A 72089-nucleotide genomic window follows, 5' to 3' on the forward strand; every position below is an offset into this window, starting at 1 on the left:
TACAAAGCTCTAGACTATTGACCTTATGACCATCAAAAAAATCATCCTTTGATAGAATCTGCATCCCTCTTTCTCCCATATGACCAAGTCTCATATGCCATATCTTTGTCATATCCTCCTGGTTAATCTCTGACGATGCAGCATTAGCTGAACTTGTAACAGTGGAACCTTACAAGAAATACAAAGTACCATGCTTCACACCTTTCAGAATCACATCAGAACCTTTATAGACATGTAGAACTCCATCTTTTCCTGACCAACTGAGAGCCCTACTGTCTAACAGACTCAGAGATATCAGATTCTTCGTCATCCATGGAACATGCCTGACTTCGTTCAACGTGCAGAACTTACCATCATGTGTCCTCAACTTGATCGAGCCTATTCCAACTTCTTTGCAGACATGACTATTAGCCATTGAAATGCTACCTCCATCTACCTGCTTATAAGTTGAAAACCACTCTCTCCTTGGACAAATATGGTAAGATGCTCCAGAATCAAGAACCCACACATCGGAGTGATGAGTGTGTCCATCAGCAACTAGAGCAATATCATTTTCAGAGCTGTTTTCGCCATCTGCTACAACAGCAGAACCTGGTTGATTTTCTGATTTCATCTTCTTCTTTGGACAATCAGTTTTCTAATGTCCTTTCTCCTTACAGTAATTACAGGGGTTGTCTGGCTTGGGACCCTTTGAGAACGGCTTCTTAGACTACTTCTTTCCACCGTTTCCCTTTCCCTTACTGCCGCTGGCAACCAGTCCAGAGGCCTGATTATCTGCACCTGTATTGCTCGCTTTATAGCGCAACTCTCTACTATGAAGAGATGACCTAACTTCTTCCAGAGTCACAGAATCTTTATGAACAATAAATGATTGAACAAAATTCTCATATGAAAGCGGTAAAAACACCAACAGAATTAAAGCAGCATCTTCATCTTCAATTTTCACACCAATATTACGTAATTCTAGTAATAATGTGTTCAATTGATCTAAATGATCCCTGAGTTGCATACCTTCCAGCATTCGCAGGCCAAACAGACATTGTTTCAGAAGAAGTTTGTTCGTTAGAGATTTCATCGTGTATAAGCTCTCTAACTTCATCCACAGACCGGCAACAGTCTTTTCGTCTAAGACCTCAATGATGACATCATCTGCGAGGCACAACATAATTGTTGAATGTGCCTTTTCTTCCAGAATTGCCATCTCAGCAGTGACTTCTCCCATTGCCTTCTTCAACGGTGTCCACAGACCTTGTTGTTTTAACAAAGCCCGTATCTTGATCTACCATAGACTGAAACTATTTCTCCCAGTAAACTTTTCGATTTTCATGTTCATCACGCACATTTTTCTCTCCAAAAAACAAACCCCCGATTGGAAACCGAAAGCTCTGATACCAGTTTGTTGTGCGGAATTAATAAAAGATAAAATAATAAACAATCGAAAAACACAGATTTACGTGGTTCACCAACGTTGTGTTGGCTAGTCCACGGGCAAAAAGAGAATAGTATTATTAGGACCCAATCTAATTAGGTTTACAATAATTAGGTTTACATAATGGGGTATTTATAATACCCAATCTAACTTAATCCCACTAGGAACCCATGATCCCAATCCCACTAGGAACCCATGATCCCAATCCAACTAGGAATCCGAAACCCAATACTACTCCGAATAGGAAGTCCATGATTCAAGGAATTACGACACAATTCATACCATAAGTCTATATTTAAGCACAAGTTGTTCTCTAGCTTTTATATGTAGAGTTCACTTTCATCAAAATCCCCCACACTTAAATAATGCTTGTCCTCAAGTATTGAAGTTACTTTATCATGGTTCGTTTTATGGACTATGCAAAATTAGTTTCATTGACTCTACTTACTAAGCACAATGACGAATGGTCAACAAACATGTCTTATGCTCACTGTTGCAATATTAATCGGGATGTTATCAAATTTCAAGAGTTCCTACTTCTCTAGGTTCCCAAAGTTTTTCACAAACATTGTTTGTTCAAACTCATCTCTTAGTTATCCATGTTGAGGGAGCGGTTCTTACCGCCGGATTATGAGCAGTATATTTACAGCTCCTACAGGGGATGCTCTCAAGGGACCCGAAGTGTCCATGAATATACCTTAGAGTTCTTGAGGCTTTCGGCAAGGGCCAACTTTTTAGAAACTGAAAGCCAAAAGACCTCTAGGTATCTAGAAGGGTTGAGATACAACATCCAGGATCGTATTGGCACACAGATGGTGGTTCGGGTACAAGATGCCAGGAATTTAGCCTAAAGGCTGAATCCCAACTAGCCGGGAGATCCAGGAGATCCGTCACTGCTGAGTGTACGCCTGGAGGAGGAGGCAATATGAAGTCCTATGACAAAGGCAAACAGGTGGCGAGTGCCAGTGGGGCCAAGTTCAGCAACGCTGGAAGAGGATCTGGAGGAGATACTAGGCCTTACAAGGAGGTACCCATACCACCTAAGAACAACAACCCATACGCCAGGCCAACCCCTTTTAAATGTTTCAGGTGCAATGAGCCAAGCCATAGATCCAACGAGTGTCCTAAGCGGAAGAGCGCCAACATGGTGGAAAGATATGAAGATGATTATGAAGAGGGGGATGAAGTGTTTTGTGAACCCTTAGAGGAATACGGTGACGAGGCGGATGAGGAAAGACACGCCATTCATGTGATACGGCGGTTATTAGTCTCCAGCCGGGTAGAGGGCGATCAGAGGCACCAACTATTCAGGACTCACTATCTTGTGAACAGTGGGCGATGCAACGTAATAATTGATAGTGGTAGCCAGGAGAACATTGTGAGCAGCAACGCCGTTCGAAAATTCGGGTTGTTGGCGGAGGCGCATCCTGACCCCTACAGAGTTGGATGGATCAAAGATGTGGGTGAACTCAGAGTGACCCAGAAGTGTAAGGTCCCTATTGAGATCGGTGAGTATAGGGATGAAGTCTGTTGTGACGTGGTCGATATGGATGCCTGCCACCTATTATTGGGCAGACCATGGCAATCTGATAACGCAAAAAAATTACTAGTGACCGGTGTGAGAATATCACGGGTATCGATTATTCAGTGGTCCCGTCGTTCATATTCTCTCTCATAGTGGTCATTGTTAATTTGGTTCTATATAACTTGATATAGTGGTCATTGTTAATTTTATTTTATATATAAGAAACCCTAAATCTATCTTACTTCACCGGCAGCCACCTTCAAAATTCTCTCTTCTATGTGTCTAGCTAGGAGATTGGGAATAAACAGGAGGAGAAGAAACTCGATTCTCGTGACATGCTAAGCATAATCAGACAAGGTTTGTGTCTTCTTTCTCTTTTTATTTGATTTTCTTCCAGCTGTTTGTTGAAAATAATTTGAAGGGCTGTTGTGAAAAGATGAGATAATAAAATTTAGGGTTAGGGTTATTAGGTAATTCATTGTGAAGTTTTGATTTAATACAATTATTGTGAATTAGAAATTTCCTTAGTCTTTTAGGTTAGTAGGTAATATATGGACGGATCCAAACCCTATGTTGAGAAGAAGCAATTCAGATTCCAGTTTTTTCGATTCACTAGTGTCAACTTCTTCTTCATTTGAAACTCCTTTTATCGTAATAATTTTTCACAGATGCTGGATAGGTAAAATCTTATTTAGATTTTTTTAGATGGTGCAGGCAGTGCAGGAACTGTTTTTCCAGATCTATTTGTTATATTAATTTGTTATATGGGTTGGTTTAGTGCACTTCTTTTAACATTATCAAATGAGATTTTTTCTAAATTTTTTTAAATCAATGGAGTAATATTATGTCTCTCTGGAAAGGTGGACAAGGTTTGTGTCTTCTTTCTCTTTTTATTTGATTTTCTTCTAGTTGTTTGTTGAAGATAATTTGAAGGGCTGTTGTGAAAAGATGACGGTTATTAGGTAATTCATTGTGAAGTTTTGAATTAATACAATTATTGTGACTTAGAAATTTCCTTAGTCTTTTAGGTTATGAGGTAACAAGAAGCAATTCAGATTCCAGTTTTTCCGATTCACTAGTGTCAACTTCTTCTTCATTTGAAACTCATTTTGTCGTAGTAATTTCTGGATAGGTAAAATCTTATTTAGATTGTTTTTCTTAGATGGTGCAGGCAGTGCAGGAACTGTTTTTCCAGATCTATTTCTTCATTCGAATTTGATTGTTTACATTAATTGCAAGTCTCTAAATGCTGGGTGACTTCCTGTTATTGGTAGGATGAGATAATTGAAAACAATGCTTTGATAATAGAAAGTAAGAAAATGAGTTGATAGGATTGAAAGCACAATTGATGTTCTTGGGTATTTCTCTATTTAACACCCTTTTTATATGCAAAAGCGGGCACCACACTGTTAAATTAATAAAAAGCTAAATTATATTAATTTGTTATATGGGTTGGTTTAGTGGACTTCTTTTAACATTATCAAATGAGATTTTTTCTAAATATTTTTAAATCAATGGAGTAATATTATGCCTTTATGGAAAGGTGGACAAATGAGAAATAGCAAAAAAAAAAAAAAAAATTGAAGTTGCTAGGAAATGATTTAACTTCTTTAACTTCAGATTATATATTACTTCACACGCGTATGGTTCAAAATGTGATTTTCTTTTTCATATATTAACTAAGGCCATTAATAAAATGGACAAGTTTTCGTTCATCTTTGATTCCCACATATTATAGGCTAATAAAATGGTAGATTCCCACACAGACAGTTTTGTCTTTCTCTAATCACTATGCTGTTTCACAATCAGCAGTGCCAATAAGGAATTGCAAATTTTGCGGCACAATAAGTGGATCTTGATTCAGTAATGGCAAACAGAATTCTAATCATAAATTGGATTAACTAACTAATTAATCATTATGTGCAAAAAGCATCAACAGGCCGTGATATTTTGTTGTTTGGTGCATTAATCTTATATTTAGACACATTGAGCCCCTGACTTTTCATTGTTTAGCGCATTAAGCCTTCGATCTTTCATTTAAGCACATTCGGTCCTTGATCTTTCATATTGGGTGTATTAGGTCATTCCGTAAATCAATTCATATATAGGTGTACTAATGGTTTGTTGGCTTAGGTTTATATAACCACAACGTTTAGCATTTTCTCTGGACACTACAACATTTTTTAGCTTTTCAAGAAAAGCTCTTTTTTTGAGAGCTTAATGCACCAAACAATGAAAGATTAGGGGCTCAATGAGTCTAGATGAAAATCGATGGCTTAATGCAGCAAACAATGAAAGATCAGTGTACTCTGTCTAATTCATTCATTAATCTCAACTCCATGTGCACTAAGTCTAACACTTTAGATGGAACAATAAAATTGACGTCTAGATTTTGCTTCCTGCATATTAAAACTGCAATCCTCTTAATAACATTTCTTATCCAAGTTTATTATTAAACCACGTTAATCAAGTAGGTTGCAACATTGTTAGAAAACTGAATTAAATAGCGTCAAAAAAGTGTATGAGAAATTTCGAATGAAACTGAGAAATTGGATTATTTTATGTGCGACAAGATGAGAGAGAGATGCCTATGACAGCTAGTGCATAATGAAATTGGTAAAGCTATTCAATGTTCTTTATATACATAGAGAAAGAGGACATGTCTTCATCAACCACTGCTTATGGTTTAAAATTTCTTTTTTTTCATCAAATTCAGTGTTGGACTTGCTTTCCCTTTCCTTTAGAGATAGAGACAAGGAAGCAGGGTAAACTTTGTTTTCCTTTTTTTCTAAATCAAAACCGATGTAGATCGAAAGAGATCCAGAATGAATAGGGAAAATCTGAATCGATCTAGACAACTACGACGGTGGAGAATGGAAAAGAAACAAGAACAAATGATGATTTTTAAAGTAGTTAATTTTGTGCAGGAAAAGCAATGGTGAAGAAACACAAAGAAAATTTATGTCAAGATGTGAGTGCAGCAATAGATATATCGGGCACTCAAAAGAACAACAAAACATATTTTAGCACTGATTGCAAAACGTGGCCGGCGAAACCAATCCCTTCTGACACTAAGGATGATAAGATACTACTAGTAAGTTGAGGTTTAAATTACTAATATTTTATGTATTTAATTAATTATTTTTTCAAGAAATAGATAAAAGAAAAAAAACATATATTTTGTAAGTATTACAATTAAACTTAAGTGATGAAGTGAACATATAAGCTCTACTAATGTTCATCTTACTAGCCTCTATTTCAACAAATCTTCCTTGTCCAATGGCCACAATGTACCCTAAAACCCTTTGCAGAAAACTTAGTAGATATGAACAGATCAAAAACCTGAATAAATCAAAATTTCATGGCACTCTCCGGTTTATAAACCCCAACATGTTGAAGCGTCTTCACAACAATGATGTTGAAGATAATGTTCTTCTTGATCTGAAAAGACCTGCTTGGCTTATTTCCTCTTCTAATTTAATGTTAACTACTCTTTATTTCATTAATTGTTTATTACATTTTCTATTTTGTAAACATAACAGGGGAAATAATGCTGCAAAGATTCAATTTCCCACATGGAGTTGGAGTTGGAGTTGGACTTTGACTCATTACTGGGTTAGTTCTCCAAATTGCCTCTTTACTGTTTCAAAATTATAGTAGAAGACGATGTTGGAGAAGATGAGGGTATATTATGTAGTGCAAATAGGACAAAAGCAACGGAAGCCACAAATGTATTTGAATGTGGAACTGATGAAAGAAAGAGAGGTCTGAATTGAGCATATGCAGGTTTGGGCTTATTAGAACTAGTTCATTTTGAGTTTTGGTAATGCTAGCTGCTGCTGCTCTTCAATTGTTGTGCAACTGATGGAAGTGGTTCGAATTCTCTTAAAGTCTGCCAACAACAAAGCCTTAGTCCCGAAATGATTCGGGGTCGACTAAAATGGCCCGTCGTACAAAACCATGAACTACATACCAAATCAGAAGAAAAAAAATACAGAATCTAATTAAATACGAGATAGAAGAAAAAAAAAATTGGAGTATTTCACTAGATCTTCTAGCACTCATACCAAATCAGAAGAAAAAAAATACATAATCTAGCATTGATTGCAGAATGTTTAGGGCGAAAACAATCCCTCATGGGTGATGGTTGAGAACAGGGTAAAAGTGATGAAATTGTTGTCCTATGAATCAGTGGAGGAAATAGTTAAAAACAGGGCAGAGATAAAAGCAGTAAAGTTTGGGCACATGTGACAACAAAAATTATGGAGGATGAAGAAATGGCATTGTACAAAGGAAGTAAAAGTTTATCATGCCTCTCACCAAGGAAGTCCTCTACATCTACGGTATGAATCTTGCACCTGTCAATGAGGCAATTTGGATATTCCATTCCTTTGAGCCTATACTATTTTTGGGTGGCAATAAAAGGCATATTAGCTACCGGTCAAAGGGTATCCCCTAACTCATTATCTAATGATAGATTGAATTTACACATTCATTCAGATTTAGATAAAGTGACAAGAGCAATTCGAGTTGGAAAAGAAACAAGTTCATTTCATTCGGAGATTTGTAGTTTTTTTATGGCTTCAATTGATGCTTTTGGGAAATTGAACCAGAATTTGAGTCGTTTTCAAGTATGATTGATTTATAAAGTTTCTTCTAGATTTACAATCATTGCTTTTCTATTTCAATAAACTTGGGGTTTGTCCATTTTTAGTTGAAAGTGATGGATGTTATTGTTCCGTACGTATTGCCTTTGTAACAAAAGCTAATCACTTTATATATGAAAATTTGTAAATATGCTTCAATTAGCTAATGAAACTTGGGATTACTATTTTCATACTTATCTTAACATACCTCTTACTTGTTAAATTTGCATTATTTAAATGATAAATGATAAAAAAAATTTGTTTCCGAATATTTGTTTTATTGATTGGTTCATTGTGCTGATAAGTTATATGATAAAATTCTTTTTCTTATATAAAGATATCGAGTTGAGTTTAGAATACAATAGTGCCTAGCTCTGAGCTTTAGCTTGGTATAATATCTGGAACATCTGGCTGACATATTTCTAAAAAAAAATCATAATAATAAAAGTTGGAAGGGGGTGGATTTTGTAATGGCCAACATGGTTTTCTCATGCAACTTTCAGATTTAAGACTTGAATTTGTAAAACTATAACCCATATAATTTATTCTCAACAGCACTAAGGTGCATATTTTATATATATATATAGATATTCAAGTTCAACGGCCAGAAATCTCAAAAACGGTTATATTTCTCTAAACCAGGAAAAACGTGAATTCAATTTCTTTGATCATTCATCTTCTTTTCTATAAATGTTTGGACAAGCAGGATGCAGAGGAAATCGAGGGGGGAAATTTCAAATTGAAAAATCAAGGATAGAGGAGTGTGGAGAGTTAAGAGAAGAGCAAGACAGATTATTGAAAGAGAAACAAACTTACCACCAAGAGATCACTCAGCAAATATAAAAGTCGACATCCTTATGAAGTCTAAGTTGCCATGGACAAAGGAAGAGAGAAAAAAGAGAAAGAAAAGTTAATAAAGTGTTTAATAAAGTGTAAAGTTTTGTGGTTTTTGCTCAGAAGTATTTGATAACTTTTTCATAATTCATCACACTTGAGGTTTATGTCAGTTGTGATTATGGGAATGGGAGAGCTAAGTTATGCAAGGGATGAACATAATTTGTATGGGGAAACAAATTGGATGAAGGAGATGTTTGTATCTTTGAGCCAGTTAATATGAAGGATGTCATTAAAGTTACCATATTTCTGGTACTTGAAGATGAGGTGCAACTAATACTCAAGTGAATCACCTTAGTTAAGCATGGTATTGATGTCTGACCTACAATACATCGTTCAGGTGCCAATTCTTTCGGGGATCAATGTTCATTAACTGATTATTTGTTTAGCAAGAATCTCTTTCCAAGTCGAAATTGCAAAGGAAAAAATAAAATATGATATTGATGTTACAAATATTTGCTTAGAAACTTCTTTTATGAGAAAATTTTCTTTGATGACTACGATTAATCAATGTATGAGATGTTCTGGTTGTTATCTTATATTTGAAATATATGAGATTTGTACTCTTAATGAAATACATTACTTGTTACCTATATTGCACGGAATCTAAAACTAATATTGGGAAACGTTATTTTTATAAAAAATTCGCTGGGAAACTTAATGGAAATAGAAAAGAAACCGAACACGTTAATGAGAAAAGTTTATGTGCAACATAAATTGTTACTAGCACATGTCCATTGAGCATTGACTAATAAAGTTCTACATGTACTTATTTTTTATAAATTGCTCATCGAATCTAGAAAGAAGAGCGATCTTCGACCTTTCCTATTGTTGGAGAATGGGTCTACTATTTCCCAATTCCATGTGAATGGTTCTATATGAACTTAATCTCTCTCTTCATTCTTCTTGAATTGTCCCCCTTAAAGGAGCAGGACCCCTAGAGTTGAGAGAGGCAACGAACCAGCATAAAAAATACTTAGAGTCCCATCTCTCTTTTCATTCTGAACATCAGAGTTGGTTTTTGGACAGGGAATAAGTATTGAAGGGCCTGATTAACAAGCTTGGTGATGAGGAGGATGTAGAGTCAATGTCACAGTTCTAGCAGCAAAACAACAGTTGAATCTCCTTCTTGAACAGGAGGAAACTTTTTGGCGGCAGTGGGCGAAGGTGTTTTGGCTTACAGGTGGTGACCTCATTACAAAATTTTATCACTCTTGCATTAAAGCACCACGGAAATAGAACCTTATTACGGCTCTTACGGATGACGAAAAGAGGGTGATTGAGGACCTAGGCGAGCTGAGTAATCATTTGCATATTTATTTTCATACTTTATTTGCTCCGCCTTCTGTTAATTTTTCTGATACATTAAATGTTTTACCCCAATCTATTTCTGATACATTAAATGTTTTACCCCAATCATGGTCTTGTGTGCTGACCTTATCAGTCATGCTATTTTCTTTTTTACCTTGGTTTACAAATATTTCTATTTCTGTTCAGTATGTTGGTAGTTTAGGAAATGGTGTTACATATTTTTGTTAGCAGCATAGAGTTTAAAGTTTAATTGACTTATTCTCATGTTAAAAATTCCTCAATTTCTATCTGATTGTATATCTCAGAGTCTTGGTTATCATCTTTTCTCCTCATGTTTACCTTTTCAGATTAAAAATGAGAGTTTCAGGCTTGGTTGCATACCGCCTGTTTGATTTACCAACAACAACATCACAGAGAATGTAAACTAAATGGACCTGTTAATGGTAACAGAATGCTATTAAAAGGAACTCATAAACGCATCCTAATAATTACATGTAAAAAACATGTATTCATTTATTATTCTTTACTTTTACATCTTGCTACCACACCAAGTGGACTAAAACCTTCGACTAAAATGGAAAAACTTGTCGTCCACAGGTGTCTATACTAGTAAAATATAACCAAAACATTTTTTCTGTCTTTCTAATATTTTCATTACTGGATATATCATTATTATGTCGATCAATGGGCTCAAACTCCATTTCCCGGCTTATAAAAATGGGAGTAAGCATAGTTGTAGTACTGGTCGGGATAAAAAGCTTTTCGGAGTTCATTATATTTAGGAAGATCAAAATTATGAATTTCCATAAGTTTCTCTTGCTTTGTCTTGAATCTGCGCTGAAAATAGCCCTGAAATGAAGGCTCAATGGAGGTTCTCAGGAAGAACATATATGCAAGACCAAAGTGAATAGAGGTTACAAAATAACAAATGGGTTCCATAACATCCCAGTTAAGTTCCCAAAATGTTAGCCTCATGAACCCAAGTGTTTGAACCATTAAGAACCCAAGTCCACAATATAGCTCGAGCCTTTTTGTCTATCATGGCCTTTTGTAGCTCCATTTCTTTCAATTGCTCTCTTTTTGAGTCATCATGATATACTATTGACTGGGTAATTCTGTTCATAATTGATTTAGCCACCTGTCAAACATAGAAAATAAAATGTTTTAATGGGGTTAATCAGAATAGCACAATTTTATATTTGTTTGTTTGTTAGGAGGGAATCAAGTGCACCTAAGGATTGCATGAAAGCCACTTGCAGCCTTTTATTAGACATGAGATAAGGACTAACTACAACATGTCATTCCAAAATTTAAAGAGGGGCATTTCATTTGGAGTGAAATATTTCAAGCATAATTTAGTTTTTTATGTTGTCATTTTGTGGTCAAATTAACATAGTTTCTAATAATTGATGGCTCTTTTCTGTTGAAACCTGTTAGTTTCTAAGTTTAATATATTTTTCATCTCATAAAAAATTGACTGTCAACTTATTTTAAGTAATCTATTAGTTCAGGGAAAATGTATTAAACTAGACTTAAAGTTTTTGCAGAATTATCAATTTAGGCTCGACGTACAAAATAGCACTAATACAGTTTCATGTTTAAAAGAGAGTACCAATTTAGGATGATAACGAAATGTGACACGTCATTCGTATTATTCCGTTAAGTTCAGGCTTCTCTCTTGATATACAATTGAAAGATCTTAACAGAATAATATGAATAACGGGTCACGTTTTGCTATCAAGATCTAAATTGGAACATTTTTTTAAACATTGAGCATATATTGGTGTTGTTTTGTACATGAAACCTAAATTTATACTTTCCTAAAAACCTTAAGGCTATTTTGATATCTTATCCCTAAAGGTGAAGAAAGAATTAAGCCTAGTTCCTAATATTAGTACATATTATTTTGATCTAGTTTTAAAAACTAAATTTTATCTTTATCTAAAAAAATCTGCTTGTGCATGTGTCAGTTGCCAAAAACATGTCATTATGTTTGTGCTTTTAAAACCGACATCTGTGCAGAATCTCAACTACTGTGCTCTGCTTGCCCAATATTGAATGTCTAAGTCGAACCTATTATGCATGCCTACTTATTTTCTTCTTCTGCCATTCTCCGGCCGAACCAGCACTCATATGAATAATTGAATCACAAAATCCAATTGATATCACCGTTAAAATTAAGAACATCTAAATGAAAAATCGAAACAAAATAATAACCAGTTATACCTGCTCCGGGTGGAGGAACACAATACTCCCAAGAACCATCACATTTCCACACTGATCCAACGTCTTAGCAAACTCAACACCTTCGATTTCGTTTCCACACTCCTCAACACAGATCTGAACGAACTCATGATATTGAATTGAGGTTTCCCGAATCTGCCTAAGCTTCAATTTCAGCTTCTCCATCTGAGACAGCCTCAAGATTTTCCTGGCTTCTTCAACTGATATTCTGAAACAATTTAGATCTGTAGCCTCTGATTCCTTTGCTGGAGGCCAAAGAGCTAGTCCATCGAAGCAGATTCCATCTCCAGTGATGCTTTTGAGTCTCTCCTTCTCCTTCAGCTTCTCCCTGATAGGCATGAAAAGGAACTTAGGCAGCTGGTTAATTGATCTCCAGTGAAGGAAACCACGGAAAAATCCTCTCTCTGAGGATTCCGGCTGGTTGAGATACTCTTTGTGGATGTTTGATTTGGCTGCATTTGGGGGTACTGTGGGTTGTAATGAGGCAGGGGAAGAGATTGGAGAATATTGAAGAGACACTGCAGTGTAACTTCCTGAGAGACGCTTCGTGAACAATTTACGAAGCGCCATTGATGAAGAAGAAGAGGCAGAGGGCTGAGTTTGAGAGCTTGAAACGTTTTCTGGATGAGCTGATGGAGAAAGATGGAGGCTCAGACGGTCTTTTATAAGGTAGAAATATGAAATACAGCAGATAATCTTTCATTTTCAATTTCAAGATAAATGTTTTTATTTTTTTTAGGGTCAGGTGAGAAGAATAAGACAGGTTATGACGTTATATTTCAACATGTCCCTTTTGTTCTTTAACCATACCACTAAATTACTTTATTTTTATTGATTAGGGTTCAATTTTTTCAATTTTTAGATGGATGATTTATTTAATTTATACTTTGTTAAATTTGTAATATTTTTTGTTTTATTTATATATTTTTAACGGATAAGGATACCCTATGTAAAAGGACGGGTACGTGTAATTAAAAAATAAACGGATAAGGGTTTGAGATTTACACTATTCGCAAGTACTCTACCCATTACCATCCCTAGTATGAATCAAGCCGTGAAATGGAAAGTTACCATCATATAGTAGTATCTGATTGGGCGGTGTACTTCATGCCTAGTTATATTCATAGGGTTTGTAGATTAGGGATGACAATTCGTACTGTATTTGTAGGTACCCGAAACTACCCGATTATAATGGGACTATTCGTACACTATATAAAATTGTATGAAACGAGTATGAGATAGATATGAAAATACCCATAGGTATTTGTTATAAATCTTTTATATATTAAAAAATATTATTGCTTTTAGATGTAAGATGTGAGATTCAAACCCCAACTATTTGTTTTTTAACCACTGAATTATCATTAAACATACTTTATTATTATTGATTAAGGTTCAATTTGTTCAACTTTTAGATGATGATTATTAAAGTTATACTTTCTTTAATTTGTAATATTTTTTTGTTTTATTTATTGATTCTTAACGGGTAAGGGTATCCCGAATTAAATGTGACGGGTATGAGATGCAAAAAAGTTACCCATTAGAAAAATGTGACGAGTACGGATAATTAAAAAATAAACAGGTAAGAGTTTGAGATCGACCCTACCTATGGATAGTTAAGTGTTGGCATCCATGATTCTGATACATCGGCACAACTCACCATCAGCTTTAGGTGAGCAAAAGACAAAGATACCCTTAACAGATACCACCTTCCTCAGATATACATGGAATAAGAATAGGACAAGCAAACTTACTTTTTTTATATAAGATTGAAACTTTCCCTCCAAAATAATATATTAATAGAAATTTACTTGGTAAGGGTGTAAATCCAAATCTATTTTATTCTTATGTAATAAAAAACCTCACCATAAGAAAAACATTTGATTTACAATTATTTGAATATTAGATTGTAACTTTAAAAAAAATCCCATGAAAAAATTAGATTGTATATTCTAAATATTAATTATGTTAAAAGATTTTTAAGGTGTTTTTTTTAAAAGATTTGTAAGGTGTTATTAATATAGTTTAATTTGTTTTATTAAATATTAACAACTAAATTTGTTGTATTTATGTTGTTGGTCTCTTCTCGAGAAAAGTGTTTATATTTTTATGTAAGAATATGTTTTACGACCGCCTTTTCTAAACTTAACTTCCTATATTTCACTTCGGCAGTATTTCTTTCTCGTTGTTTTGCTCCTGCTATATTCATTGTCTTATCTTTTCATTATTCAATTCTAATGGAATCTAGTTTAGTCAATCTCTACATAGATGACAGGGAATACGACGACATCGACCTGGGTTTCACAATCTCAACTGATACTACATAAGGTAACAGCCTCCGCATGGTGGGATGTTTAACAACTGACCACGGTGGGGGATAGCGATTAACGAGCTTGCGTTTAACTTGTTTTCCTTTGAGTTTTTTCATGCCATTGACAAAGCTCTGTGTTGTAACACCTTTTTTTAAAAAAACCGTCAATTTCTAGACCAATACTAAATTTCATTTAATATATTAACAAAACTCAAGAGCGCGGTTCCATTATCTTTATAATTGCACTCTAATTGGTTCAAATAAATAAAACAAACGTTTAAAATTGACCAAAAGTGTAGACAAGCTATACTATTGATAATATAAACCTAATAATGACGACTCTACATACTGGCTGATCCATACGAGCTTCGCTAGCCTTTTATTCCTGAAAAGTGGTGGTGACAAGGGGTGAGCTGCTGACTCAATAAGATAGTTAATTAAATACACAATTCAATAACATGTGCATACAATAATTTTGTGTATTTAATTTATAGGTTATCAAGCAATATGTTTATCAAGTTTAAAATTCAATAGTCTTTTTATTTAAGGGCCCTGCTTATCCGAGACTAGTAATACTCAATGGTTGCTTGGCCAATAAAATCATATCCTGGGATACATGTCTAACAAATATCTGGTATCCCGTCTCCTATCTCTAGGTACCACGTCGTAACAAATACTCGGTACCTTAACACCCTGTCGTAACAAATACCCAGTGTTTATATTTCACGTGATCACAATATTCATTTTTCTCATTTCAATCGCAACTATTGAATATACTATCCTAGTTTAAGCTCTTATTCTCATATTTCTGACATTTGCTAAAATCCAATTTACATTTACCATATATATATTTCTCGTTCTTATGCCATCATCGTCAATGTCATTCTCAAATATTTTCCTACCAACATGATCATCATCAACGTATCATATATACATGTCGAACGCATATATCAAACCAATTAAATAATTTATATCAAATAGTCAATATAACACAAATATACAATGAAAGGTACTGTATATTTAATTAACTACTCACCTCTCGAATATTTAATAGAAAATATCTACTTGATCCTTAGGTCTTCTTTTTCTTCTTTTGAGAAATTATTCCATTGAAAATACACAGCTAATACTCCAAACTCCTCTGCCACAATATACACATGCCGCTACAAAAACTTTAGGTTTTTCCTTCTTTTCCTTCCTTTCTTTTTCACTTAAAAATAGGTATATATATATATAATAATAATAATAATAATAATAATAATAATAAAGGTTAATGATGGATAAACCTAATTTTATTAAAATATTTTCTTTTCCTAGGATTTTGTACGAAATCTCTTTTATTAATTATTTTAAACCATTATATTTAACAAATTACCAATAATAATAATAAAAATAATTCTAACACTAGTTACAATATGGTCTCTTAATTATAATATAATATGAAAATATAAATTACTCTTTATTTCTATAACCTTAATTAATTTTGACCAACTTATATTACCACCATACTTAATTTATCATAGGATTCTAAGTAAAAAGATTTACATAAATAAATATAATCATTATATATATATATATTATTTTAGGGACGTTACACGTGTTCTCTCGAGGACCATGGTGTTTTGATAATCAAATGTCCATTCTCAATGAAAGAATGATACATGTGATTCTCAAAAGTTTAGGCAGATTCAAGAGAGCTCGATTCTTAGCAAATTCAACTCCTTCATCTTCATTTCCACACTCCTCAACACATATCTGAACGAACTCATGATATTAAATCAAGCTCTCCGGAATCTGCTTAAGCTTCAATTTCAACTTCTCCATCTGCGATAACTTTAAGATTTTCCTTGCTTCTTCAATCGGTTATAGTTATTTAGTAAAATAATATTATAATTATAAAAAATATTTATAAGTTATTTAGTAAAATAATATTATAATTAGGTTAGTTTAGTTTCAAATTTATTTCTCTAATCAAATTGGTTTCCAATAAAAATAAGAAAATTGTAAAAAAATATTAATAGAAGATAATCTGTTGATTATTTCTTAAGCCTAACACGACATATATACAAATATACAAGAGTAATTTTAGGAGCTAATCTAGAAAACAAGAGTAATTTTATTGGCTAATCTAAGAGTAATTTTAGGAGCTAATCTAGGAAACAAATCAACCTACTAATTACAAATAACTCTACAACAATATTTCCTAAAACAGAATAATAACTCTCAAATCAACCTACGTTTGATATCTTCTTCTAAACCTAACTTATTAAAAATAGATAATGGCATTAAGTTTATACTTGCTCCTAAATCATAAAGACAACTTGGGAATTCAATATCTCCCAATTTACACGGAATAGTAAAACATCCGGGATCTTTGAGTTTAGAAGGAAAATTACTCGACACTATTGAACTACAGTCTTCAGTTAGTGAAATGGATGAAATTCCTTCCTAACTAATTTTCTTCGAAATTAAATCTTTTAAGAACTTACCATAATTGGGAATTTGCGTGATCGCATCCATAAAGGTCAAATTAATGTGCAAATTTTTAAGTTTATCTAAAAATGTTAAAAGTTGTTTGTCATAGTCCTTATTTCGGACTTTGTGTGGAAAATGTGGTTTGGGTACAAAAGTTTTTGTACTTGAGTCAACTAGTGAACTTTTTGTGTTTAATGTATCTTATTTGGACTTTGGTAAATCAGTTCCTCGTAAAGTTGAATCTCCGGGCATTTCCGGACCTAAGTAATTTTTCCCTGAACGAAGAGTGATAGCCCTCACATGCTCTTTCGGATTTTCTTCCGTATGGCTGGGAAGACTTCCCTCTTTGCAGGATGGAATTGATTTAGCTATTTGGCCAATTTGAACCTCCAAATTATGGATGCTAGATGAATGGTTTTTAATAAGCTGATCGAATTTATTCTCGATCCGTTTAAAACCATCGTCGTGATTACTTATTTTTCCACTCATAGCATCTATGAATTTGTCGATTTTAGAAGATAAAGTGCTAATCGTATCTCTTGATTGATTTTGATAATTATTTGTACGATTTTGATTAGCATTTGCATTATTATTATTATCTCTCCAGTTAAAGTTAGGATGATTCCTCTATGCAGGATTATAGGTATTAGAATAAGGGTTATTAGTTTGGTTTTGCCATTGGACAAAATTTACCTGTTCAATCTCGCTCATACCTTCATAATCCACATCCTCTTGGATTGGATTACCATTAGAATCGCACGGTGCCATAAACCTATCAATTTTGTGCGACAAGGCAGAAAATTGGGCTTGTAACATCGCAATTGGATCAAGCTTCACTATACTTTTAACCGATGATGTGTTCGAGGATGATGGTTTCGCCACTGGTATATGTCCACGATCTGCAGGCCACATACTACTATTAATTGCCATTTCCTCCAAAAGTTCTCTTGCTTGGGCAGATGTCTTTTTCATAAATAACCCTCCCAACATAGCATCTAATGAACCTCTAGTTGTAGGATTTAATCCATTATAAAATGTTTGCATTAAAAGTGCGTCGGGCAATTGGTGGTGTGGGCATAAACGTTGAAGTTCTTTAAAACGTTCCCAAGCCTCATAAAGAGTTTCATTATCATGTTGAGAAAAAGATGTTAACTCTTTTATGACTCTTACGATTTTTGCTAAAGGAAAATATTTTGATAAAAACGCTTGGGCAAGTTGGTCCCAAGTTTCGAATGTTGCGCCTGGCATTGAAGTTAACCATTCTTTGGCTCTGTACTTCAAAGTGAAAGGAAAGAGGCGAAGTTTGATTGCTTCGACAGTCATATCATTTATTTTAAAAGTGTCACAAATTTCAAGGAAATTTGTCAAATGGGTGTTAGGATTTTCGTTAGGTAACCCGTAAAATGTTACATTATTTTGCAACATATTACGCAATGCTGGCTTAATTTCAAATTGGTTTGTGGTGATTCTAGGTCTAACGATACTATTGGTTACACCGGCCACTCCCGGCCTAGCGTAATCCATAAGCGTTGCCATAGTTTCTGGCTCGGTATCTCTAGTTTTTAATGGAGTTTTATTTTTGTTTTTCTTGTTTTTCTTGTTCTTTTTAATGGTTTTTTCAATTTATGGGTCTATAGGGTCTGGTGCAATGCCTAAACTTCGAGAACTGCGCATGAACCTGAAATCTTGCACGAACCGAAACTACCTTCAAAACAGAATTTGAAAAATAAATATGTTAGTAATTCGAAATAAATAAAATATACAAGTTTGAATAAGTATGTGTAAACCTAGATTCGAAATAAAACACGAAAAAAATCTAAATTTTTGTCAAAAAATTTGGCGTTCCCCGGCAACGGCGCAAAAATCTTGTTGAGCGATTTCCGCAAGTGCACGGTTTCGCTTGTAGTAATAAAAAGATATTGATCCCACAGGGAAAGTTTTTTTTAACAAAAACTTATTTTAATTCAGTTTGATTTACTTTCAAGGTTTATAATATGTAAAATAATTTAATTGGATTTGTTTTTGAAATTGATAGAATAGGAATTAGATTAGAGTATGAAGAATATTAGAAATCAATTCTGTTTTGAGTATGAATTTATAAGACAGAAACGTTTAGTGCTTTAGAAAAGGTAATAAATGTATTCGTTTACATTAAGCAAAGAAAACAACTTTAAACTTTGTAAACAATTATATAAATGTAATAACGTAAACTCTTTCAATTAAAAGGCTTTGAACCGCAGACAATCTTCCTATGGTCGGGATAGATTGCTACCTTAAACAAATTAATACTTTTTCAAGATATGAATTTGCCTAAGTGTTCAACAAAGTTTCCTTGTAAAGATTTTGAATTCAACTACGTTTTAATGAAAACACCAGAACTCACTTCGGATTAATTACAGAAGTGCTACATAAAAATCTATTGAATTGAATAAACTTTATTAGATGAAGTATGAATTTGATACAAGTTTATAGAGAACAAGAAGCATGGAAGCTTTCGACCACTTTCAAGTGAACGGGTTGTCAATCCTTTCCTTGAACCTCGTTAGAGTTTGTCAGGCTCCGAGGCGAATCCTCTACTAAATCTTCTCACTGAATCTTCAGAATAGAGACGGGTACTTCTACTACCAAAATGTAAACTAATAATAACAAATCTTAATCTAAATCTAAATGCTAATGTGTTTGTAATTATTTGGTAAACAATGTGTGTACATCATATTGCTTTTTACAAAATCGATCTTCTAACTCTGAATTGCTTGACTCAGAATTTCTGCATTAATTCTGTACTAAATCTTCTCTTCAATTAATTATATCAACTCTGAAATAAACTCTCTATTTATAGATGTTGAGGAGTCGTGTCCAAGGAATGTGTCTGCTGAGAAGAGGCGTTCTTATCCAATCGAACGGACGCGTTTCGTCGAAAACGAACATGTGCAATTATTGCTTCCTGAAAATCTGAACTTACCGAGAATGTAAATTCTCGACCGAGAATGGGGGAACAGATTTTCAGCCTTCGAAATGACAAGGGGAAGAGCTGGGCGACGCCTGTCGTGATCGAGAATGGAGGATTCTCGGTCGCGACTTGGAGTATTTTTCTCCGTCTCTAACTTCATCCTCGTCCTCATTTCGACGCGTTTGTTTTTCATCGTCTTTGACTCCTTTTGTAGGGTTTTTCCTTTGTTTTTAACCTCTTTCGTTCCTATTTGGATTTTACCAAATATTTAGGTACCTTGCATGAAAGAAACATATTCGAACGTAAAAGTATTCTAAATATATATAAACAGCATGATTTTGTAGTAAAACTGATGTAAATATTAATGATAGTTTAGGTATATTTTGGGCTTAACAGCTGACAATCCGGCTGACATGTTTACCAAGCCTGTTCCACATAGCAAGTTTCAACACTGTTTGGACTTGCTAAACGTCAGAGATTATTAGTTGCCCCGTGGGGTCGACTCTGAGGCAGAGGGAGAAGTCTATTCATCTGGCACTGTCATGGGTGCATCTGTTATGTTTTCAGGAGGATTCAAGTCAAGGTGGAGATTTGTCGTAATTCCTTGAATCATGGGTTTCCTATTCGGAGTAGTATTGGGTTTCGGATTCCTAGTTGGATTAGGATCATGGGTTCCTAGTTGGATTGGGATCATGGGTTCCTAGTGGGATTAGGATCATGGGTTCCTAGTCGGATTAGGTTAGATTGGGTATTATAAATACCCCATTATGTAAACCTAATCATTGTAATATGATTTTCGCCTCCTAATAATACTATTCTCCTTCTACCCGTGGACTAGCCAACACAACGTTGGTGAACCACGTAAATCTGTGCTTTTTTGTTGTTTATTATTTTATCTTTCATTAATTCCGCACAACATTGTCTTTGTTCCTCCTTTTTCTTCAGCTCTTAGAGGATCGATTTTAAAGTCAAAGGTAAGGTTATCCATATTTTAAATAGATGGTTTACCTGTTTAATTTATGCTATTAGCGTATATTTCCTCTAAGGTTTATACATGCTCCCTTACCACATCTACATGTTTAATCTTTTTGTCGTCTCTCTCTCTCTCTCTCTTTGTAGGCTGATCTAGAGATCCAAGATGATCTTAATCTCCTTACCCGTGGATCTGGCAAGTTCTGTCCATTTGTTCATGGCCTTCTTGAATTCAAGCTCTAGTAAGAGTGCTCAGGTTCGATCTTATTTTTGTCATTCGTTTTCTTTTAATTTTTATCAATTGCTGATCATGATGGATTTGGCTAATAATTTGGCTTTGTTTTGTAGTTAAAAAGAGAAAACAATTGGTGAAATCTTCTGTTATGCTTACTGCAGGGGCGAATCAAGTACTACCTTTACACATAGTACTTATGCTGCTCATTTTCTTAAGATTTGAAAGATAAAAACTATTTAGGTTAAAAAAGGGGAGTGTGAAATTTAATAATAGATTATCATAAGAATTGCAGAAGATAGTGATATATTTCACCAGTGTATTTGAGTAATATAGGTAACCTCTTCAAAATACTTGTAATGCCTGGCCATTGAGTAATAAGGCTTTGCAGGTTTCATTAGGTTCAAAGAGGATTGCATATTGTAAGAGTTGCAAAGCATGTGTTAAGGGTTTGACGACCATTGCCCTGCTTTTGGGAACTGTATAGGTGATAACTGTCATTTTTATCATAATTTCCCTTGTTAATTTGAGCAAAGCCATCTCATTTACAAATGGGTTTTGATTTATGATGCATATTTAATACTCTAGAACTGTTAGCTTTACAACTCTTGTGACCTTTTTAAGTATTCATTGATTTTACATAGATCGGTCTCGCTAGGAGTTTGGTCATCAACACATTGTTGTTTGCTTTTCTCCAAGTCCAGTGGCAGGTCAGCGTGTTTTTCCTTAAAACTGAACTTTTAATTTTCATTTACCTTAAAGCTGCAAGAGTGCTGGAGATTTTCGAGAAACCTATCAGTTTACAAACTACTAAAGGGGAAGTGCAGAGCTTGCAAAAGATATCTATCTGTTTCATCGTACTCTTCTTGAAGAAAGATTTGAACATAATGATTATGTTGTTGATAAGGGATATGCATAACATGGTTATAGTCTCACTCCGTTCTTGAGAAAGATTTGAACATGATGATTCTGTCATTGATTCTGTTATGATATTTTGGCCAAGGGATAGATTGTTAATTCAAGTCCTAGATTGTAGTAAGCAATAAAAAGAGGCATATATATTCAATTCAGTGTATTTTGTACCTATTCACAGTGATTTGAATAAATTAAATTAACTAGAATTTTAATTTTGTCCATTTTAATTAGTTTCAACTTGAATTCCAGGTTGGAGAAGGTAGGAATAAGGAGGGGTAGGAAAGGCTAAAATGATGGGGACACTATGCCAAAACCTGTTGGTCCCTTATAACGTGACAAGTTAGTTCCAAGGGAGGGGATAGGAACTATTTAAAAATTTGTCCGTTGAGGCTGACTTCTTTTCTTATGAAAAGGTTTACACAGCATCACTAAGTAGATTCAAGACACAAGCTTAGTCAACTTGTGACTAAGTCTGCTTCTTTACTTGAGTCAGGAAATAGCACTTAGAGTCTATTCCTGAACTCAGCTTCTGAGTAGACTTAACTCAGCGTGAGTTTTTTACTTAGTCAGTTTTATAGCAAGCAATATATATTAAAGGAGTTTAAGGGTTTGAAAGATATTACTCAGTAGACTTATCCTGATTCGGCCTCTCCGCCTACGTCCAGTCCCCGGAACTCGTTCCGAGCTTTTTGAATTCTCTACTAAGCTCTTTAAAGGTAGAGCACGAAACCTTTACAAATAGAAGCTGAGTATAACAAGAGTACCTTCCTCTATACCTCTACTCACTCCTATATCTACCGCTGAGTACTATAACCGAGTACTCAACCTCTCCTTTCTATTCTTCTAGAAATGATAAAGTGTTTGCCCTAAACAGCAATTGCTAAGACACTTTAGATGATTGAAAATCACTCTAGACTTTTACACGATAATATAGAAATTGGTGTAAGGTATTTGCTTTGCTTTTCTCATAGAAACTTCAAGTATGAATTTGGTCAGCGTTTCGACTAATTGAAGATCTGCATCGATTGAAGCAAATGGATGGCCTTTATATAGTGACATTTGAGGCACTTGGTTATTTCGAATTTCAAAATAACCGTTGGAGGGAAACGGCTTCCTATCATTGTCACTCTGGGCGTGCTCAACGTCGTTGGCCAATAGGATTCTTGCATCTTCTATCTTCATCAGTTCTCGGCAGAATGTTTCGACATTTAAGGAAAAGTCCACGAGACAGCTTCCTGCGCCTTCTGAACTTTTCCCAAAGCAGAAATACTTTGTCTAGAAGTTGATTGTTGTCTGCCGTTGTCCAGACTGCATTGTCGTCCAACTCAGCAGCTTCCACTTGAAGCTTTTGCTTCGAAGACTTCTCGATCCTTCTTTTGCTGAGTCGTCGTTTTACTTGATACGGCTTCGTTTTGAACTCTTGGGCCGAATGGTCTTGATGTGTTGACTTGGGCTTAACTTCCACTTTAAGGGCCTTTGGGCTTTTTAATCTTAATGTCTTGTAAACAATTAAACTCAACATTGAACAAACACATTAGTGTAATAAATCAAAGCATTTAAATTTAATGTGTTAGAATATTTTTATCATTACTTAAATAATTTTGTCAAATCAAAATCATGTGGAAAGGTGTTTCAACAAACTCCCCCATTTTGATGTTGGCAAAAATATTCAGTTGAAGAACTCAGTGTTGAGCTCCCCCATGATAGTTGACCTTAATTTATTAAATAACTCCCCCGTAAGGGTTGAGCTACTGACTTAGTTTTACTCTAAACATTTCAAGGTTTAATCGAGTAAGTCTAAGGTCAGTTTTCAGAAATAGGTCAGCTCATGGAACATATTCTATTTAACTCAGTTTTACGCGGAAGGTTTAAATATCAAAGAGCGCTGAGTAAGCTTTGTTCAATAAGTTTTAGTTAAGTGGACATATAAGAAGTGGTCAACATATTTGATCAACACAGCAGACATATCATTAATCAATATAGACAGTATAGCACAGTTGATTTAATGAAGATGCGTTTTAACAAATTATAACAATCACTTAAGTAAGCATCACATAAGAGTAGACAGTATGAAAAGAGATGCATATAATTTGTTTTACATTTAAAGTCAGCACAACAAAATTCACACCAAGAATACAGATATGAAGGGGAAAAAAGCTAGCTATCCTAGTCAATACAAGTAAAGCTATTTCTTCTTGTAATTAATTTGAACAGCATGTTCTGTAGCTTTGCCTTTACCCTTGAATGTCTGCTGACTAGCTGAAGCTTCTTCAGTTCGCTGAGTTCTTGGGGCTTGTTCTTTCTCCCCCGTTTTGTCAGCATCTTGTTTGGGAATGAAGGTTTCTTCAATGGCAGCTTGAGTTAGGCATCTAGAGAATGCCTTCAGCTTTCTTGTGCTTTCATTCATTCCGTCAAAGATTGGAACACCCTTATCCACAATAGCTTGAGGAATCCTGACATCAGCAACACCCATCATACTCAGAACATATGCTTGAGACTTTCCAATCCAGTGTATGGTTTCAGTGAGCATTGCAAAAGCTTGATGAAGCATCTTTAGCAAAGATGAATCAAAATACTCACGCTGAGCGTTGATGTGGCGCACGTGGTTAAAAGTTACTCCAGAGTACTTCAGGATCTCGTTTGTTTTGAGCTGGTCAGTGTCCATCTCTTGCTTGCTTAAGTTCAGCAGACGCACATCCTCGCTAATTTGCTCAATGGAGCATTGGGAGGAGGAAGAGAGTTGGTGATTTATTTTCTCTTGCTCAATATGAAGCTGGCTGAAGAGATGATGTACTTCGGCAGAAGTGGCATATGCTGAGTTCGCAGCTGACGATTGATGAATCTGCCCTTGCAGTGAGTTCATGTGGTTTACCATGGTCAGCTGGAGTTCGGCCAGCTTTGTTATAGAGTCATGCCTGGGCTGTTGAGATTGTAGTGATGTCATGACACTCAAAAGATCCTTTAGACCTTTGATCTCAGTTAGAAGCTGAGTGACAGACGAAACTTGAGTTGTCTCAACATTAGTAGACCCAGCGGCATTGGCGTTTGATTGATGAAGGTCCTGGATAAGAGCTTAAGCTGAGTCAACGATTCTTCGACCAGACTCAGTTGCATTTAGGTATCTAAAGTATCCATCATGTGTTGGCCCAGATGCCGGAGGAGGAGTAGAACCGAATGAAGGCGGTGTTTGGTTCTGCTCATCATTAGAAGGCCCAGCATTATCAGCGGCTGGCCTAGAATTAGGATTGTCAGTAGAAACTGACTGGATTTGATTCTGCACATTGAGTTATGGAAGTGGAGGATCGGCAGAATGTGTTACTTGCTCAGGGTCAGGCTGAAGCTGACTGGATTGTGGAAGCTGAGTAAGTTCAGTGTTCACCTGAGCAGGTAATTCCTTGGCTTGCTCAACGTGTTGAGGAGCGGAATCTTTGAGCAATTGCTCGGCATTACTTTTGTTTGGGGAAGCGATTAAGTCGGCATGTTCCTTCGACTGAGAAACAGAGGCTTGATTTTCTTATTGCTCTGGTTGAGACTCAGGAGGGTTGGAGAAGAACCTAAGATGTACATCTGTAAGGTCAGAGATCTCATCCCTCAGCGGTGAGTCACCCATTAGGTCAATGACGGGTGCTCGAAATGCCTTCTTCTTCCTCAGTCTCTTTAGCTTTGGAGGAGTAGGGTCACAAGGAATGGACTCAATAGAGTCAGTACGTGAAGCTTCCCTTTGAACAACGGGAGCATTTGCTGTTTACTCAGTTTCTTCTTCGTCAACCAACTCAGTGTTGATTGGTTCAAGGTGCTCATCATCAGCTGTTTCCTCAGTGTCATCCTGACCACTTTCTTCTTCATCAGACTCATCATCCAGTTCTTCTTCCTCAAACTGTTCATCCAGTTCTTCTTCCTCGACAAACTGACCACCCAATTGGTCTAGTTTTTCTTGGTCATCTAACTATTGCTCAGTGTCAATTTCTTGACTTTGTACATAGTGTGAGTTAGGAGGAACGACGACATCAGTCGTAAGTGCATCTATAGGTCTTAACTCAAAATTGAGCTTCTTCTTCTTCCTTAATGGTTGCTCATCAACCTCTCTTTCTTCTGCCTCAGGCTCAGCTTGCCTAGGTCTTTTCTCAGCTGACCTAGATCCACCTTGTCCTTGTTGAATCTGAGGCTTAGTTCCTCCGCATACAAATTTAACCTTCTTTGGGGCAGAAGCAATAGCTTTAGAGGTGCTCTGGATAGCCTTCCTCTTTCTTTGAGTTCTTCCCTTTCGAGTCACCGCCCCCTCAGCGTTCTGGACAGCTTCCCCTTTTCCTTTCTTCAGTACAATAGGTTGATCATATGCCAAACCGAATAGGGCAGCAACTATAATCTTGGTTCCCCAAGTGTGGATTTCCGCAACCATGTCCACATTATGATCCTTGAGGATTCGGGTGATAAAGGAGCCTAGCCAAGGGTTCCTATACTTCGTAGAAACCCACCGATTATGAAGACGGGCATGTTTATCGGTGTGTAGGTCAACATGTGCCATATAAAACACTGCTCAAAATTGGTTGCTGAGTTGGTGCAGTTGATTTTAGGGAAAAGGAAATTGGCCAGTATGTAATGGGCCATCTTTTGATGCTGACCCATGGAGGCACTCGAGATTTCACCTACATGACCCTCAGGTTTACAGAAGGTCTGAACGTAGTTGGTTTTATCTTGGTCACTTGATTTACGAAGTATAGCTCCTTCGTTTTTCAGTTTGAACAGTGAGGCAAGATATGCAGGGTTGATGAAGATGTCATTCCCTCGAACATTAGAAGCCGGTAGTTCCGGTCATCATCGGCGATCTTTAGGTTGGCGTAGAATTCTCTTACCAACTCAGGGTAAGTAGCATCACGAACTGAGAACAGCTCGGTCCAACCATTATTCTTGATCCACTCAGAAAAGGGTTGCTTGGCGTCCACGAATCCCCTTAAAAACCATCGCGAGTGATCAATCTTACACTCCTTCACACTCTCGAAAACTTGAGAGTAGGTGCGTTCCACAACTGTCTTTCCCTTCGAAGAGGTGGCTTGGACAGCTTGAGCTTTCTTGCTCGGTGTTGTGACCTTAGCGTGGTCACGCTGGGTAGGAGATTTGGGGTTTTCATCGGAGCGGTTATCGGATAAACCGGCACCGGAGATATTCAGAGAAACGTTCGTCATATTCTCAGAGAAGTTTTGGGAAGTTTAGAAATTTTTAGAGAGAGTAATTGGAATGTCAAAGTGTTCTAAGCGTAAAGAGATAAAAGTGGGAATTTCTCCACAATTTATAGAGGTATTGAGTTGATCTAAAGCATTGGGTTGTCAATTTGACCTCGAGATTCTCAATCAACAAAGATTCTGGCATTTATGACACATACGGCGCGTGTGTTTTCTAATTATAGCACATATGTTATCTTAGGTGGCTATTTAATTCGCGTGCTTTGCATTAAAGTTTGCAACGGATCTTTACTCAGTGTTAAGGATCTCAAACGTTTAAGATTTTGAGTAGACAATTGTTACGCAAAGGAACAGTTCTTATGCTTAGTAGCTCAGCTTAAGATAAACACTCAGTATGTAAATCTACTCAGCATGTGATAGTAATTGATTTAGCATAAATCATTCAGCATGGTAATTCACTCAGCATGCATACTATACTTGGAATTTATTGAAGATGATTAAACATACCAATGGCTTCTCTAAGTATGTTGAATTGCTCACGAGCCAGTGACTTTATGAAGATATCAGCAAGCTGCTCATCCATTGGGACATAGGTCAGCTTGATCTCTCCCTTGAGTACGTGATCTCTGATGAAATGATGTCTTATGCTGACATGCTTCATCCTGCTGTGCTGGATTGGGTTAAATTGTTTTGGTCCGAACGCCATAATCTTCAAGCTGTTGCTTAATCCATAGGACTTGAGCAACACAGCTTCCAGCAGCAACGTACTCAGCTTTAGTGGTTGACAGGGCTACTGACGTCTGCTTCTTGTTGAACCAGGATACAAGATAGTTCCCAAGGAAGTGGCATCCTCCTGAGGTGCTTTTTTGTTCAAGCTTGTCTCGTCCGTAGTCAGCGTCAGTATATCCAATGAGTGTGAAATCATGAGTATTGGGATACCACAAACCTGCATTCACCGAGCCTTGCAAATATCTAAGGATTCTTTTTACAGCTATGTAATGAGATTCCTTAGGGTTAGATTGATATCTAGCACAATAACATACCGAGAACTGAATGTCCGGCCTACTAGCAGTTAAGTAAAGTAGAGAACCAATCATACCTCGATACAATCTGCTGTCTACTGACTTACCATTCTCATCAGCGCAGAGGACAATGTCAGTGCCCATTGGGGTAGATATTGACTTACAATTCTCAAGTTCATACTTCTTCAATATCTCCTTAGCATACTTAGTTTGACTGATGAAGATGCCATTTTTCCCTTGTTTGATTTGAAGTCCAAGGAAGAAATTAAGTTCTCCCATCATTGACATTTCAAACTCAGTCTGCATCTGCTTACTAAATTCCTTGCACATTGACTCGTTAGTGACACCAAAAATAATGTCATCAACATATATTTGAGCCAGCAGGGTATCTTTACCCTTTCTCTTAATGAATAAGGTTGTATCAGCTTTACCTCTGACATAATTTATAGTCAGCAGAAAACTGGTCAGCCTCTCATACCAAGCACGTGGTGCTTGCTTGATACCATACAGAGCCTTTTTGAGCTTATAAACGTGGTTTTGGAATTTAGGATCCTCAAACCCCGGAGGCTGATTAACATAAACTTCCTCGTTTATAACTCCATTAAGGAATGCACTCTTAACATCCATTTGAAACAATTTAAAGTTCATATAGCTTGCATATGCACATAAAATTCTAATAGCCTCTAGCCTTGCCACTGGGGCAAAGGTCTCACCGTAGTCAATACCTTCTTGCTGACTGTAGCCCTGAGCTACAAGTCTTGCTTTGTTTCTGACCACGTTCCCTTGTTCATCCAGCTTGTTGCGGAAGACCCATCTTGTTCCTATGGTCTTTTGGCTTCTTGGTTTTGGCACTAAATCCCATACTTCATTTCGTCTGAACTGATCAAGTTCTTCTTGCATTGCATTCATCCAGAATTCATCATACTCAGCTTCAGCAAAATTCTTCGGTTCCTGGATTGAGACGAATGCTACGTTGCTGAGGTATCTCCTGAGTTGATTCCTCGTCATTAGGGTGTTCTCAGCGGCATCAAGAATGGCACTCTCTGAGTGACCTCTTGGTATCCTAATCTCCTTTGGTAGATTGATGTCTTGCGCTGGTTTTGTTTCAACAATCTCTGCAGGTGTAGATTGGTCAGTGAAAGTAATTTGAGTTTCACTTTTACCTTTGGTCAGCCCTTGAGGAAATGACTCAGCGGCAGTTTCTTGGTCAGCGGTTGCTCAGTGCAGATCATCCTCGGTCAGCGGCCGGTATCTTCCTACAGGGTTAGTTTCATCGAACTCAACGTGTACTGACTCTTCTAAGACCTGAGTTCGTTTATTGAAAACTCTGTATGCTTTGCTGTTTGTTGAGTAGCCTAAAAAGATAGCTTCATCAGCTTTTGAGTCAAACTTAGCTAGGTTGTCTTTGGTATTTAAGATAAAACATTTACAACCAAAGGCACGAAAGTATCCAATGTTGGGCTTTCGTCCTTTCCAAAGTTCGTAGGGGGTTTTCTTTAGTATAGGTCTAACTAGAGCCCTATTAAGAATGTAGCACGCTGTGTTGACAGCTTCTCCCCAAAAGTACTTTGGAAGCCTATGCTCACTCAGCATTGTCCTGGCTATTTCAACCAAGGTTCTGTTCTTCCTTTCAACAACTCCATTTTGTTGAGGCGTTCTAGGAGCAAAAAAATTGTGGTCAATGCCGTTGGCTTCATAGAATTCAACAAATTGTTGGTTCTTGAATTCTCCACCATTATCACTACGAATGTGAGCTAACTTAAGGTCTTTATCATTTTCAAGTTTTCTTACTAAATTTGAAAACGTCTCAAAGGTTTCATCATTGCTACTCAGCAAGATGATCCAAGTGTACCGAGAAAAGTCATCTACAATGACCAAGGAAAATCTTCTTCCATCCAAGCTCAGCGGCTGGACTGGACCGAAGAGATCCAAGTGTAGCAACTCTAATGGACGCTTAGTTGAGACAATGTTTTTACTGTGAAAAATTGTTTGGTTTGTTTTCCAGCTTTACAAGCGTGGCATAATTGATCTTTTTCAAACTTTAGTTCTGGCAGTCCCTCAACCAATTGCTTTCTTGCTAATTTGGCCAGGAGGTCCATGCTTACATGACCAAGTCTCATATGACATAGCCAGGAATTTTCTTCCTTTGACACTAAGCATACAGTTTTTGAAAACTTCTTTTCTAAGTTCAACATAAAGACATTATCAATACGAGGGGCAGTTAAAATTAATTCATTTGTTTTACCCTCGAATATTTTACATCCAGTGTCATCAAATATAACTTTTCTCCCGTTGTCACATAGCTGAGCTACGCTGAGTAAGTTATATTTGAGTCCGCTGACTAAGGAGACTGACTCAATAGTAGGATTACCACCAATGGTTCCTGACCCTACTATCTTACCCTTCTTGTTGTGTCCAAAACTTACACTTCCTCCTCGTTTACGCACAAATATGATGAACTGAGTTTCATCACCAGTCATATGCCTCGAGCATGCGCTGTCAATGTACCACATCTTTGACTTCTCAGCACACCTCAGGCTTACCTGCAATATAGCTAGTTGCTTTTAGGTACCCAATTCTTTTTGGGTCCTTGCGTTTTAGGTTCAACAGGTAAAGCATCATATTTCATTTTATGACGACATACTTGGACAGTGTGTCCATTCTTTCCACAGAAGTCACAGCTAACCTTCCGTTTAGGATGTCTCACTGACTGGTCAACACCCCAATGCTGAGCGTGCCAGCACACCTTAGTGGTGTGTCCTTTCTTCCCACAGAAGTCACACTGGACATTCCGCTGAGGATTCCATCTCTATTGACTAGTACTTCGGTACTCAGTGTTCAGAGGAATATTTCTTTTATTCGGAACCTTAAGTTGGTTCTGAATTGATGTGACATCCTTTCTCAGTTTCTTAGAATCTTATTGGACCTCAGAGACAAACTTTTGCATAATTTCTACATTACTATGCAAAATTGAGGTGTCCTGGAGAATATATCGAAGGTCACTCAGTTTGACCTCCTCAACCTCATCACATCGCCTGCTGAGTGCTCTAACCTTTTTATTACACTTTTTGACAAGTGTGTAGAGGTCACTCAGGGCATTAACCATTTCATTTCTGAGCAAGGGTAGTGACATTACCTCAGTTGAGTGTTCCTCATCGTCAGATGCAATGGAGGGGTCAGCATGCTCAGAAACACATGGCTCAGCAATTTTGTCAGCCATGAAACAAATCTTTGCTGACTCAGTGGCATCAGCTTCTGATGATGAAGACTCATCACTGTCGCTCCAAGTTGCCACCATTGCCTTCTTGCTGTTCTTTATTTCTTTCCTCAGCGTGGGACAGCTTGACTTGATATGGCCAATTTGATGACATTCAAAGCATGTAATGGGCTTTGAGTTGTCCTTCTTGTACTTGCTGTTGATGGACTCAGCTTTGTACTTATCAAACTTCTTGTAAGGCTTCTTAGAATATTTGTCATTCTTTCTGAACAACCTTTTTATCTTTCTAGTGAACATAGCCATTTCTTCATCGTCTGTTGAGCTCCCATCAGTGGAGTCAGCTTTCATGACAAGAGACTTTTGCTTCTTGTCTTCAGACTTTTCCTTCACCTCGAAATTATTTATTGAGATCTCATGGGTCAGCAGTGAGCCAATGAGCTCATCATACTTGTAGGTGGTTAAGTCTTGAGCTTCCTCAACAGCAGTTTTCTTTGCTTGCCATCTTTTAGGAAGACTCCTAAGAATCTTCTTGACTTGCTCTTCCTCAGTGAAGATCTTTCCAAGTCTCTTGAGCTCGTTGATTATGTTTGTGAACCTTGCGTTCATGTCAGAGATTCCTTCATCATCATTCATTTCAAACAGCTCGTACAACCTCATGTGCTGGTTGACCTTGGATTCCTTCACCTTGTTGGTTCCTTCATAGGTGACCTCTAGCTTCTTCCAAATCTCCTGCGCTGACTCACAACCTGAAATCTTGTTGTATTCTGCAGCATCTAACGCACAGTGAAGCATGTTTATAGCCGAAGCATGATTTTGTAGCTTCTTGAGATCATCCTCTGTCCATCTAGTCTCAGCTTTGACAACCTTTTGGCCATCAATAGTTTCAATAGGAACAAATGGGCCTTGGACTATAGATAGCCATGCACTCATATTTGTTGCCTGAATGAAATTTTTCATTATATTCTTCCAAAAGGTATAGTTAGACCCGAAGAATAGAGGAGGCCGAGTTATGGACAGCCCCTCAGGTAAAATCTCAGTTGTCAGATTTCCTGGGAGAAACCGAGTGCTGTTCTCAACCATAGTGGGGATCATCTCAAGGTAGTTATACCTATTTACTGACGGAAAATTCCGTCAGAAAATATCATATTCCGTCAGTAAAATGCATTTCTGACGGAATGCTGACGGAACTAAAACCATCAAATAACCACACGTCAGTAAAATCTTCTGACGAAATACTGACGGAATTCATTTTGACGAGTCATTGATGGAAACTTTCCGTCAATATATTCAAACGTTTTTGCTGACGGATTATCCGTGGAAATTTGTCCGTTTTAATTAACGGACAAACCGTTAAACCTCTGACGAAATAACTGACGAAATATTCCGTCAGCTAATAAAAAATGACTTTTACTTAAATAATAATATATTAGCACTAATTTCATAATTACAATTCATAAATAAAAATAAATATTATTACATTTCAACATTTGGATTGAAGGGAGCTTCTATATCAACAAATTTATGTTTCCTTTGCAAGGAAACCAATCTAAAACATAGATTTCTGCTTCTGCAACGGTAATTTTTAGTTCTGCAACCCACCAAATTAGAAAAGTTCCACTCCGCCAAATGTATGTATTAAAAGGAACAATCTGACCAACTCTTTTAGGCACCCACACTAGTTGCTTACGCTGCCGTATAAAGTCCAGCAAACCTGCATAAGAGATGTGAGGGGTAATTATCACAACAGCATTATATATGCAGTCAGATTTACCAGAATGACAATTGTGATCAAGATCATTAATAAGCTATTGAACACTAGTAAGATTAGCAGTTTCTTTCGGATTCCTTCTTTGCCTAACTGAAGCCCTATAGTCAAGTATGCACAAACTTGAATTATTACTAAAAAGACCACGAACTTTAGCAATGAGCGCAAGCTAAAAAAGTTACTATACAACACAAGCACCTTCTCCCTCAACTCTACACAGGCATACACAATAAATACATACATATATTATAAAACTGTGCTTTAAAATATTTCAATTTTGATACATATATTTATCATAAATATCACTAGTTTTTCATCTTTCTCAATTTCAACATAAAAAATAATTTCAATTTAACATCTAATAATTTAAATTAGCTAATAAATTTAATACCTAACCAAGAGAATTGAATGGTTGAGATGCAAAAATATATTTATGAAGCATTTTTACTTAAGTTACCACATGATACTTAACCAAACCTACAGTTTAGTTCAATGGGGATTAAGTTTTGACCAGCTCATCAACACTCCACTTATAAAAGGGGTTTTGGCACAAAATATTTAAAAACAATCAAATCAGCTATTGGCAGGTCATAATAACAATTTAAAAAAACCATAATAGACTATTAACTTAAGAATTTGCCACTAAAGAGAACAAACGGTGACATGTTAAATGGATACAATATATGATCAGCAAGAAAACATAAATATAGATTTGAATGGAGGGAGTGTTCTCTGTCTCTCTCTCTCTCTATATATATATATATGCATCTATGATCTATCTCTATGGGTAAGGAGTGAAAAGGGTATAGTTAGATTCTAGCTTAATAGTGCTGGAAAGAATTTTCCACTGCCAAGGTTGAGAATCTACCTGAGGCTCATGGCGCCAAGCTTGGTATCCCATATTTGAGGTGGATCTTTCCATCATAGATTGCCATTCCATATGTCCATCCTTGCCTTCAAGAAGATGCAATAGATGTTCCAAATCATTTTCTGTGACAGGGCCTTCCCCCTCATGTACTTCACCAGAGCTGCATAATAGTGGGTATCATAATACGGTACAAAGTACAACTTCCAAGAAAACAAGTGCATAATAAAAAAAGTCAATAAAATGAGTGTGGAGGAAGAGTCAAATTTCCCCAAATTTCACATGGTAATCCAAAATGAACACATCAGCACCTCAAAGGATGACAAAGAGAAAGACTCAAAGAATCGAGAAGTTTAAAGATAGCAAACAAGAAGACTTCTTAGCTACTTTTCCGGCTTAATCCTTTGCCAAAAAATTGTAGTTTTCTATATACAAGACGGAAGTTTTAAGTAGAAGTTATTAGGCTCTCCTCCTAGAGGTATGGTTACCTGAATTTTCCCTTTGTGATCCCTACAGGCTACAGAACTAACCCTTTACAAATTAAATACTGCAAATTAATTTGTGCCAAACAGCAGTTTCAGGTAACAAATCAGCTATCAGCCCATCAACACTCCACTTATAAAAGGGGATTTGGCACCAGGCGAGCGCCATGGCGATTGCGCCTCGCCATGGCAGCCCCATGGCGCTAATTAAGGCATGTGCCTGGTGCGCCATGCGCCATAGGTGCACCTTAGGCGCGCCATTAATAACTATGCTCTCAATTATTCAAGTCCAAGCTTCAAGTTTAAACTATTTCTTGTGCATTTGATATGCTATTTATCTAGTTATAACCAATAGCCCTTTTATTTTATTGACTTGAAAATGCCATAAAAGCTACTATATATATATATATATGTAATCCTTGATAAAAATTTAAGATAATAATTAGTTTACTAATTTGTTTGTCCTCTGTAACTACATCTTATCCCAATAAACTTTTCATAGCTAAATGAATTATCCTTCAATATCTAATTTAATCCATACTTCTACAACATATGAAATGAATATAATCATTTCATGGTCTCAACCTTATCTATAGTCTTTTCGACTTTGAGAAATTCTCTCACCCACATATTCATCTTAAGGTTTAGTAATGATAAAGTCAACTAAGCAACCATCTCTCAACAATAATTTCAAAGGTACTATCTTTGCCTTTTTTTCTTTTGGGTATGTCAAACTCCACTAGTTGCTCATAATCCACTTCACTGAAGCACTAGAATCTAAGTGAAACAACTATAACAATCACCTGCAGCAATTTCTAAAATGCAAAAATATCATTAAATGCATTCTGCAGCCAAATAATATTTCAGGAAAGACTTCCCTGCTAACAAATGGACCACTAAATGAGGCCAGCGAGGCAGGCAAGTTAAAAAAAAAATTATATAAGGAAGTGAAAAAACAAACTGAGAGTACAAAGTAGATATATAATAGGCGAAGACAAAATAGTAGATGAAGTATGTGAGCAATCAACATAGATAACCTTACCCAACCCAATCAAAACATTTTAAACTGTCTACTATCTAGTATACTGGTACAAGATAGTAAATTTGAAACCAGTCTGTTAAAGTTCACAATAAAAGCTTAATTTTTTTATGGTAACAATGCCGATAGCTTTCAAGCTCAACCACATATCACGTTCTGATCACATACATATAAAAAAAAACAAACATTAATCCTTGAAAGTAAACCGGAAATTTAACCAGAGAAAAGAGAATAAATCTCACAATGAAGTTAACTGGAAGTGAGAAATAGAGACGATCCCAAGAAATAGCAAAAGCGTGAAGAAGATCCATCTGTATCAGCAAGCTATAATTGCCAAAAGCACAAGAACAATAGCGACCTCAGAATCCACAGATAACCTCTCACTGGAAGCAACCCAAATAGTCCCATAAGCAACATGACCTAGACTTCACGAGAAATGATGCGAAACCAAAGCCAAAATTAGAAAAATCGAGGAAATGAAGAATAAACATGAAAACAAGTTAGTTTTCTTTACCAGAGGGATTCTCGAAAGGAAGTGCAGACAAGAAGTCCTCTAACCAAATCAGGCAACTGTCACCATTAGAAGCGGGAAGCAGAACATCGATCATCGGTCAAAGGAGGAGAAAAAATTATGTTTTCACTATGGAGGGAGAGGAAACAAAGACAGAAGAGAGATCGGCAAGCCAAAAGAGGGGCGAACGCTAGAATGAAGAGAGAGAGTGAAAAGAAAGAATTTATAGGGATAAGATTAGGGTTTGATATGAGCTGTTGGATCAAATCATGATCAATGTCCATATCAACTTAAGATGCAAAAGCTACCTCTTTGCCCCCTGTTTGATTTAAAATTCAAAACAGGTGCCTTTTTTTTTAATGAATATCGAACAAGCACCTTCAAGACTCAATTTAATTTAATTATTAGTTAAAATAGTTTTTATAAATTAATTTATTGTTACGTGGAATTAAATTAACATAATTTCATAAACATTGGAGTTAAATTGGTGTTACTTTATATGTCGGGTCAAATTGACACTTCTCCAATAACTTTAAAATCATTTTGGTACCTTATCCCAATAAAAAAAATATTCAAATATAAATATTATTTTCATAAATTTATCAATAACCAAAATAAAATTAAGAATTCAAGTTAGAATACCATGAATTTTCAATTTTTCAATGAAATAAAATATATTATACTCTCATCTCCCGATATTTTCGATTCTAATTTCCTAATTATATTTCACATTTTTCTAAAATAATTTTATTATTTTACGATATATTTGTGTTTAAATTTTACTTAAACTTGTGTTTAGTTGACCTATTAAATTAAATTTCATTATAATTTTCATTTCATTTTCATTCTCCAAAATTAATTCTCAGATTTTCTCATATTATATTTATTTAATAACAAGATAATATAAAGTTATTTTTATTTATTTGATATATATATCGTTTATCATACATTTTTACTTTTTTATGTTTTTTTTATATATTTTACCATATATTTTTGAAAGAAAATTAGATTACTAATATACAAATATCTAGTTATAATTTTTACAAAATATAATAAAAAATGAGGCGATACACATTAATTTAAAATTGATATGAAAAATTAATTTTGATAAATAAAAAGTCATTAAACACATTAACAATAAAAACTAAATTCAACTACATATATAAATTTTTCAAATTATAATAATATGATTTTTAGTTTAAAAAATATGAAAATATATTAATTTAATTACATAATAATGATTTAAATGTTTTGACGAAAATCCGTCAGTAATTCCGTCAGAATGTTTGACGGAATGTATATTCGTCAAAATATAACGTCAAAAATAATGGGGGGAAAGTTCCCGCCATAATATCTTGAGAGAATTTTCATTCCGTCAAAAAATCCGTCAAATATATTGACGGAATACATTCTGACGAACTTCCGTCAAAATTTACTGACGGATTTCTTTCCGTCAAAAAATTCCGTCAGCAATCAAACTTTTTCTAGTAGTGTGCGCTGACTCACAACCTGAAATCTTGTTGTATTCTGCAGCATCTAACGAACAGTGAAGCATGTTTATAGCCGAAGCATGATTTTGTAGCTTCTTGAGATCATCCTCTGTCCATCTAGTGTCAGCTTTGACAACCGTTTGGCCATCAATAGTTTCAATAGGAACAAATGGGCCTTGGACTATAGATAGCCATGCACTCATATTTGTTGCCTGAATGAAATTTTTCATTATATTCTTCCAAAAGGTATAGTTAGACCCGAAGAATAGAGGAGGCCGAGTTATGGACAGCCCCTCAGGTAAAATCTCAGTTGTCAGATTTCCTGGGAGAAACCGAGTGCTGTTCTCAACCATAGTGGGGATCATCTCAAGGTATTTAAACTTTGCACAATGAGCTTTTAAGCTTTGATACCAATTTTTGGTCCCTTATAATGTGACAAGTTAGTTCCAAGGAGGGGGATAGGAACTATTTAAAAATCTGTCCGTTGAGGCTGACTTCTTTTCTTATGAAAAGGTTTACACAGTGTCACTAAGTAGATTCAAGACACAAGCTTAGTCAACTTGTGACTAAGTCTGCTTCTTTACTTGAGTCAGGAAATAACACTTAGAGTCTATTCCTGAACTCAGCTTCTTAGTAGACTTAACTCAGCATGAGTTCTTTACTTAGTCAGTTTTATAGCAAGCAATATATATTAAAGGAGTTTAAGGGTTAGAAAGATATTACTCAGCAGACTTATCCTGGTTCGGCCTCTCCGCCTACGTCCAGTCCTCGGAACTCGTTCCGAGATTTTTGAATTCTCTACTGAGCTCTTTAAAGGTAGAGCACGAAACCTTTTGCAAATAGAAGCTGAGTATAACAAGAGTACCTTCCTCTATACCTCTACTCACTCCTATATCTACCGCTGAGTACTATAACCGAGTACTCAGCCTCTCCTTTCTATTCTTCTAGAAATGATAAAGTGTTTGCCCTAAACAACAATTGCTAAGACACTTTAGATGATTGAAAATCACTCTAGACTTTTACAAGATAATATAGAAATTGGTGTAAGGTATTTGCTTTGCTTTTGTCACAGAAACTTCAAGTATGAATTTGGTAAGCGTTTCGACTAATTGAAGATCTGCATCGATTGAAGCAAATGGATGGCCTTTATATAGTGACACTTGAGGCACCTGGTTATTTCGAATTTCAAAATAACCGTTGGAGGGAAACGGCTTCCTATCGTTTTCACTTTGGGCGTGCTCAGCGTCGTTGGCCAATAGGATTCTTGCATCTTCTGTCTTCGTTAGTTCTCGGCAGAATGTTTCGACATTTAAGGAAAAGTCCACGAGACAGCTTAATGCTCCTTCTAAACTTTTCCCAAAGTAGAAATACTTTGTCTAGAAGTTGATCGTTGTCTGCCGCTGTCTAGACTGCATTGTCGTCCAACTCAGCAGCTTCCACTTGAAGCTTTTGCTTCGAAGACTTCTCGATCCTTCTTTTGCTGAGTCGTGGTTTTACTTGATATGGCTTCGTTTTGAACTCTTGGGCCGAATGGTCTTGAAGTGTTGACTTGGGATTAACTTCCACTTTAAGGGCCTTTGGGCTTTTTAATCTTAATGTCTTGTAAACAATTAAACTCAACATTGAACAAACACATTAGTGTAATAAATCAAAGCATTTAAATTTAATGTGTTAGAATATTTTTATCATTACTTAAATAATTTTGTCAAATCAAAATCATGTGGAAAGGTGTTTCAACAAAACCCTCTTCAGATGACGGTTAAAAACCGTCCTCCCGCACGATATAAATCTGTCATAGGGCTCGTTGCCGTTTGATAAGGCATCAGACGACGGTCGAGTTTTGTCATCTTTCGCAACGACAGACGACACGCGCTTTCTAAGCGTCTGTCATCTTTTTCATGTTACAACGACGTTCGACTTAGTTGAAACCGTAGTATTGGTTGATTTCTAATGACAGCTTTTTTATATATACCATCATTGTAGTATGTAAAACCATAGACCTTTTTCTTATCATACGACATTTTTTTATTATTGTTTGTGTCATTGTAGATAAGTTACGACAATAGTTTTCCTCTTTGTTGCTATCGTTTGAAGGTGTTTCAGTTGACGTTGTCTTTAAATTTTTTTTGTCTTGTGCGTGGATTTCACATGACATTTTCATTTAATCAAATGTCATTAAAGTCAATCAAATTTGACTACGTTAATTGTAAGACGACAGTCCTATTTTTTATTTATGTCATCTTAGCGTTTTAGTCATGACATTATTTTATTAACCTGGTATCGTGTCACGCGTCATAATATGACAATTTTTTTAATTTTGCGCTCATTCGTTAATGCATTACACGCTGGATTTTTTTCCCAATTGTGTCGCATAACATGTAACCCTTTCATGTACCTGTACATACTGCAATTGAAATTACATGATAGTACTACTCCAATTACAACCAAGCTATAAACTTCATATATAACTTAACATATCCAATATTTACATAATATGTACACCAATTGTGCACAATATATACACATAGAACTAGTGGGATATCATTGTACGAAAATATGAACAAAAAAAAGACCCAAAATATGCACAACAACAAGTGTACCACAAACCGATAATCATATTGTACGAAAACAGGATTACATACACAATCCATTGTCACTTAAAGTAAAGCACATGCTCTGCCCATTCTGTGCGGAGATGATCCAAATCCGAATGGCTGTAACTCAATCCACATTTGTTTATCCACTACAAAACATAAATGCTTTACTATTAGGAATTTGCTCTATATCACTGATAACAACTGCATATATCTGAACATAATATTATGGTAATAAATTATGGTACCTTTGCAACAAAGTTTAATTCCTTATCCATGATGATCTCTCGCATGTTCAGTATTACCCAAAAACCACATGTTTTATCATCTCGTTGCTCAGGTATCCCCTGCAGCACGGAATATAATGGTTAGACCCCAAAAAAGACAATATACACTTGCTTGTGTAACTGTAAAACTCACTAGAAGCGGTGTCATCTTCAGCTTGGTCTTCGTCACCTTCTTTGGGTCTTTCTGAGCTTAGTAGAACTTCATCGCACTGGAACAAGTGTAACAATATGTATGCGTATGTGAGTAACTATTTGAATGCGTACACATTAGAGGTATTTTGTAACTTACTTACTGACAACATCCGTCCATTTTGTGGAATTTGGCAATCTCCGTTTCAATGGATCTAACCAATATGATTTTTTCTTCTCAATGTTAAGAACAGTCAGAGTCCAATGTGATATGAAAACAATAGCCATTTCAGATGTATCAATATCAGATAACTGATAAACACACAGTACAAAGGATTCATAGTTACCCTAAGTTGTAAGGAATAAGGAATAAAAAATTAGCACCACCCTATTTGAACCAATCCATCAACTCCTTCGAGCGGTACGTTGGAGTTTTCTTAGTTCCAATAGCAAAAGTGGTACATGGATCAACAAATAACACATTTTCTTCCATTCTTGCTTTTTTCATTACATGGTATAGATGACTGGGCAAATACATGTATAAGTGTGAAGGAAAATAGACAAGCCTAGGAGCAGCGGAATTATAAAATTTTATCTATTTTATCTATTTCCTTTTTCCAAGATCTGTTAATTGTTATTTCATATAAAGAGGGATAGAACGAAATACCTTTATGACGATCTATCTACCGTTGCAAACGAAGTGCCCACAACTTCAAAAGAATAGAATCTGTCAACGAATCTGCCCCCCACCCGAATAGACCTTCCAGCACTCCGAATGAACATCCCAACAGTGAAAACAAGGAAGAATATGTCTAGAAGCTCCTGTCCAAAAATCATGACGATCCGACGGTTCAATCTCCGGGAATCCGTAAAAATGTGAACTTACCTGATGTAGGAGGAGCAAAACGAATTTCTCCTTTTGTTTCTCTTTTCTTCTTTCATGAGAACAACAAAACAAACAACACATAAAAGAATAACTAATCAGTAATCAACCTTAATAATAGCAATCGCAATGATTGCCTCTAACAGAAATCGATACGAGATCAAAGAGAGAGTAAGAAAGATTGTAATTAGCCGAGACGGTTTCGGAACGGTTCCTCTTGCCTCCTTATTGTGTTAGCCGAGACGGTTTCGGAACGGTTCCTCTGGCCTCCTTATTGTGTTGGGCGAAATATGTAGGTTAGGGAGTCTATTTATAGACTTCTCAAAACCCTAATCCTAGTTGTGTTAGGTAATTAATTAATTAGAATCTTATTCGGAATAGGATTACTAATTAGATAATTAAATAAACACTTTACTATTATCTAAATATTAACTAATTATATCTAGATAATTATTATTATTAATCAAATTAATAATTAATTAATGTCAGGGATAATTAATTAGAGTTTCAATCACAGAAAACTTCTAATTAATATTATCAGATAATCCTTTAATTTAATTCATAACCATAATCAAATTATAATTATTAATCAAATTAATTTATCCCTAATTAATCTACAAATTTCGGCCCATATATATAGTGTCTCACTAATTACATTTTCGTCCTCCGATTCCAAGTCCCATATACGACCCATTAGGTTCTTTATTGCCACTAGCCGTATATATCCTTTGAAATTATTCATCATGATTAATTCCAACATATATATAACGGAATACCGTCGCGAGCTGTTACTAGCAGAACTTATGATATTCCCCCAGAGCAATTAAGAAGTCAGGTTGATAACTGACGTTAACCTTTCTGTATTAGGTACAGTATAATACGATCCTTCATTAACTATATCCTGTTGGTCAATTCCTTATAACCATGGAACGTGTTAAGGTTACATATAACGAAGAGTCTGTTTTACTTATACAGGTTGAATTCACTCTGAAAGATAAGTTAAGTGAAATATTCATTTCTACTCTTAACTCTATCACCTTGCAAGGATTTCAGTCAATTCCCCACAAGCGGCCATTTGGATATATCTCCCACTTATCGGGAGTGACGAATGCTCAATCTGACATTAACTATTCTGCAATTACTTTGTGTGATACCCAACCCTGCTCTCACACACCCCAGGCTCTCACCTGTTGGATCGTGCTCGCACAGAATCAAAGTATTAGACTCCATAATCCAGAATCACTAATTAACGAATGTTTGAGTCTGATGATTAGTTATACCTACTAATACCAATGAGATGAACAATTGACACATTAGAAAAATCAATCCATTCTGTTATCTCAAGTCGGGTCCCAATCCTAATGAACTCCTTCACCGATCCATGTAACTGTCTAGATATCTGAATATCTAAAGCTTATGAGATCAGCTTTCTGTCTCGACAAAAAACACTGTTACATGCAAGTCTCAACAGTAATATGCCAACCTCTATAACATATTACTTGACTTGGGTTTACTTTAAGTCTCCCTTCATGCTTGTATGAACACTTTATAACTACTTAATAAACTTAGGGTTACTTTCTTTATGAAAGATTTGTGCCTTTATATATAGTGACAGTTTAATGCTATATATCTGATTAAGCAAATGATTAAATAAACAATTTATTCATTAATATTTATATCCTAAAAGAATTGTCTATAGGATATAAACCCCAACAAAGTGTTGATGAAATAGATATCCAAATTCGGGGTGGGACCCTAGATACATTCGGATACCTCATTGATTTTATCTTTTGAGGTTGACATGTGTTGGGGTGGGACCCTAGATACATTCGGATACCAAAATCAACATAACGTAACATAACGTAACGTAACGTAAAGCAAAGTAAAGTAACGTAAAGTAACGTAAAGTAAAGTAAATTAAAGTAAAGTAAAGTAAAATAATATAAATTAACATAACATATCTTAACGTAGCATAACGTAATGTAACTTAGCATATCTTCACGTGGCGTAAAGTAACATAACGTAACGTATCTTAACGTATCTTTGTTGACAGGATGGAGTAACATTTATGAAATAAGAAACCTTTCCATATGCCTACTTTTGATGGTTTATTAAACTAATTTCAATGACACACATTCGAAGGTAGGAGTGACATCATTGAGGAAGGGATTACAATCATTGTAGTGAAGGCGCTTCAACATCTTGGCGCTTACAAGTGTATTAGTCATTCCACTTATATAATTTTTATATCGAGTGCGAGTAATTCCATTAGGATCGGGTTGTACCGAGTACCCACATGTACAATACCCCTTCCTATCCCTAGTCTTAATAGTGATATCATTATATTAAATTAAGGGTCATAATAGGTACCTAAATTTGGCAGGTAGGATTAATTAAGTCCAAAATGAAGTTTAAGTATCAACGAAGCCCTCGGTTATATAATTAATTCACTCCAAAACGGAAACACACGAAAATTGTAAAATACGTGAAAAAATTAGTAAAATGGAAAAATTATGAAAAATTGAGAAAACGTAAAAAACTTAAAATGAAGTTTAAGTATCAACGAAGCCCTTAATTATATAATTAATTCACTCTAAACCCGAAAAACATGAAAATTGTAAAATATGTGAAAAAATTAGTGATACAAAAAAAATTAAGAAAGTTTGAGAAAACGTAAAAAGCTGATGGTAATACTTAAAATTCATGTTTCGTGTTTTCATGTTTTTTCCATTTTTTTTTTGCATTTTTTCTTGTTTTTACCATTTTCTTATTTTTTTGCTTTTCAAGTTGTTAATTGTTTTGGTATTTTTTACATTTTTTTCGATTTTTTTTCGTTTTTACCTTTTCCACGTTTTTCTTTTCATAATCTATATTAAATATTTCATTAGTTTATTGTAATAATTATTCTCTCATAATTTAAATATTTTTTTTTGGTAATACTTAATCTATTTTATTATATTATATTTTATGAAGTCAATAGCACCTCTAGACAACTCCGCCTGTGAGGGTCACTTGGTGGCCTTTACAGCCGGTCTCAAGCCCGGACAAAGGAGGAGGGTTGCGGTAGGTTTGTGACGGCCAGCGTAAAACTTAGCCACATCTTATGACATGAACCATAATATAAATACCGTTGGGGCGTTCCCTACTCAACGACGCGTTGCACTTCCTAGACCCGGGTGTAGTGATAAATGTGCAAGGGTTGCTAGGTCGTCGCCCCGAAGCGGCACGCCACCCCAGGACCCGGGGGTGGTGTCAAATATACAAGGGTTGCGGGTAAATAAGCTAGTTCACGGTAATGGTAGGGGTAGGGGTAAGGGTAGTAGGTTACGCTTTGGGACATGGAACATAGGTTCTTTGACAGGAAGATTAGCTGAAATTGTAGATGTTATGAAGAGGAGGAGAATAAATATATTATTCCTACAAGAAACCAAGTGGGTTGGAGCCAAGGCTAGAGAGATAGCTCCTTGGGGTTATAAGCTTTGGTACTCAGGAAAGGATAAGGGTAGAAATGGAGTAGGTATTCTTATTGATAGGGAGTATATTGATGAGGTAGTAGCGGTGTCTAGGAAGAGCGATAGAATTATGAGTGTTAAGCTAGTGATAGGGGATGAGGTTGTGAATGTCATTAGTGCATATGCGCCACAAATAGGATTAGATGTGTCTATAAGACAAGCTTTTTGGGATGACTTAGAGGAAGTGGTGCAACAGGTTCCTAGGGATGAAAAAATGGTACTAGGGGGTGATCTCAATGGACACGTGGGTTCTAGGCGAGATGGGTTTGAGAGTGTTCATGGAGGGTATGGTTTTGGAGATAAGAATGAAGCAGGAAATGATATTTTGGAATTCGCATCAGCCTATGACTTGAGTATCATGAACACATGGTTTATGAAGAGAACATCCCACTTAGTGACTTATCGGAGTGGCGGTAATGCGAGCCAAATTGACTTCTTCTTAGTAAGGAGTGCTTGGAGAAAGAGTTATATTGATTGTAAGGTGATCCCTGGTGAGAGTACGACAACCCAACATAGAGTAGTGGTGCTAGATTTTCGAAGTAGGAAATGTATAACAAAACAAACACCTCAAGTAGAGACTAAGATTAAGTGGTGGAAATTGCAAGGGGAGAATCAACAAAAATTTGTGGATGAGAGGACCAAAAAAGATATTTGGACTTGCAATATGGATTCAGATATAGATTCGATATGGAATAAGATGGAGCATAGTATAAGGGAAGTAGCGAAGGAAGTTCTAGGGGAATCTAAAGGTAGCATGCCATCGGGTAAGGACACATTTTGGTGGACAGAAGAAGTACGACAAGCAGTAAAGAGTAAGAGAGAATCCTATAAACTATTGGGGAAATGTAGGAGTGACGAGAACTACGAAAAATACAAAGAGGCTAAAAGGGAAGTAAAGAAGGTCATACGAGATGCTAGAGCAAAGGTGAATCGGGATCTGTATACAAGATTGGATACGAAAGAAGGGGAAAGAGACATATATAGAATTGCTCGGATGAGAGATAGGAAGACGCGAGATCTCGGAAAAGTTAAATGTGTGAAGGATGTGGACCAGAAAGTCCTAGTTGGAGATAAGGATATCAAGGAACGATGGAGGTCCTATTTTGATGACTTATTTAATGGAGATCGCCAATAAGATGTTGGAGATATAAGTATCCATCACGATATGATAAATCATGAATGCCTGCGGAGAATTCAAAAGGGTGAAGTCAAAATGGCATTAAGTAAGATGAAGTTGAAGAAAGCAGTAGGACCTGATGGCATCCCTATTGAGATTTGGAGATGTTTGGGAGAAAGAGGAATCGAATGGTTGACGACGTTCTTCAACAAAATTTGGAGAAACAATAAGATGCCATCAGAATGGAGGAAAAGTACCTTAATCCCTTTGTATAAGAACAAAGGCGATGTCCAAGATTGTGCCAACTATCGGGGAATCAAATTAATGAGTCACACTATGAAACTTTGGGAGCGAGTGATTGAACAAAGGCTAAGGAGGACGGTGAAGATCTCGGAAAACCAGTTTGGCTTTATGCCAGGAAGATCAACTATGGAAGCCATCCATCTAATGAGACAATTAATGGAGCACTATCGAAATAAGAAGAAAGACTTGCATATGGTTTTCATTGACTTGGAGAAAGCATATGATAAGGTACCAAGGGAAGTACTTTGGTGGACCTTGATAAGGAAAGGCATTTCGCGGAAATATATTGACATCATAAAGGACATGTATGAGGGAGTATGCACGAGTGTACGTACTAGTGTTGGGAAAACTGAAGAGTTTCCTATTACGATTGGAGTGCATCAAGGTTCCGCACTAAGCCCATTTCTTTTTGCCATCGTTATGGATGAACTAACAAGTTCACTTCAAGATGGTATACCATGGTGCATGCTGTTTGCAGATGATATTGTGTTGGTTGATGAGACGAAAGAAGGAGTGGAGATGAAGTTGGAACTATGGAGGCAAACTCTGGAATCTAGAGGCTTTAAGTTGAGTCGAAGTAAGACAGAATATTTGGAGTGTAAGTTTAGCGGCCGTAGGAGTAGGGAGGCAGGGACAATCACCCTAGATGGGAGAGTTGTTCAGGCCTTGGATTGCTTCCGGTATTTAGGATCTATTATCCAAACGGATGGAGAAGTAGATGGAGATGTTGCCCATAGGATTAAAGCTGGTTGGTCGAAGTGGAAGAGTGCTACGGGTTTCCTTTGTGATCCCGGCATGCCTAATAGATTGAAGGGAAAATTCTACCGGACGGCAATTAGACCAGCATTGTTATATGGTACGGAGTGTTGGGCAGTGAAACACTGCCACATCCATAAGATGTCGGTGGCGGAGATGCGTATGTTGAGATGGATGTGTGGTCACACGAGAAAGGACCGGGTGCGTAATGAAATAATTAGGACAAAAGTAGGGGTCACATCTATTGAGAATAAAATGAGAGAAAACCGACTAAGGTGGTTTGGCCATGTGAGACGTAGAGCGTTTGATGCGCCGGTTAGGAGAACCGAAGAGTGGCAAAGGGATGTAGTGGTGAGGGGTAGGGGAAGACCTAAGCAAACTTGGAGAAGGGTGATCGAGAGTGATATGAGTTTATTGGGAATTGAGGAAAATATGGTAGTGGATAGGACGGAGTGGAGGGAGCGAATCTGTGTCGCTGACACGACTTGATTTTCACGGTTTTATATGATGGTTCATGTTAGCCGACCCCGAATCATTTCGGTACTAAGGCTTTGTTGTTTTTTGTTGTAATAGCACCTCTAGACATATAAAACCAAAATAAAAGGCACAAAAAAATAATAAAAAAGAAGAAGAAAGGCAGTTAAGAGCAATTAGAAAAGACAAAAACAAAAGCAGAGGCCACATGAATATGAGAAAAAGAGAAGAAATTAAGATATGAGAACTAACTTCCAGACATGGAAATAGAAGGTCATGTAATCTTATTAATTAGGGTGATTCATGAAAAGAAAAGAGAGTAAGGTCACGTGAGAGAGGACCAGAGAACCAAAATGAAAGACTTATTTTTCAAACTCATTTAAACAACACAAAAAAGGAAAGGAAAAGTGTAAGAAACCAATAAAAGGAAGAGATTGCAACATTTTTAATCTCCTAAGACCATTGGATTGGATTATGTTATAACCTTATACGCATTCGTTAACCCAAATAAATGCTTGAATAGGCACAAACGGCAATTAAACCAATATTGAACACGTACACGTAAAACTAAGTACGCATGAATATGATAATATTGATTTATCGGTCCTTGTAGGATGAGATTTCTTCTCTTCCCTAGACATATACGAAAATCGAACCTAGAATCTCTGAAGATGATAACCTTATTCGGACCACCCGAAATAGTCAGTTTCGAATCTAATCGGTGTCTAATCACAAACTGATGTGCAAATGCATGAGGTCATTTATATGTTGCTTGGTGAGTAGAAACAAAGTTAATTTATAGAGAGACAAAACTCTAAAAAGACAGTCTTGAAAAATAAAAAAAATGTGTTTCATAGTAAAAGCCATACTTAACAACTTCAATTCTTGACAATTTTCATTTTGAGATTGTTAACGATCAAATTACCAATGTTAATCCTAAAGTACTTCATTTTGAGATCGGCGACAATCAGTTGCGAATACAAGATTACTTGATTGGGGGGCCGATTTTACACGTGCGTTCGCAAAAACAATGTTTTTTTTTGCTAAATCGAACTTGCTCAATTTTTTTTTGGATATATGTCTGTTATAATTTGAATGTTCAAGAACCAATTTTTAAGTATTAATGTACAATTTCTCAAAATTAAGCTAGATTTCGTTTAATAGTCCTAACATGTAAAAAAAATTGGATTTAGGGAGGGCTGAACAGGTAAAAAAAATTTACAAATTTGATTTAAGATGGCCAAAAAAATAATTTGTATTTAATGAGGCCTAACAGGCAAAAGAAACAAAATTAGAAATTTGAATTTTGAGAGGCCTAACAGGAAAAAAAATTAGAAATTTAGATTTATAGAGGTTATCAAGCTAAAAAATTAGAAATTTGGATTTGGAGAGGCCTAACAGGTCCAAAAAAATTAGAAATTTGGATTTACGGAGTATCTAACATGTCCAAAATATTGAAATTTTGAATTTTGGACAAGTCTAACACGTAATGGGCCATTTTGGGGGTTAATTCAACACACCCGGTAATTTTTTTTTTCAGACAGGGGCCTGAAACTAACCGAGGTCATGGTAGTTCTGGCGGCCCCCTGTCAACAATAACAATCCTCATTCTAACAAAAAAAAATCACAGTTCTCATATAACAATAGTATAAACTGCATTTTTTTTAAAACCAGCTTCTCTCAACAATAATATCACAATTGGAGGTCACCAAAATTTATTTCACAATCTTTTTGCTCTCATTTAATCCCTATTGATGTTCGGCAAAGCCAAGTAACAGAGATAATGCGAGGATCATATTAAATTCCTTCCCTAAAAAACAAAATTACATATATAGACAAATAATCTGATTTTAAGAATAAATTGGTCGAGGTTTACACTTTCCTATTCGACGATCTAAATGTAGAGAAATATTGATAATATAATAGAAACAATTGGGAGAATGACTTGATTTATTCCATATGAGAAGGTGGCTTAAATAGCCTACAAGTAACAGAACAAATAAGAAACAACCCACTAAAAACGTGGGATACAGCAAAACAAATTTAACAACCTTATCCCAACTAGCTCCTAACAAATAGAGATATTATTCTAGCTAACAACTCTAAAACAACCAAATAACTTATCATATCCTCCCTTAAACTAAACACATATATGTATTTAGTTTATTGGCACTTCACAAACTCCTAACATCTATGGCAATCTCAGAAAATCTTCCAACTTCAGTGGCTTAGTCATTACATCAGCAACTTGACTCTTTGTTCCACAAAATTCCATCTTGATAATTCCATCTTTAACCAAATCACGTAAAAAATGGAAACGAACATCTATGTGCTTACTTCTGCCATGCATAACTGGATTCTTGGAAAGTTTGATGGCTGAACTGCTATCACACATCACAGTAGTGCTTCCCTTTTGCTCATGTCCCAGTTTCTCTAGTATTCTCCTCATCCAAACAGATTGACACGCACAAGCTGCAGCTGCCACAAATTCAGCTTCAGTACTTGATAATGTGACTATTGGTTGCTTCATTGAAGACCATGAAACAACTCCTGAATTCATTAAAAAAACATATCCAGAGGTGCTTTTCCTGTCATCAACATCTCTAGCATAATCACTATCAGTGAATCCTAGGAACTCTTTAGTTTCACCTCTTTTGTAAAATATTCCGTGGTTCACCGTCCCTTTCAAGTATCTGAGAGCTCTTTTCGCTGCTTGCAAATGCAACTCTGTAGGCTTAGACATGTAGCGACTAATTAAACTCACAACAAACATCATATCAGGCCTGGTGGTTGTGAGGTACATCAGACTTCCTACTATTTGCTTAAAGTAGGTGTCATCAACTTTGATTCCTCCTTCATCACTATGCAACTTACAGCCAGGAACAATAGGACTACAAACAACATTGCTATCCTCCATACCAAAACGTTTTAGAACATCCAATGCATATTTCCTTTGACATATATATACCCCATCAGTAGTTTGTAAGACTTCTATGCCAAGGAAAAATCTCATCCCCCCCAAATCAGACATGTCAAATTCCCTTAGCATAGACTCTTTAAATTCATGCTTCATAATATCATCATCACCAATATAAATTAAGTCATCCACATAAACACTCACAATAAGGATTTTACCTCTACTACTTGTTTTAGTGAACAAGGTTTGTTCGCTGTGACATCGCTGAAATCCTTCGCTTATAAAGTGTGCTTCAAGTCGACTGAACCAAGCTCGTGGAGCTTGTTTCAATCCGTACAGAGCTTTCTGCAATTTATACACTTTCTGTTCACTCCCTTTCTGCATATATCCCATTGGCTGCTCTACATAGACATCTTCACTTAGTTCGCCATGAAGGAAAGCCGACTTCACGTGAAGTTGGAAAATCTTCCAATTTCTTTGAGCTGCTAAGGCAATAATCATGCGAACCGTATCCATCCTTGCTACTGGTGCATAAACTTCGGTGTAATCCACTCCTTATTTTTATGAATAACCTTTCGCCACCAACCTCGCTTTGTATTTGTCCACCTCTCCAAGTTCATTGAATTTTGTCTTATAAATCCACTTTACTTCGATTTTCTTGGCACCTGTAGGTAACTCAGTTAGTTTCCATGTTTTATTTCGCACAATTGCTTCCATTTCCGCATCCATTGCTGACCTCCATTTAGGATTTTTTTCAGCCTCTTCAAAACTAATTGGATCTGCAGTCATAATTTGAGTTATGTTAACCTCAATGTCCTCATCTGAAAACCCCTCGCCAGTCACATAATCTTGCAAGTAAGCTGCGGCTTGTCGATTTCTTCCTCCTCTTCCATTTAAATCTCCTGATGATGCATTAAAAGATGATGCTGAGTTTGGCTCATCATTCATTGTTTCTGAGTTTCCATCGATGCCTCCTTCATGACTGATAACATCATCTTCGATCGAAACATCGCAATTATCATCATCTGCCCATTCCAAGTCCACTAAGATCTGTGCATCAAAACTTTTGTCCCAATCCCATTGTTTATCTTCTTCGAAAATGACATCTCGACTTACTACAATCCGTTTTGAGATTGGATCATATAAGCGATATGCCTTTGATTCATCACTGACACCTAAGAGAACGCAAGAAAAACTCTTGTTGGCCAACTTTGTCCTTCTTTCATCAGGGATATGCACATGTGAAATGCAACCAAAAACTCTGAAATGCGCTACTGCTGGTTTGGTTCCGCTCCATGCCTCTTCTGGTGTGATATCCTTCACTACTAATGTAGGGCTCCTGTTCAATACATGATTTGCCCAATTAACAGCTTCGTGCCAAAAAGTCTTTGGTATTTTCTTTTCTGACAGCATGCTTCTAACCAAATTCATCACGGTTCGGTTTTTCCGTTCTGCCACACCGTTCTGTTGGGGAGTGTACGCTGCTGTTAATTGCCTTTTAATGCCATGCTGCTTGCAAAACTCATTAAATTCTTCAGAATTAAACTCTCCACCTCTTTTCTTACTGTTGGACTCTGGAGAGATCGGACCGCAAATGTCTGCATGCACCAACTGTAACTTCTGTGTGGCTCTCCATGTGCTCTTCTTTGATATGGGATCTCTCTGTTGTTTCCCCACCATGCAATCTCACTTACATATTCTGGAACACTCATTACTCTTTGAAAAGTTGCAACTATCAATTTGAGTTCCGTAACATGATAACAGATAAGAATAAACTTGAACTTCCTTGGTGAGACGCATGATAAAGTTACCACCAAAGCTGGAAACAACTCAATGATTTGATCTAAGAGAACAAAAACAGATGGTTAAAACCCATAGCAGCAGCCTGAATTCATTTGTCAATAATGGAAATCAGCTTATATTTTAAGCCAAATATAGTTAAATAAGATTCATGGATGATTAGACCCAAATATGAGACTGAACAGAGGATATCAGACCCAAATTGAGAACAACAGAGATTTAAAATTGAAAATTAATTAACTTAGAATCAAATAGGTGAATGATTTGAACACAACAGAGCTTAGATTAGATTGAAGAGGAAGAAATCAGAAGATGCAAACCTATGGAAACGGCTTGAATATAGAGAGAGATAATTGAAGGAGGCAAATTAGATGAGTTACTCTCATTTCCTGCATGGGAATTTCAAGTCAGAGAAACACATCGTTGATCTTTGATTTCGTTTCTTTTTGCGGACAAGGTTTCCTTTTATGGGTGTTTCGTGATAAGTGGCTTTTAACGTAACATCTTTAAGAACATCCTACATTTAACATGAAAGTTAAATGTTCGAACATCTGTAATTTATAATAGAAAGCACAAATGCATTATAGTTTCTAATCAAAACAGAATGCATAATATCATTTAAATTGGAAGGACATGAAAAAGGTCTTCTTACTATCCTCTAAGAGTCAAACGTTATAGCGATAAATGAGCGAGAGACGTGTTGAAAGGGACAACAAGGAGAACACTCAAAAGTATATTGCACTAATGGGAGAAGTAAGAACCTAACAAAACCGAACCAGACCGACACTTCATATTTATTCGACATTGTTTCCATATTTCAAGAAAAACTAAAATATAGATTCAAAAGTACATTTCTTTTTAAAGGCAAGATATAAAATCTGGAATAGTGTAAAATCAGTGAAGAATTCCATTAAGAATCTCTTAAAAGAGAAAGGGAAAAAGGCAAGCTATATATAATAGCTTGGATACAGTATGAAGAAGAGGAAAAAGTAAAACGACACATATAGATGTGTTTTAGGGATACAATTATAAAGCATAATGGTGACTATACTGCTGAGGTGGCATATAACACCCAATTCCAATAGCCTCCCCTCAAGTTGTGGATGGTGTCAAAGGAAACAATCCCAACTTGACAAGAACTGGCTGCATCTGAAATCCTGAAATGTTCTTGGTAAGTAAATCTGCAAGTTGGTTATGTGTAGCAATATATGGCGTAGTAATAAACCCCTTCACCACACTCTCACGAACCACATGACAATCAATGTCGATGTGTTTAACCTTCTCATGAAAGACAGGATTCGCGGCTATATATATGGCTGCTTGGTTGTCGCAATGAAGAGGAATAGGAAGTGAAACTGTAAGCTGAAACTTTGGCAATAAGTAACTCAGCCACTTCAATTCGCACACAGTTGTAGCCATGGCTCTGTATTCGGCTTTAGCTGATGACTTACTCACAGTAGATTGCTTTTTCGACTTCCAACTAATTAAACTTGAGCCAAGAAGTACACAGTAACCCGTTACAAATTTCCTGGTGATCTTACAACGCCCCCAATCGGAGTCACAAAAACCGGTTAATAAGAAATTATTGCTGCTTGAGTAAAATAATCCCAATGAACTCGTGCCTTTCAAGTATTTGAGAACATGAATTGCCGAGTGCCAATGTAACTCAGTTGGATGTTGCATAAATTGGATGAGTTGTTGGGTGATAAAAGCAATATTCGGCCTAGTAAATCCTAGGTAAAGTAGTCGCCCGATCACTCTTCGATATAGTTCTGGCTGAGAGAAACTTTCTGAAATAGGATCAGTGTGATCAAGATTAATACAACTAGGAAATGGACTTGAGACAGCTTTTGCATCTATATGTCATGTATCAACAAGCAAATCATGAATATATTTGCATTGTGATAGCATAATGCCCTTGTCTGATCTATGAAGTTCTACCCCAAGGAAATATTTTGCATTTCCTAAGTCTTTGATTGTGAAAAGCTTGTTTCACATCAACAATTTGTGAGAGTGAAGAACCTGTCAACAACATATCGTCAACATAAATCACAATTGCAGTGAAATTCTCTTCCAGCACTCGAGTAAAAAGACAATAATCATTCATAGATTTCTGGAATCCCAATTGTTGTAAAGAAGTTGTGAATTCCTTGTACCATTGTCGTCCCGCCTGTTTAAGGCCATATAAAGATTTTTTAAGCTTACATACCTGACCAGGTAAAGCCTTGGTATAACCAGCAGGAGGAATCATGTAGATATCCTCATCAACAAACCCATGTAAGTACGCGTTATTGACATCCACCTGATGTATTGGCCATTGTTTGGCAGCTGCAATCGCCAGGAACAGACGAACTGTAACTGTTTTGGTCACCGGAGAAAAACTCTCGGTGTAGTCGACACCATACTTCTGATCATAACCCCGTGCAACGAACCTGGACTTATAACGCTCAACACTCCCGTCAGCATGGTATTTAATCTTAAACACCCATTTACTGGTAATTGCTTGTTTTCCCTTGGGTAATTGTGTCAATTGCCAAGTATCATTAGTTTCCAATGCCTCAATTTCCTTCCTCACAGCTTCCTTCCACTCCTGGTCTTGATTTGCTTCAGCAAAACTTGTAGGTTCCTTGACTTTAACAATATTTGCCAAGAACAAAGTGTGAGGGAATGTACAAAGCATAGAAAAATCACCTGCAGCTGTATTAACAACAAAATCGTTAAGCCAAGTAGGGGGTTTAGTCACACGAGCAGAATGTCGATTTGGGATAATAGATGGGATAGCAGATGTAGGAAGTATATCTGATGGAGTAGAAGAATGCTCGGGTAGTGTGTCTAAAGAAGTGGAAGTAACAGGAGATAAAGAAGATGTCTGAACATTGAATTGAGGAGAAGGGACATGTTGAGAGGATAATGGTTCACTGATGGGAATTTCTTGGGATGATGAAGTATCAATGTCTCCAATGGGAAAACAAGGTAAGGGTAGCGAAGAGTGATCAATAGATAAAGCTACACCGGGAAATTTGGTTTCATAAAATTGGACATCTCTAGAAACACAGAGTTTATGTGTATCGAGATTGTAAATTTTGCTTCCTTTTTGACCAGCTGAATTGCCCAAATAAATTCCACGAAAAGCTCGGGAAGAGAACTTATCCCTGTGAGGTGTTGTATCTGACATATAACATAAGCAACCAAAACTGCGCAGTAAATCATAAGTTGGTTGTTTATGATAAAACACAAAATGAGGACTCTGCCAGTTAAGAACCTTAGTAGGAAGAATGTTAATAAGGAAAGTAGCATGAAGCATAGCTTTTCCCCAGAATTGATTGGACAAGTTAGCTTGAAAAAGAAGTGCTCGTGCAGTTTCAGCTAAGAATCGGTGCTTTCTTTCAACAATACCGTTCTGCTGAGGTGTGTAAACACATGTCCGCTGATGTACAATGCCATGTTGATGAAAAACAGATTGAGTTTTGGAACCAACAAACTCTGTTCCATTATCTGAACGAACAGTTTTTACAATAGCATTAAACCGAGTTTTCACCATGGCAAAAAAATTCTGAAGCAGAGTAGGAACTTGATCCTTTGAAGCAAAAAGAAAAGTCCATGTAATTCGAGAGAAATCATCAACTATGGTTAACATAAAACGTGCACCTGTCAATGATACTTGTCTGTACGGACCCCAAACATCAATATGCAGTAATTCAAATACACCAACTGTTTTGATTTCACTCGAAGGAAATACAAGTCTGTGTTGTTTAGCTCTATGACATACCTCACAAGAGGAATCAACAACTTTACATTTCAAACTTGGCATATGCAACAACTTATGAGAAGAAACATGTCCTAATCGAATGTGCCATAACAAATCAGTGTTCTCAATACCAGATAAAGCTACATTATGCTGCTTGACACTAGAAATTGAAGTCTGCAAATTAGTTGGCTGCTGCAGTTGATACAGACCTCCTATCAATACTCCCTGTGCAACCGGTTTGCTAGAACCCAGGGCCTGCAATATACAATTCTTAGCAGAAAATTGTATGTTGATATTGCTATCTGTAAGCAATTGTCCAACTGAAAGCAGATTATATGTGAAATTTGGAACAAAGAGCACATTATGTAGATTCAAAACTGAATTGAGACATACTGATCCAATGTGTGTAACTGATTGTTTCGATCCATCGGGTAAATAAACCACTCGAGGAAATGCAACTTTGTGTATTTGATTGAATAGAGATAACTCATGGCACATGTGTGTGCTAGCACCAAAATCAATGATCCAAACATTATCTACAAATGAAACAGCATTTAAAGAGGTAGGTACTGATGTATTACCACTATATTCATTTGCAAAAGCAGTAAACTCAGAAGTATGAGCTGCTTCTTGTAATCCCTTGCCTTTGAAATACTTCTGGACTTCCTTTTGTATCATTTGCTCAACAATTTGCTTATCAGAACCGGTTCTATGATCACCTGTGTCAACATCACAATGTGAAACAAAATCTTCATGCATCAAATTTGCTTGCTGATATACCTGTTGCTGCTTCTTCTTCTTGTTGCCTTTAAACCAGTCAGGATAGCCTACAAGCTTGAAGCATTCTTCCTTTATATGTCCTCCTTTTTGACAATGCACACAAAATTTATCCTCCTTTGAAACAACAGATTTCTTCTTGCTACGAGGATCATATCTGGTCCCCATATTTGCTGAATGTGTTAAATCAATTGTATCTACTTGCAAATCCTTTTGTTTCTCAACACGTAATATCATAGAAAACACTTTGTTTAAGCTAGGATATGGATCGAATAGCAATATTTGGTTACGCACATGTTCAAACTCATCATTCAATCTAGCCAAAAACTGCATCAATTGATCCTCCTCATGGAAGGTTTGAATAGTAGATCTACTCTCACCACATTTACAGGTAGGCAAAGGCCTTAATGTAATCATTTCATCCCAAACCTTCTTCTGTTTGGTAAAATAAGAAGTAACAGATAAAGTTCCTTGCATAATAGAATTTACCTCTTGTTTAAGATGAAAGAACAAAATGCCATTGTTCGCACCAAATCTCTGCTTAATCTCGAGTCAGAGTTCTCGTGCAGTAGTCGCAGACATAAAACCTGTAGCATACTCTTTAGAAATGGAATTGATGATCTATGAGAAGACAAGACTATCAACTTCCTCCCATCGTTCATGAGTATCAGCATCTTTTCTTGGTTCTAGATCTGCTTTCAAAACGTAATTGAGCTTGCGTTTGGCCTGTAACGCTCGAGTCATAGCCTGACTCCACGAAATGTAATTGTAACCATTGAGGAGTGTAGTGATGAGAACGAGACCTGGATTATCAGAATGATGTACAGATCCAAACACATCTTGTGGTGTGCGCTCAGGATTGCGATTCATGTTTGAATCAGAATCTGTATAATACGATTCTTCTAATTCTTCCTCTTCGATTTCACTTCCAGACTGTAAAGCATGTAGATAAGAAATTCTTACCATTGAAATGTCGTGAGGATCTTGAATTCTGCTCTGATACCATATAAAATCTGGAATAGTGTAAAATCAGTGAAGAATTCCATTAAGAATCTCTTAAAAGAGAAAGGGAAAAAGGGAAGCTATATATAATAGCTTGGATACAGTATGAAGAAGAGGAAAAAGTAAAACGACACATATAGATGTGTTTTAGGGATACAATTATAAAGCATAATGGTGACTATACTGCTGAGGTGGCATATAACACCCAATTCCAATACAAGATATAATGAAAAATAAAAAATACAAGTCTCCTTTTCCTAGCAAAGATAACAATAAATTATAATGTTCAAAAAAGGAAGTATTGGTACCTATTGTTTCTTATAGATTGTCTAGCTATACGCGATGTGGTAAATTCACAGATTTTTACAAAAATAGGAGTTATCTTTTTCATTAATAATGTATATTCATAAAGGAAGATTTTAATATCACACATATGTCTAAGTACACATGAATTAAAATACACATGAATTAAAACCTACTTAGAATCAACAACCAAAGTACCATAGCCAGGAAAACAAGCACGACCATGAGGTGCACTCAAGGTTCAGCTCTCCTACCTTACGATAATGCACTGCTAAAAGAAAAATCAACACCAATATGTACTACTTTCCAATATGATAGTTTTTAAGCTTTTTAGTTTTTCAAAACCAAACCCTAAAAGTATAGAACGAATATAGTTTAGCCCATGAATAGGATCTATGTTGAATTTGCACTTCAGTTCAATAACGAACCTTTCCTCACTATCCTACCAGATTCATATTATCTTCTACAAAGTCTTTTAAAACCAAGCCTTAAAAGCATAGAAAGAATATAGTTTATCTCATGAATAGGATCATTGCAACCTATGTTGAATTTGCATTTCAGTTCAACAAGGAACCTTTCATCTTATGTTCAACAAGCAATGTTAACAATATGACTCCTGATTTGCACATTTGAACAAGGAATTAATAATTTAAACCTCAACTTATGTGTTATTATCATCTTCAGGATAGTTTTCGCTGACAATATTCTGCAATTAATGATAAAATATATTTTTTTGTTCTTCTTAGTGCCTGGAAGATCTGCTGGTGCACTCACATATTGACATGAATCTTCTTCCTGTTTCTTCACCATGTTTTTTCTGCACAAAATTAACAAAGTTAAAATCATGGTTTCCATACCTTATTTTCTTTGCTCTATCACTTAAAGGAAACAAAATCAACTAAACTAACCAAGTCGAAAACTAAACAATTGAGTCTCAAGCGAACTAGCAAAATATCCACAAAAATCTATCTTTATGTTTTTTTATTTAAGATACAAAAGTCAGATAAAATCCATTTTAAATCAAGTGAAATATTAAAGGATAAATAAAACAATCAAACAATTTGGAACATACAATATCAATATTCACATTATGTGAAGAAAGGATAAGAAAATTCAAATAGGTAAGTCTTATAATTATCAGGTTATCAAGAAAAATTAAAACCATAAAAAATAGTCTTTCTAGATGGGCTTATTACCTATTGTATCAAGAAGGTGTGAATCTTAGAAAATATGAAATTGAAACAACAATTTAGATCCACCAAAAAATAAAACAATTGAAAATATTAATATAGTTGAACATTAACCATGCATGTAGTTCATAGTTAACGAGTAATCAAAACACTAAAGACATTTATCATAATGAAAAAAAAACACTAACTGATTAAAATATCCCATATCACACTACAAGAAATCGTACATGGTTGTTAGGCCAGAGTTATCGCCCCACTAAAAAAAATATTCTTGTGATAGGTCCTGTTCCTGGTCAGAAATATAGTGAAATTACCTTTCCAATTCTTTCTCCGGACCCCGCCACTAAGAAAGATGTTCACTTTTTAAAATATCCCATATATGTAGGCGGAAACGAACTACAGAAAAGAAAGGAAAGGACTGGACTATGAGACTGGTAAAGAATTGATCTTTGAAGATCAAATGAAGGAGAAGAATTTCTCTGTTTACGGGACTGTCTTGATCAAATAGGAGCTTTGGACTTGATCAAATAGGAGCTTTGGAGCGAGTTCTAACGGTACAAATAGCTGCTTTTACGCTCGTTCTATAGGTTCTTTTCCTTCTAACGTAATGCTAGAAATAGCTTTAGCTCTTTCTAACGGGATAAAGAGAAGCGAAGGGGCAAATAGCAGCTTTTCCGGTCCTTCTATAGCAGCTTCAGAAACTTGATTTCTTCGGTTCTAAATTTTATGAATGTTAAGGTTATCTTAAAATTCTAGAAAATTTGAAGCTTTTTAGTGGTTTTTTTTCTCACTTTTTATAAGAAAATCGACATGTTTTTTGTTCTTTTGGAGATAATGAAACATCAAATATACCAACTATTGCTGTCAAATTATGTTCTGTTACTTGTGAATTTTATTTTGTGTTGTTAAGGATAATCATTTTATTAAGAAATCCCATCTTAACAGATGTAGATTACATCAGGAATTCTTTGGAAAATACACATTGAAGCAAGCATTTGTGAGGATAAGTCTATATATTCAAGTAGTAACTCATGACACTGAACTTAGATTCCCATTTTAAAAAATGATATTTCTGACTTAAAACGCATTTTCCATCAAATTAGAAAGTAAAACAATAGGATGATGTGCCAATGAAAGTATTGACGGAATTAAATTCTTTAACCAATATTTATTAGAACTATGTTACACGGACACTTCCCTTTAGTAGCGTTTCTTGTTTCGTGTCTGTGTCCGCTTGAAGGCTATTTTGTGAAGGTTGTGTTTTAGAAGTAACATTTCCCGTGTATGTTTCCATATCCGTGTCCGTGCAACATAGTATTTTTACAAGGACTGCATGCAACTTGTGTCATAAATAAAGTAAATTTCTTAAAAATTAATTTTGAACTGTTATAATCCAACATAATTGCTAACTGTTTCTATAGACTGAGATAGAAGTTTTAACAAGTTGATGTCTAAAACTGGCAAAATTTTGGAACATCTGAATGCTTTATTTATTTGAAGTAACCAATACTTTTTATTGGTTGATAGCATTCGATGTCTAGTTAGGTACAGAGATCTCAAGCTTAATTTTTAGACTAACCATACAAATAAACCCTTGAACTTTTAGGATTTTGATGATTGAACCCTCATCATTTGTTATACCAAATTATGCTCTAAAATTTTAATTTTCGCACATCGATCGAACCCCTAACTAACGGCTTCTTTAGCTAAACTGTTAGTTAGGGGCTCACTGTGTGTTAAATTAAATATCAGAGGCTTTATTCTTTAGAAACTTAAAGATAATAATAATAATAACCTAAGAGACATAAGATGCTAAGACACACCACTAAGCATTTTAATATCCTACAAGAGATTATTCAAGCAATAAATTGGTATAAGATTTTGTTGAAACTGCCTTTGAGTGAGATATTTATGCTAACAAATTGCATAATTATTCAAGGAGTCCTATCATGTTTGTTTGGCATCTTAGCTCACATCTCTCAAAAATTTCATCAATGGTAAAAGTGCTAACCCAATTAAGATATTAAAACACGAGATAGAAGAATTACCCTCAAACCATCAAAGTGGATAGCAGTAATGAGCTTGTATTCAGAGGCTTTAGATAGATGCTTACCATAGGTAGCTTAGTCGAACAAGACCATGTTGTTGACCTTCTGCATTTTCTTTCCTTTGCTCCACTTCTTCTTATTCTGCTTACCTTGTCCAGATTTCGCCGGCTTCGATGACCAAGGCGGCTGCAGAGCCTTATCTTTCTTTGGCACCTACAAAACAACTTTAACATCCAATTATTAAAATCAAATAGTATGTAGAAATTGACAATGAGGAAACACAGATCAACAAAATACCATTGATCAGATGCAAAGAGATTTGAACAACAAGAAGAGAAGGAGGTCGATGTCTGGATTGGATTCATAATCACGAATAAGGATGTGATGCTAGCCCAATTAAGTGTAGCTAAAGGGAAAAAAAATTACACCCAAATCTAAGAGAGAGAAAAAACAAAAAAAGTGGATTGCAGTATCAGAATCCAAATAAGATGAAGGGTTGTCATTTATTGAAGAATCGAGTAGGTAATTAGAAGAATCGGAGAGCTTACCTTAAATTGCAATAGCATCCTTCCAAATTGAAACAGAATCAAGCATTAATGGTTGCTGTAATGAAAAAGAAAACACTGCAAACAAAACCCACTATTTATCTCTTACAAAATAATGCACAAATGAAGGTGGATGGGTTAGAGACGACCATTCATCACTACCAGGCCATATTGATAATCTTTTTTCAAACCTAAATCAGAGAATTTTTTTATTGTAAAGTTGAATTAATTAAAATAGAGAGACGCGATGAAGATCTTACATACCGCAGAGAAATAAAAGAGAGAGACGCGATGAAAAATTTATCCTAAAGCTCTGCCAGCTTCTTGTAGACTGAACTCTCTTCTCTTTCTTTAGGTTCCGGCACAGAGTGATAAGATGGAGAGCTTTCTAGGTAGACTATCGTTGAGAGGGAGGGGGAGAACTACGATCGAAAGTTCCCAATTTGTCTGTCTTAGTTGTAGTTAGGTTTTCATGTTTGGGGGTAATTTGGGTTGAGGCCAATTGTTTTAGGGTTAATTTGTTTTATTCCAAATATTTGGGGGGAATTGTTTTAGTATTGGAGGGAATCTTCCCGCATTTATTTTCGATTTTTTGTGTGGACTTTCAATAAATTGCCACTAATGTGTATATAGTTTAGTGGGGAACATTAAAATCCCCACAATATATACCATGTTTTGTGACGAAATTGGAACTCCCCACAATATATTCTATTAACTATGGCGAAATCATAAATTCACCACAAATGTTTATGTTTTATGGCGAAATCACAAAGTCCCATAAATGTATTGTAATTAGTGGCGATTTAATTTTCCCCACTATTTTTTCCCCACAAAAAGTTCGATTTCTTGTAGTGTCAGTGACCAACACAAAAACTCAGTGATAAAAAACCATACAGTGAAGGGATAGAAGCACATATGAGTAATTAAAGTAATGAAAACTATTTAAAATATTTAAAATTCAGATCATCAGCAGCACTCAGTGACAACTAAGTAACTCCAGTTACATCCTCTCGTACCAAGAACAAGAACAAAACGAAGACAACAAAGATTTAAAGTTGAAAACTGATAACTTGAGTTAGAATCAAGTACCTTGATGATTTGAAGACAACAGATCTTAGATTAGATCCAGCAGTATGAAATCATATGATCTTCTTCACCTCACATAGGACGAAATCAGATGATGGCCTTTGTTGCCAGAGAGAGAGAGAACAAAAGGTAACTTGGGGTGGAACTGGGAAGAATTTTATTTAGGGTTCAACAGCGGCGTTCTTGAGAAAGAGAGAAGAGAAGTTAAGTAGGGTTAGATAGTGTTTCAGCTTTTCTTTTGGGTTAATACACATATTTGCCCATGTGTTTTCGCGGAAAAATAGATTTACCCTTAAATCAAATAAACCCACAAAACTATCCCTGAATTTTCCATAAACCTGCAATTATACCCTAATTTGACGGAGCTGCTAAACGGCGATGACATCAAACCTTCTTGTCTCCAAAAAAATTGGATGACGACAATCAAAATTCATTTGGTTTCTTATTGTTTTCTATTGCTATTGCTTTTGGATTAATTAGGAGGTTTAGACGCCATTTTATTAGGTTGATTGAGCTTTTATGAAAATGAATTTTGACCAATCTGTTCTTCTAACTTGCTTTTAATCGAATTGAATGTGCATATTTTTTTCTGTTTGTGATTGGTTGTTCTTTTCTGAAGTTTTTCTGGAGATAACAATAGAAAACAATAAGAAACCAAATGAATTTTGATTGTCGTCATCCAATTTTTTGGAGATAAGAAGGTTTGATGTCATCGCTGTTTAGCAGCTCCGTCAGATTAGGGTATAATTGCAGGTTTATGAAAAATTCAGGGATAGTTTTGTGGGTTTATTTGATTTAAGGGCAAATCTGTTTTTCCGAGAAAACACAAGGGCAAATATGTGTATTAACCATTTTCTTTTTATTCTTTATTCTTTTTTCTTGAGTAATTGAATCAATTGAAAAAACAAATTCAAAATTTACTCTTTTGGTAAGTATGAAAATAATATTTATAATATTGTGTTTGTAAGGGTAAAAATGAGATTAAGAGCGTAAATTTACAATAACAATAAATATTTTATATTTTTATTTTGACACTTTTAAAAGTGCAACTACAAAAGATTGGTATAATGGTTTATCTTAATGTTCGCTTGCTAGTTAAATTTGTTCGACTTAATTACATTCATGACTCTAAATTTTACGTTTATACCTGCAAAAAAATAATTCGTACAAACAACGAAAAAATATCGATTTTCGTAAAACGTCGGTCAATTCATAAATTTAATTATATTAATGACTTCTAAATTAAACTACAATGCACAAAATAAATAATTTATATAAATATTAATTTTTTTAATTGAAGATGAGGAGGGGGAACCGAGAGGTAGGACATCCCAACGAGGTTTGCACCCCTATGGACCCAACACTCCGACCCAAATATTATTAAAAATAAAGGAAAAGTTAATACAAGCATAAGCATAGAAGATTAAGTGAACCGAAAGGAAGCTCAGTTCCAAAAGTTATCCCCAATAAGACCTTGGCAGAAGTCGGGAGAGGAATCTAGCCATTGCACTAACGTGCTTAACTGTTGATAGCAGGCCAACTTGTCCACCACTTGATTTCCCTCACAGTAAATGTGCGATAGCAAGCCAATCCGACCAATCAGCTCGTAATTGCCAAGGGGCCCTCCTCATCTAGGAATGGAACACAACCACAACATAAGAAGAATCACATTCGAGCCACAAGTCGTGCCAGCCCCGGGTATAAGCATGCTGAACCACTGAAATAGCTGCCTAAAGTTCAGTCATGTACGCGAGGGGGGTAAACGAAAGGCATCGTAAAGGCTCCTATTATATTTCCATGATTGTTTCAAAATATCCCACCGCAGCCAGCAGATGAAGAAGTTACGAAGGTGTCCGAATTTACCTTCGTCTAACAGAGAGGAGGCGGCTGCCAACTGACATGAATAATACGCGACATTCTAAGGAGCCGTGGGGATAAACATCATCACTAGAAAGGCATATGAGGCATTGAATCTTGATCTTGATATTCACTTCCACTTTATCACCATTGGTGGAAATTTCTGATCATATTGTACTTTTGCTGGCCAGTGCTCATTTGCAAGTATCTCTTAGGGATGGCCCAATAAAATGAAATTCGAAAACTGAATTTTTAGTAATTAATTCGATGGTTCAATACAATGTCATCATAGAGCGTCTTCTCTTGTCTTCTCTTGTCCGAATCTGCTAAGGCTCTGTTTATTGATAATTTGGCCTGACAAATTCCAACTAGAGAAGATATGGCATTGCACAAGGTAACCAAGTGGTGGCTCACGAAACTTATTTTTCTTAGTTAAAAATGAAGCCAACAAAGGATCGTAGGGAAGAGGAGCGCGAAAGAGCCAAACCAGTGGGTGATTTGGAGATAGTATGCTTGGCCGAAGGAAAGTCTGTGCAAATTGTCCCATGGTGGACTGAATTTACACATTCAGGTTTGAAGTGATGAGGAAAAGCAACAGGAGGTTTAATTTCTCGGAAATACGATTAATTCATACTATACAAGTGCTTGAATTGACATTTAACATGTATACACAATTACAAGTGCTTGAGTTGCGTGTTATAACCTTTACTTATTTGTACTCAATTGACATTTGTGATTTTTTTATTTGTACTCAACTTATATTTAAACATGTATACACAATTACAAGTGCTTGAATATATTAATGCTGTAATGAGAGTTCATCAAATGATCCATCCCTCCATTCCATAACATCTTATACACGGAGGATGTAACAAAGTTATGAAACATGCACATTCTCAATCATATTATGAATAGACATTCACAATTGTTGAGACTATGAAAGCACATCACATTCTCTTCCTGGGTGAGTCCTCTAGATGGTGTAAACATTTTTAATATAATTCTAAGATAAATTGCACCCATTATGCTTGAACTATAGCGTTACTAAAAGAGTAGCCTGTAATCTTTTATTTCTTGACATATAAATCCCCGAACATTGCATTATTGTAACACTGGAGGCCAATTCCATGTGGTTGCTTGCTGCTAGAAGAGCTGTAGGTCTCTGCTCAGCCTCAAACTTGTTTTGCTCCAATGCCCTAAGGTAACTAAGGTTCTCCCTCAAAATCCAGGTTGAAGCACTCCCATGCCTTCAAATTCCAGGTCAATCATGTGGTACACTAGTTTTGGAATGGTATTACAGTCGCCAGTCATATCATTTTTATTACTGGTATAATATTTATTTATTATTTATCAAATCAAAAGAACAAGGATACCACGTATCCCACAATTCAGGAATATACGAGTTCTCGGAATAGAAGTATGGTATACCAGTTATGTCATTTTCAGAACTATTTGTGTCTAAAACAATCATCCAGGTACCTCACCTGAAGAAGAAGAACATCCACTAGATTCAAAAAGAAACCCTAAGGGCAGAACTCATGAAACCCAAAGGGCATAACAAACCCAATGAGCATCATGCTTGCCCCACTGGTTGTACCAAGTATTCTCAAGTATTCTCACGTGAGTCTTCATCATGCCATTCCATTTGCAGAAAATAATGGTTAACCAGTGCAATAACGAAGTAGATAAATAACACAGAAAATAATGCTTAATCAGTGCATCAATAAAGAACCTCTCACTCTATTCTAAACAAAATTAACCAGTTGCATTTAAGAATATAGAATATGAAATTGTTTTATTTTTTAATTAAGCTGAACCACTTCCAGTAACATTGATAAATATACATAGGTAATAGTTGCACACAAATTCAACATATAGGACAACTAATATACAAGTTAAGCTAACATGGTTCTCAATCGTCAAATGACCATACAACTTGTCAGTAAAACAATAATAAAAGGTTCTGCAACAACAAATTCTTCTAAGCCGAAGAGAATCCATCCAACTAAAAGAAAAGGAAACATTCAAGTATGCAAAGTCATGTGGCTTATACACATCCATTTTGTTCTTTTCTCCTTTTATTGTTTAGATGCATTAATATGCTAATGCAACTTTAGTGTTGATTTCCGTTCTTTTATGGTCATCTTCAATCTCAACTACCTCCATTGGCAGGATTAGATTCGAAGAATATCCATCATTTATCTGATTTTCAAGTCCGATTACACCCTGAATCTTCTCAGCAACGTGAACCAAAGCATCAAGTTTAGTTCATCATACTTGACAAAAATTATAAAGAATTGAATATCGAGAAGGCATATATAGTTAATAGTTATATATGCCTCTTTGCATATGAAGAAAAATAAAAAAGAGACAACTAGATAAAGCAATAAAGAGATCAAAACAAATGACAGCGTAAGCCCTCCCAGTAGCTCCATTGCAAAACGAACCAAATGGGAGAGGAATTAGCAATTTCTACATTTAAATTAAATATATTTAATTAAACTAAATAGTAAATAATAACAAACTATTATCTCAATGGTAATTTTGATATTGAATTCAATAATTTAATCATTGGTATTTTTATATTTAAAACTTATATTTTAAATTTCCATTTGCATACATCAACACATAAACAAATAAAATTCTCATTTGTCAACGGTCAAATGCTAAATTGACACATGAATTTCAAATTCAAAGTCCATTTACAACACTATAAATTCAAAACATACTGAAGACCCAATAAAATTTTTATACATTAAGTTATTAATATCTTTATAAAATCATAAATTCTAATACTTCTTTTCCGTGGAAATTTAGTGAAACTATAACCAATATTGTCTCAATTTATATATATTTGTTATCCATGTAAGAATGTCTGAATTGGTAGTATTTTCCATTCTTGAATCATTGGAAACAAAAATTGGTATAAAAGAATTCTTGTACCTTAGAGAATTGAAACTCAAGTAGGGTATCAACGCTTTTCTGAAGAACTCTGCAAATGCGATAAACATAGCCGAGATCATCCTTGAAGATAAGAGAATGATCACATTCCTTTCCATGTTCTTCCACACATTCACGTGTTGCAGCAGAAGAGTCCTAGCAAAAGCAATATACAGCTAAGGCAACAATAAGAACGATTTGGGCTTATGGGGGTGCCAACCTCGATGGGATGTGCATTAATCCCAGTCGCGTCCAGACTTTTCAATAAAAAAAAACAATATAAACGATCATTTTAAGCAAAGAGAATTGTAACACTAATGCAACTATCATCTAATATACAGGGCGTCACACTGGTACTCCCAATAATTGTTCCAATCATTCATTTCTGCTTATATATGCGTAAATGATTCTTATTAGAATACATTAACCAAAAATGAATCTAAAAAACAAAAGATCCCTGAAATGATTTTCTTTTAATTAGTGTCCCAAATTGATAAGAAAACAAATAGCATTTGATGCAAGAATTTTATCGTATAACTTAACAACACAATGAACCAATCAATAAAAACACAAAAAGTTCATTGTTTTTTTAAATAATCCATATTTGAACAATAAATTATATTTTAAACCCCAACTTACTTGTGGTTTTCGCCGGCGACATTCTGCAATCTGTGCTAGAATTTTTTTCCTAAGTGCACGGGAGATCTGCTTGTGCACACGCATCTTATCATGAATTTTCTTCTTGTGTCTTTACCATTATTATTTCCTGCACAAAATTAAATAACTTAAAATCATCGTTTTCATCTGTTTCCATTTAAATAAAAAAACACAAAGACAATACTTCGTTGTCTATATCTCTTACAGGAAACAAAAGCAACTGTAGTGGGGAAGAAGGTCGAGAGTGGCTGGGCCAAGAACGAAAGAGGCGTGAATAGTGACCAAGTGCCCCAAACCAATCCCAGCACGCTTCCTCGTGTTCATTTGTTGGAGCATTGTTTCAACGAGGAGGGAGAGGTCGAAAGTGAGCCCCTTTTCACATTAATAAAGAGCGAGGAGCTCAAGCTTGTTGACTTTGGTGGCCTCAGCTTTTCCCGAGAAATAATAGTAGATGAACCGGTGGAGGAGTTGGAGGATTGGTCGCGGATGCTACCCGGATGGAGGTTGGAGATGTGGTAGTCGTCCCGTCCCGTAATGGATTGCCAAAATTCACGGGGAATGACTCCGGGGGGCCATTCGGTGAGGCCAAGTTTTTCACCTTGGTTGGTGAAGGTGGAACGGATCCAAGCGGTGGTGATATAGTAGGGTTGGTTTTGGAGGCGGAAGGACAAGACGCAACTCCTATGGGGACTAATGGATGTTAGAGTGGTGAAAAACTCGAGCACCAAAGAGGGGTACACGCGGTGGCGTGCACAGAAGAGGTCATGGCATCCGAGGGGACGGAGACGGTCCTCGAAGGCGTGGCGGAGGTTGTGGTGGTCAAGGGCGTGGAGATCAATGAAGGGTAGGGGCATGATCTTAGAACCGGAGATGTTGTGGTAGGCAATGTCCTCGCCCTCGATGTAGATGTGGAAAGGGGCGCGGTGGTGTAGGTTGAGGGGTGGTACTTCATTTTGTTCGGGTGGGGGTGGTGATTGTGTTTGGTTGGAACGGGAAGAGCAGGCACGAGTGGACCGCGGGGGGCGGATATCGGCAGTTCATTTGCTTCGGGTCATCTTGAGAGGGAGGGAGGTTGTGTGGGAAAGAAATTAGGAAGTTGGAGTGAATGTGAGGGAGAATGGGGAAAGAAATAGGGGAGTTTAAATAGGGAGGGGGCTGGGAATCCAAGGATTTTTCGGATTGGCAGGGGGATACGCGCGGCGTGAAGGGGCCACGCCACGCCTAACCCACCCTCTGGACCAAGTTTTGTTCCAATGAGACAAGGTACGGGGGCGTGCCTGGGAGTACACTCGACATACTTGGGTCTTTGACCAAAAAGTGGTCCAAATAAGGGTGGTACGCGGGGCGTGCGTCGGAGTATGCCCCGCATGGAAGACGATATTTGAACAGGTTTTTTTTTTCGTATTTGGGTGTTATTTATAATGTTTTTGTGGTTTTAATGGCTTTTTAATTTTTAGTGGTTTTTAATAAGTAATTAAGGTGGGAGTTAAATGAAAATCGGGTGGGGGCATCAATACGTTATTGTTATTGTCGTACGACAAATTAGGGTGTTGGTATCGAGGTCTCCACCCGTTATCATTATTATTGTGGTGGTTTGAATAGGAGTTTGAGTTAGAGTTATACCTTTCATTACCTCCTATGTAACTTACATTTTCGGTGTCACCTACAAACGGGGTGCCGGTGTGGCAATTTTGCCAGTCATGATCACCACCACAATGGTTGCACTGTGCATCTTTGAGGCTCAACTGTGCTATTAAAGCGTCTAGTTTTTTATTCATTTCAACCATAGAACTTTTTGGAGCTTCTTTCTCCGTGGCGAACGCTTGATGTCTCGGGGGTCCGGCAAGCCGATCTTCTTACCACTGAACGCTTTTTCTTGCGAGCTCGTTGATGAGCTCATATGCTTCGTTGGCCGATTTCTTAAACAGGTCCCCACCTGCTGCGGAATCCACGGTAGCACGATTAGTAGGTGTTAAACCATGATAAAAAGTACTTACAAGATCATGCTTGGGGATGTCGTGGTGTGGGAACTTCGAAGCAATTTTCGGAACCTCGCCCAATCCGCGTGAAGGGCTTCGTACTCAAGTTGCCGAAAGGAAGTGATATCATTGCCCAAGTTCGCCATCTTGGAAGGTGGAAAGTAATATGAGAGGAACTCCTTTTTGAGCTCGTCCCATGACGTGATAGTTCTGGCTTCCAACGAGTGCAACCATTCCAACCCTTGGCGTGTCAAAGAAAAGGGAAAAAGTTTTAGACGTACGGCCTCAACCGGGACACCATTTTGCCGAGAAGTATCGGCACACATAAGAAATTTATCGAGATGTTCGTTAGGGTTCTCATGAAGTTCTCCTCCGAATTGACCGAGTTGTTGGATCAATTTGATCATGCTAGTCTTTATTTCATATGTGTTGGCCGGAATGGCGGGGGCGACGATTTCGTTTCGATTTTGTGGTCGATGCGGAGCTAGGATCTCCATCATTATACGGGTGTCGTTTCCTCCTCCATTTTGGATGTTGTTCACGGGTTGGATGGGTGGTCTTTGGTTTGCCTCGGGTTGGTTGGCTTCATTGTTGAAGTTGGCCATATTTTCTCTTCGAATCCAACAAAGAGTACGTTCAATTTCAAGATCAATAGGAACGAGAGTATCACTCCGAGATCGGGTGTGCATGAACTATTAAAGAAAATAAAGAAAAAAATATAAACAAGAAAGAATGCCTAGACTAACAATAAAATGTTTTTGTTTAATATTGCACGAAAGTATAAATCCCCGGCAACGACGCCAAAAACTTGATGAGTATCTAGTAGTGGGGGTGATAATATGTGTTATATGTGGGTGAAATAAGTAAGATGTTGCGTGTGTGCTTCAACTCTACTATACGCTACTACGTAGGGGCAAGTGCACCCCATCGTATCAAGTAATAATCCGGTTAAGACCGCGTATCGAATCCACAGGATTTATAACCACAAGTATTAAACTACTCGGTTCTATTCGTTATCTAGGCGGTGAATACTTTAGGTTGGTTTGGGTGACGACTACAAATTACTCCTAAACTACGGTGAGACAGATTTATATAATTCAAACTCTAAAGAAGTGATACGGGTGACGATAAGTTATACTATATAAGAAACAATAATCCCGAACATGTACGAATGATAATTTACTCTTGCAAAGACGACTACGTGAAGACAAGTAATCATGTAATTTGTATACTTGAAAGAATCATGTAATTTGTATATATTGACACTTATATGGATGAGAAGTTCTAATATGGTGAACAAATTACTCAAGGCCTTTTATATGTTATTTCATCTATAGGAATCATGGGGTTATTTCATCTTTAGGAATCATGAAACTACATATATTTTGGACTTAGGTAAGGTACAATCTTTGATCTCCCTACATGGTTCACACCGAGTCATTATCACATTTTAGATCCTTGAATCTTGTATTCATCAAAACTAAAATACAAAAGGACTATTTTTAGAGGTGTAATTCTGAGTTTCATGTAGGTAAATATATTTTTATTTTACCAACCCTTCTGGATAGGTTTGATGTGAAAGAAGTTGAAGTGGATAACAAGTATGTCAAGTGGAGTGGACAAAACATTGTCCAAACTCAGATCCAGGGTTATCATGCCTCTCACTACCGAAATTCAAGTTTATTATTTGCATCTATCAACAAGGGAGTT

General features: G+C 36.2%; 1 protein-coding gene, 2 long non-coding RNA genes, 1 other non-coding gene and 1 pseudogene across 6 annotated transcripts; 2 read left to right on the top strand and 3 right to left on the bottom strand.

The window, feature by feature from the left end:
- Positions 1-3200: 3200 nt before the first annotated feature.
- On the top strand, positions 3201-7768 carry LOC136224504 (uncharacterized). The gene is made up of 3 exons (XR_010686468.1): positions 3201-3311; positions 5882-6048; positions 6497-7768. It is a non-coding gene; the product is annotated as an uncharacterized lncRNA (long non-coding RNA).
- Positions 7769-10307: 2539 nt separating this feature from the next.
- Positions 10308-12723, bottom strand: LOC136224007 (calcium uniporter protein 4, mitochondrial-like; annotated as a pseudogene).
- A 5172-nt stretch (positions 12724-17895) lies between these two features.
- Positions 17896-18002, top strand: LOC136225166 (small nucleolar RNA R71). Its single transcript, XR_010686897.1, has one exon. It is a non-coding gene; the product is annotated as a small nucleolar RNA R71 (small nucleolar RNA).
- A 14740-nt stretch (positions 18003-32742) lies between these two features.
- LOC136223912 (uncharacterized) lies at positions 32743-36227 on the bottom strand. Of its 2 annotated transcripts, none has more exons than XR_010686198.1 (4): positions 35989-36227; positions 35717-35899; positions 33957-34116; positions 32743-33034 (listed from the first exon to the last, which is right to left on the bottom strand). It is a non-coding gene; the product is annotated as an uncharacterized lncRNA (long non-coding RNA). The 2 variants fall into 2 exon arrangements; XR_010686199.1 differs by having other exon boundaries at positions 35717-35894; positions 35989-36225.
- Positions 36228-55928: 19701 nt separating this feature from the next.
- LOC136221948 (uncharacterized) lies at positions 55929-58334 on the bottom strand. Of its 2 annotated transcripts, XM_066009425.1 has the most exons (3): positions 57576-58334; positions 56577-57498; positions 55929-56250 (listed from the first exon to the last, which is right to left on the bottom strand). In XM_066009425.1, the coding sequence occupies exons 2-3, from the start codon at positions 57247-57249 to the stop codon at positions 56237-56239; spliced, it is 687 nt and encodes a 228-aa protein (XP_065865497.1). In that variant the 5' UTR covers positions 57250-57498; positions 57576-58334; the 3' UTR covers positions 55929-56236. The 2 variants fall into 2 exon arrangements, with proteins under 2 accessions (XP_065865497.1, XP_065865496.1); XM_066009424.1 differs by having other exon boundaries at positions 56577-58334.
- Between the last annotated feature and the right edge of the window lie 13755 nt (positions 58335-72089).

Source organism: Euphorbia lathyris, chromosome 3 (genome assembly GCF_963576675.1).
Source record: "Euphorbia lathyris chromosome 3, ddEupLath1.1, whole genome shotgun sequence".
In the NCBI taxonomy this organism is placed as follows: Eukaryota; Viridiplantae; Streptophyta; class Magnoliopsida; order Malpighiales; family Euphorbiaceae; genus Euphorbia; species Euphorbia lathyris.

Bases quoted from the DNA above. Each gene is read 5' to 3' on its own strand.
- LOC136221948 (XM_066009425.1), bottom strand. From the start codon at position 57,249: ATGCAAGGAACTTTATCTGTTACTTCTTATTTTACCAAACAGAAGAAG.